The sequence below is a fragment of the Notolepis coatsorum genome, assembly GCF_963971535.1.
Source record: "Notolepis coatsorum genome assembly, chromosome: 17".
Classification (NCBI taxonomy): domain Eukaryota; kingdom Metazoa; phylum Chordata; class Actinopteri; order Aulopiformes; family Paralepididae; genus Notolepis; species Notolepis coatsorum.
Window position 1 is genome coordinate 96,294,257 of NC_140181.1, and position 72,089 is coordinate 96,366,345.

Consider the following 72,089-nt stretch of genomic DNA (forward strand, 5'->3'; position numbering starts at 1 on the left):
ATATACATGTAGTACAATTCCAAAGCAGTAGGTGGCGATGTAGTTCAAACATGAAGGCCATTTTCAACCAATCAGAAAGGTTGAACGTGCCACCACACTTCCTGCTAAAAAACAACAATCCTCCATCTTTAAATACCTCGCGTGAGCCATTTAGCCAACGTAGCATTTATTTTTCAACAAAGAAAGTGCAATAAACAAAACGGATACATTCACTGTGTGTTCTGCCTCTCATTTGTTGATGAAACAAAACCAACATCAACACAATTTACCACCAGGAGCGTATAGTTTAGTCTCACAAAAAGATCTCCGATGTTGTTAGCTACATGCTAATGTGAATGGCATTCTCCATGTATATAGTTAGCATCGAGGCTATTAACGTAGTAACTTTAACGCTAGTATAAATGGATGAAAACTTTATTTAACAGATTGCAGAATGGGTACAATACAATACGGCTCAATACAAACAATTGTTTGTATTGTTTGTGTATTGCAGACTGTTGTAGTTTGGAGTACTGGGTTCCTTATAACAATAACTTGACAACACGTTGGTAGCCGTAGCTATTTGGGACAGCTCTGCTGTAAACACTGGAAATAACCGTGCGGGTCTCTACTGCGCATGGGCATTGGGCAGAATGGCTCCGTATACGGCTCGCGCAAATTACATGGGACCATTGTCGGCGAGTTTCGGCGAGTTTCGAAAACGAAAACACCCTTTCAGCGTTGCCGCTAGAAAACCGCGTTTTCCTGCCAAAACTGCGTTTCTTTTTAACTTGGACATGCAAACGTAATCATTCGAAAATAGAACGTTGCTGTTTTACACCAGTGTAAGTAAATCACTCCTGTGCTTTGGAACAGACATGTATGCAAACCTGTACTGCATGGTTCTACAACAATCCTAAACCCCTTATTTGACCAAGGGAATGTTTCTGGAACGTGTCACAGAGTGACATCATTCATGACGAAAGCCACTGTGTGCTCTGGCTATAATATTATTAAGTTTCTACAAGGGACATTCCCATTCAGAAACATGATTTAGGCCTCTACATCAGGGGCGGATTTAGGATTGTAGGAGATCCGGGGCTTAGCCCAGATGGGCCCCCTTTTCCTTTTTTTTTTTTTTTTTTTTTTTTTTGGCAGGCAATGGGTGGTTTGGAGGGGGTCAGACACGACCCCCTCCACGACAGAATTTTTTTGAATTTGAATATAGTCAGATTAAACCGAATATATGTATTTATTGATTGATATATATTGCATAATATTTGTATATCGTTTGATATCCCTTGTATATTCTTTGTACATATGCACGGAATATCCCTTTAGCCTACAGACCATAATATTTCATTCTCCTATTGGATGGCGTGCCACCAGGCGCCAGTGACTTACCCCCCAGAGCCGCCTTGAAAGCTACCGACAGGACTTGTCTCAACATGCCAACCAATGCGCAGCGCGACGCCGCCAATGCCCAGCGCGAAGCAGCGCGCGACGCAGCCCATGCCCAGCGCGAGGCAGAGCGCGACCGGCTGCAGGCGGAGCTAATGGACAAACTGGTTGCCATGTACAGTAATGTTACATCTAGACATTTATGACATACCAGATCTAGTAATAATAGAGTAAACTTAACTTTCGTCTCAGTAACAATGTTCATAAAGTGTTGAGTGCTACAGTGTAGGTTAGTTTATTAGGACAAGTGCATGACAGTAAGGTTAGTTAGGGTTAGATTTTTTTTATTCAGATAATGGTTGAAGAAGTGAGTCTTTAGTCGACGGCGAAATAATAGAGTAAACTTAACTTTCGTCTCGTTTACATAGGTACATAGACAGTAATGTTACATCTAGACATTTATGATTAGCCGACGCTTTTATCCAAAGCGACTTACAAGTTCTGTACGACAAGCCATCAGGAAGGGCACAACTCTATCAGCTGAGTAACAATGTTCATAAAGTGTTGAGTGCTACAGTGTAGGTTAGTTTATTAGGACAAGTGCATGACAGTGAGGTTAGTTAGGGTTAGATTTGTTTTATTTAGATAATGGTTGAAGTAGTGAGTCTTTAGTCGACGGCGAAAGATTGGACGGGTTTCGGCTGTCCTAACTGGGGTGGGTAGTTCATTCCACCATTGTGGGGCAAGGACTAAGAATAGGCGACTTCTCTTTGATGACCCGACTTCTCTTTGATGACCCTCCCGGAGCTTGGAGTAGGAATAAACTGTACATATACAGCACTGTTTGAACCTGGCACACAACATACTTCACATGTCATTTTTCTTTTTGTGGAGACGAAGATGATGAGTACCGGTCTTCTCCTCAGACATATAAAATCAGTTTTTCAATACAAGTACGACTCAAGACACAGAACATTAGTATGCAAAATAAAAAATGAACACAGATGTTGAGTGTGAATGAAAACTTTATTTCAACAAGATTGCAGAATGGGTACAATACAGTACGGCTCAATACACACAATTGTTAAGGGGATGCAGACCAGAGAAAGAAGTTTTGTCTTGTCTTCTCGTACTGAAAACGTGACTGTTAGCACAGAGACGGCTGCAGTTACACACAGGGCCATTTTCGTTTCGTTTTCAGGGTCAGTTTTGCTTTTCAGAACGCAACGTAATGGCAGGCAAGTTAGGCCCAGTCCACACAAGCAGGGGTGTAGCTCCAGATTCTGGGCCCCATGAAAGAATGTATTTGTAGGCCCCCAGTGAATGCGAGCGTGCGTAAGCGGAAAAAAATTTGGCAATTTTTTTATTGATGAAAACGCATAATATGGTTTTTACCTATACATTCGGATCAGCAGTTCAGCACCTGCACTGTTGGTGGGTGAGCCTAGTAAAGGATGTCGCATTGCGTTCATCTTCAATGAATGGACCAATGCAATAGTCTACCAAAGCCCCCCCTCTCTCTATATATCTCTCACACACACACACACACACACACACACACACACACACACACTTCAGAAACAAACATAGTATCAATGAGAGCATCAATAATACACCTGAGTGATGTCTAGTAAAAAAAAATTTTTTTTTTTTTTTTTTTTGGGGGGGCCCCCCAGTGCTGGGCCCTTGGAATCATCCTAAGCTACCCCCCCCCCAGCTACGCCCCTGCACACAAGCGCTGGATTTAATATAACCATGATTGTATGTGCGCAGTTGCACTGTTCGGCCACACACAACCGGGGATTTGCTACACTGCAACCCCGGTCTTTGAAAACCGGAGTCCAGGGTGAAGTTTTGCGGTTTTGTGTGGTGGGCATAGCAACCAAGGTTATTCCCAGTGTTTACAGCAGAGCTGTCGCAATTATTTCCCATGTTCACGGCAGACTGTCAAAAAACAATAGCAAGTTAGCAACCGAGCGCGGGGTAGAAAGATTAGTGTCTCGTTTACATCAGGGTCATATCGACCCTGTACCCGTTGCTCTTGAAGGGTTCATCTATTAGACAAGTACAGTACAATGAGAGAGGCCTCTGGCTGGCCTCTTCGTATCGTTATGTGGTCCTGGAAAAAAGAGAATATAATTACTTTCAAAATATGAATAAAAGGTTGTGCCTCTAATCACCACATCACTTGCCCACTTGGAGATGGCTTACTACTACACCATGTACTTGCAAGTTTATATTTAGTAAAGATAGCAGTCCTACTACACCATGTACTTGCACGTTTATATTTAGTAAAGATAGCAGAGAGAGCAGAGAGAGAAAGAGAGAGCCAGTTAGCTAATTAAATTCGATTGCACAGCTGGTCTGGTTTTTACTGAAAGACATCTTGTTCTGCCGGCGCAGTGCGCGCACACCACACTGTGAAAGAGTTCTTCTTCTTCTTCTTCTTCTTGTTGTGATGTGAGAAAGAGTTAGGAAAAAATTGACTCTTTATACTCTCACGTGCTCCAGTCCACACGCATGCGCATACACATTGCGCACTCCAACACATAGCGAGAGTAGGTCATTTTGGTAGGTCATGTGTGCGGTAAACAGATCCAAAATCTTCTTATTGCAGTCCAAAAGCTTCGATAATCCAAAAATGACCACGTCTTCAAGTTGATAGCCCGATTTTGATGTCCCAAGAGGCAGAGAGGGTTAGCCTTATTCTGCTTCTTGACGAAAGTATGCAATCCACTGATTAGATCCATTTCGAGTTGATTTGAGTATAGTCCGGCAACCGGCACGGAACACACAGAGCATAGCAGCCTCTGGCTTCATGGAGCAGTAGAGGCGGCGGTAGGAACGGCCTTGAGGAGCCTGGGGAGAGGAGAGAAATGCGACTGTCTCTGGGAAGGGCTGGGAAGATGTTACACCGGGGAAACATTGGTTTGTGGGAGGAGTCGAGCACTTCTAACTGAACATGAACTCCTGTCCTGTGATACATTAGTGAATAGGGAGGCATAGCGAGTGTGTGCACCACTGTGTATTTATATAACTGCGATAGGATGTGATGGTAGGCCGTGCGTGATGATTTGAACAGTGTGTGTAGTTCTGTGCATCCCGCAACGGTGTGGTACAAGCGCAACAACACCAGGGATTAATTTGCAAAACAGCCAGTGTTCTTCTGTGTGACCCCAAACAAAGGATGATTCTTCTGCCGTGAATTTAATAGTCTTAATGACCGAGAAATGTAATAGGAATTTAAATGAAATCAACATTATTTTAACAGTGCACTGTTAAACAAACTGGTCAGACTACTACTTGACCTTACTCCTAGAACCCACCTCACCCCTGCCCACTTTGACTACCTAGGATGGCTTAGAGTAGAAGACAGAGTACAGCAACTTGCAATGGGCCTGGTCTACAAGATACACTACACGACTAAGGTACCCATGTACATGTCAAAATACTTCCCAAAGGTCAGTGAATACCACGACCACAACACCAGAGGGAGCTCCACAAATCACGTTAAACCCAGATTCTGCTCAAACAAGGGACTAAACACGAGCAATTATGCCACCACATCAATGTGGAACGCCCTACCCAAAGCTGTAAAGGAATGTGAATCACTACCCACTTTCAAAACCACTCTCAAAGAACACCTACGGGAGACTGCAATTCGAAACTGGCCGCTGTAAATGTCCTAACCCAACCCCCTCCAATGTACAGTAAATGACCTAACCCAAAAATACATGAGACCCTCTTCTTAGAACCAAGTATGGTTTCGTCGATATTCCAATGTATAGTTTTGCTGGTACAGTTGTACAGTTTCCCCCACCCTGCCTACCCAACCCCCCCACCCACCCACCCAACCATGAATGAATGAATGAAATGAATGAATGAATGAATGAAAACTTTATTTAACAGATTGCAGAATGGGTACAATACAGTACGGCTCAATACATACAATTGTTAAGGGGATGCAGACCTGAGAAAGACGTTTGTCTTGTTTCCATCAGGGTCCCCCATTTTCAATTCATATAGACATTTATGACATACACAACATACATGACATTTATGGCATAGGGACATATAGGTATTTAGTACTGATACATTTGTGACATAAACGGTATTCAAATATACAGTACTGTTACCCCTAGATCCTGACAGAGTATATACATATGATGGGGAGGGGACTGTACATTAGGAGGGGGTGGGTGGGTGGGAGAGAAATATACATACGGCGGGGAGGGAATATATACATGCGGTGGGGAGGAGACTGTCTATTAGGAGGTGGTGGGGGTTTTGGGCATTTACGGTGGCCAGTTTCGAATTGCAGCCTCCCGTAGGTGCTCTTTAAGTGCGGTTTTGAATGTGGGTAGTGATTCACATTCCTTTACAGCTTTGGGTAGTGCGTTCCACATTGTTGTGGCATAATTGCGAAACGTGTTTAGTCCCTTGTTTGAGCCGAATCTGGGTTTTACATGATTTGTTGAGCTTCCTCTGGTGTAGTGGTTGTGGTATTCACTGACCTTTGGGAAGTATTTTGACATGTACATGGGTACCCCGGTCGTATAGTGTATCTTGTAGACCAGGCCCATTGCAAGTTGCTGTACTCTGTCGTCTACTCTAAGCCATCCTAGTGTAGCAGGGTGGATTATCCCTGCTTCGTGGGAACGGTTGCTGGCAGTCAGGAGGTAGCTGGACACAGCAGAACTCTGTCTGGCTGCACCCTCGTCTTTGGGCCTGGGGCGTCGACTGGAGGCTGGTAGTGTGAGTGGATGGGGCCCGGGATTTACCAACCTGGTCTGGTACTCTGGTCTTCCTTCCCTGTCGCGGGGCGGTCAGCAGTACTCCCCAACACGCTCCCACTCCTCCCAGTCGCTCCTTAGACCCTCCCACACCTCGTGACTGAATTGTAATCAAATACTCTGAGTTCCCCCCGCAAGCAGTACCCTCCCTCAATGACCCTAGAAACCTTACAATGAAAAGGGGAGAGTTGGGTAGGAAGGGGTTAACCATATATATACGTTACCCACACCAAAAGAGTCAATGCAGGGCACAGGAATGGACACGCACACAGAACCCCATTCAAGTCTTTATGTTAATCGTACTGTTCAGTTACAATTATTTAATACTAGTGGCCAATTGGGCTGAAGTCCTACTATAGCCCCTGCTGTTCAACTCAATACCTCATAAACACGTATATTATGCACCCACCTCTGGGTTACTATCAGGGATAATATACTTCACTGTGTTTGACTCATCACCCACGTCTGGGTCTTCACCCTGTATAATACCTCAACAGGCTTTAATTATACGGCCAGAATAATACCTCAAAAGGCTTTAATTATAATGCACCAGGTCTGTAACTTCCCCCCCAGGGAAGGGTTAATTGAATGGGAAAATATTAATACACACACATTGTATCACGCTCAAAGAAAAGGAAATAAAACCAAAAGTGTGGGCCCACAATTACCAAAACAAAAGCCCTATGCTAATGCCGGCATGTAATGTAATGTTTGGGGTCTGCAGTTAGCAACGTTAACTTCACCCGCAGGCCGCTCCACACTGTGTAAGGTGCAATAGATCCTGGGCGCCGAAGCCCTAATGTTTACTCTACCAAAATGGCGGCCGCGCCGCTCCACCACCGTCCTGGTGGCAAGATGGCGTCGAACACTCGCGTCGCAGGTGCTAGCAGGCGGAGCTATAGCAGAGAGGCAGTGCTGGCTGAGCTGGTGGTAGAACCGCCGGTGAAGACGGCTGCTGACGGCCAGAGCAGAGTGTTCGCAGGTCCACACCCGTAGCTGCACGCAGTCTATACCGGCACTGTAACTAAGTATAACACGAGCAATACTACTGTGATCCTTAGCCGCACGCTACCTATACCGCTCACTGTAACTAGGTATAACTCGACTGTTAGTGCCTGGCTCTGCACTTATTGTTCATATCATACCACTGGTACTGCTAGGATATCGTATCCACTAGCCAGTACTTCCTATCACCCGTCACTGTTCCACGGGGCACTCCGGCATAAAGTCAGCAACGGGGCTATCCAGAGCCCCCCCCCCCCGTTAGACGTGACTTCTCGTTGTCAAGTTCACTGCCGAAGAGAACGACTTCCGCTCGGCTCCTCCCTTTATCATCTCTCAGCTCTCTCCGCCACTCTCTGCCTGCTACTGCCCCCTGCTGGTCCCGCCTGCCAGTCACAAGGGGAGACGCACTGTAAAATATGAATCAATACTGTAATTGATAATCCGTGTCCCAATGCTCTTCGGACGGGGACGTTTGTGTCATTGTTCGTGTGAATCAATGACACTAGTTAGAATGTCTTTGTGTACAAAAAGGGATATAAACACAGTCAGCAGTTCTGAATAATATACCATATTTTCCAGACTGCTACACTAGGTTGTCAAAGTGGGCAGGGGTGAGGTGGGTTCTGGGGTTCAGGTCAAGTAGTAGTCTGACCAGTTTTGTTTGTGATGTTTGTAATTTTGTTTTAAGCGCCTTTGAGGTGCTTTGGTACCATGAGGTGCACGCATAGTCGTAGTACCCTTGAATGAGTGCTTCTGCCAGAGTCTTCAGGGTATTCTTGTTTACCAGAGAGGAGATCCGGTACAAGAATCTAGTTCGTTGGTTGACTTTTTTTATTACATTGGATGCCATTTTGTCACAGGAAAGATTTGCCTCTAGGATGGAACCCAGGTAGGTAATTTCGTCTTTCCTTGTGACAATATTGTCACCCACTGTAACTGAGAAGCCGTCGGTCTTGCTGAGTTTGTTATTTGAACCGAAGAGAATGGACTCTGTTTTGCCCATGTGTAATGATAGTTTGTTATCAGCGAGCCATATGCAGATTTTGCCTAGTTCTGTGCTGAGGGTTTTTTCAACCTGCAACTTGTTCTTGTCAGAGACCAGCAGGGCTGAGTCGTCCGCAAACAGGAACAGGTTGCAGTCACAGGCTGACGACATGTCATTTGCATAAATCCAATGTACAGTGTCCCCCCCACCCCACCTCCTCCAATGTACAGTTTCTACGTCAAATGTATATACTGTACTCTCTTTTTTAGACTCTTTGGTATGTCATAACTATAGATTTAGCAGTACTGTCTATCTCTATGTCGTGTATGTCATATGATGAATTGAAAATGGGGGACCCTGATCGGCATCCCCTTAACAATTGTGTGTGTATTGAGCTGTACTGTACCCATTCTGCAATCTGTTAATAAAGTTTTCAATCAATCAATCACTGCATACCCCCAGAATTCTATAATGCCATTTAAATCGAGAGCATGAGATATGTTGCTATAGCAACTCACTCCTCAATTCTGTCAAAACAGAATTCCTGGATTTCCATCAAATAAATAAACAATATCTTATTGTCTGCATCGTGCTGCTGCATTTGTTACACTGTGTCTACACTGAAACACATACTATATAGGCTATTTATCATACATTGACCAGTAGCCAGATGATAGGCTTGTGATGCCTGATTGGTGATTGCTTCCATCTAGTGGCAATGCTACAGAATACATGCTATTCAGAACTACATTCCTACAGTATAACCCAGTCAAACCAATGTCTCGGTAAATCATGTCAGGTTTCAGGTTTCAGGTTTTTATTTAGACTCCACAACATATACAGATCATTAATCCAGCATACATTGTAACCATGAATATGCACAATAACTGAATTACCAAGATAATAGTCAAGTTATCAAAACAGATTATTGTTGAACATAGGTATGTTTCATATGTCATATGTAGTTGGATGTATGGAAAGTAAAGGCTACACATCATTGTATGTAGTTGGATGGACATCGAAAGTAAAGGCTACACATCATTTGGACAAATGTAAATGGATGTACATGAAAGTAAAGTCTACACATAATTGTATATGTAGTTGGCTGGATGTACATGAAAGTAAAGGCTACATTATTGTATGTAGTTGGATGGATGTACAAAGTAAAGGCTACATCATTGTATGTAGTTGGATGGATGTACATGAAAGTAAAGGCTACATCATTGTATGTAGTTGGATGGATGTACATGGGAAGTAAAGGCTACACATCATTGTATGTAGTTGGATGGATGTACATGAAAGTAAAGGCTACATCATTGTATGTAGTTGGATGGATGTACATGAAAGTAAAGGCTACATCATTGTATGTAGTTGGATGGATGTACATGGGAAGTAAAGGCTACACATCATTTCGTATGTAGTTGGATGGATGTACATGATAAGTTAAGGATACACATCATTTTGTTTGTAGTAACAATGGCTTTTATTCCCAAAGCATTGCCATCTCAAAGTCAACATTGGATACTCTTGTGACACACGTTAGAAACACAACGTTGAGGCACAATTTGACTTGGACAAATAAACAATATTCAGGGTGGAATACAATTTTACAGAAAATATTATAACAGCGATGACGCCTAAAATACCAATTAAAACAATACAATTTCTTAATCTCTCTTGTCATATAGGGCAAGCAATTAAAAGGCACTAATTGAGAAAACGTTTCCTTTTAGATGTATACAATTTAAATAGAAAATAAGTATTCTGACACCTTGGAAATTTGTTACAAACAACATGAGTAAGAAACACACGTGAACTGAGTAAGAATTTTAAAAAAAACCAAGAGGATGAACATTTGTTTCAAAATTATTTCCCAATTGCGATAGTGAGCAGGTCTTTGGTTGTGCTTAATGGATGTCTAGCCTGAATGAATGAATGAATGAATGAAAACTTTATTTAACAGATTGCAGAATGGGTACAATACAGTACGGCTCAATACATACAATTGTTAAGGGGATGCAGAAAGCCTGACTAGAATCTGACGAGTCATGGTTCTAGAAGAGGGGGAAAAGACTGCTGCTCAATGACGTTAGACTGCTTCAAAACTTTAAGTTTCCTAGTGTAAAAGAAGTAGGCCATTCGGTAGAGATATCAACGGACGACAAGCACTTAATTTAAGATTAATAGGCCTACTGACCAGATAACAAGGCACAGTTTGATTATATCACAAGGGGAACATTAACCCTTTTTGTTTCACAATCTCACATGTGAGATTACAATTTTGAGAAGCAAACTCAATTGGTAGAGACCGAGAGGCTGAATCGTAGAGATACAATTATAGAGAAGACATTTCTGTTGACGGGAGTGGAATAAAAATGCGGCCATCTTACCCGGGTAAACTATTCCTAAATCATCAATCTCCATAGCAACCAGTGTTATTTCCGTCAGCAATAGAATGCTTAAACTAAAACAGTGAGAGAAACGTTCAAAATGCACAGCTCAATTGAAACCTTTATTCATTTCATCCCTTAAAAGTATTTTCTTGAGCTACAGTATAGTTTGCATTTTCTTGTTTACCACTTGAGAAAATACAGCTGGGAGATACACTTGGAATTATTTCCCTAGTTAGTTCATCTCTACTTCAAAAAACAATTAATATTTAAAACTATTCATAAGTCATCATTATCTTGACCACTATTAGCAAATCCCATAACTAGGGTAACCCTCATTGTCTGTTATGTTCACCTAAGAAAGTGAAATACGGAACACCTAGAAAAACCATTACACAAAGAAAATGCATTTAGGTTGTACTTCCATGTTAGCTCATCTGTAGAAAATGTATTCCAGTAAGATATTTCCAGCTATTACGGACACCTTAGGTGGTTACAAATATAATGCAATGCATTATAACGGTTAATGAAATGTTTATGTAAAAACAGGAGAAGAAAAAGCACCATACATGCTAATTGTCTCATTAGCTTGTATGTATTGAGCCGTACTGTATTGTACCCATTCTGCAATCTGTTAAATAAAGTTTTCATTCATTCATTCATTCACAGCTTCAGTTTAGAACTGGACCAGGTAAGATGGCCACCATATGGTTCCATCCCAGAACGGCAATTCATTATGACACGTTGCATCTAATGATTTACATCTATGGTCTGAATGTTCTGGTAATCCTTACTGAAAATGTAAAAAAAAATTAAAATAAAACTCATTAAGAGGACAACAATGATAGTAAATCCATTCTTAGCACATATTCATATGTACATTTTCAAAAAGATTCTTCCCAACCTACAAGCACAGATAAACCACTTACTAATATCATTCATAATCTCACTGCAATGTAGGCTGTGTAGCGTCCTCCTCTCAGGAGCGCAGGGCCCAAAACGGATAACCTCTGTCCAGGAGAGACATCAGAGATCTGTTCCAGAACACTGGACCACATTGATTAAAAAGGGAATCAACTTTATTTACGACTAACTTTTCGACGCAGGGTACATCTTCATTGATCAAAAGACAATGACGACTCTGATGAAGACGCACCCTGCGTCGAAACGTTATAGTCGTAAATTTAGTTTATTGCCTTTAATGCGTGTGCTCCGGTGTTATACTCTGAACCAAAGCCCTGAATACTCTCCTGGATTCAACATGACCCTACTCTGTGAGAGCACCGGACAGGCCTTACACTTCCTTTGATGTGGTTTGGTTGAAGCGTGTGTAACTCCTCCTTTACGTAACCTCTCTCCTCTGCTCAGACCATGACGTTGGCGAAATTTATTTTGTAATCCGTTCGTTTCAAGCATCCTTCTCCTTCTCCAATCTGCTCCACTCTCGCCCTCCTCTCTCCTGCATCAACTTCCCCCGCTTCCCTTCTTATCGCGTGGACTTGACAGAGGCACAGGTATCTGCGAGTGGTTAGACTCTCTCATCTGTAAGCCACAGACAAGACATTGAGGGGAAAAAAATATATAAATCACACTTGAAATAGCTGGCTGCAAATACATCATCAGGTCTTAAGTCATGTGAAAGTGGCCCAAATCACAATTGAAAAAAATATCTGATTCCATGTGATTTGTGCTGTTCACACTGTCAGATCTGACTCACATATAAAAAATAAATCAGATTCAGGCCACTTCTGCCTGCAGTGTGAACGTAGCCATAGAGAATGAATTGGGATAGACAGTAAAGCAGTGTGCGACCCATAGCATGATCTTTGGGTGAGCCGCGTCGGGGGGGGGGGGGGGGGGGGGGTTGCGCGGCGCGCGGCGCGCCTCTCAGCGAGGAGTGCTCAGGAGTCGGACTGTGTAATCGCAGACGTTACTAGTCTGTAGCCTGTAGTAGGTAGAGTAGAGTTAGAGTTAGAGTAGACAACTCACTTACCGTCCGGCCGTCTGGACGGGGCTTCCACAGCACATTCCATGATAAAAAAAAGTATCTATTTAGTTAGATAGAGATGATTATCTCTCAGACTCCTGACTTACTAACAATATTAAATACTCCTGGTCCCAAGCATTATTTTCTCGACTGACGAGTCACTGAGCTTGCTTCGACCACTAGGAAACGCGCCCATATTTCATATCATATTTGAAGACCCTAATAGGCTACATTTATTTGCTTGCAGCATTTACATTGGCTGCGACGAATCGATACATTGGCTGCCTGCAGTGACGCTGACGCCCACCACAGTCACCACTGTGAGTGACGTGAATCTCAAAACAATGATTTATATTTAACTAATAATAGTCCCCACGGCCACCGGAGCAGCACCAGCCGCAGGTGTAATTGCGCCTGTAGATGATCCGATTCCCGCCTCCTGCTGCTCTGTCAGCTTCACTGTCAGTGAATAATATATAATAGTAATTTAGAGACCCCCCAAAAAATCGCAAATCAAGTTTGCAGGGGAGCTGATGTCTGATCTAGGGGAGCTATAGCGGTCCGGGCTCCCCTCGTGGATCGCACCCTGCAGTAAAGGATAGTAAAGAGCAACACTAGGAGGGTATATACTACATTGTCTGGCTCAGAACTGATAACACCATAGAAACAAACTCCTTTTGGGGAATACAAATTAAACCAACATAGGCCACAACTTCATTGTTTACGGTGCAACAACTGCAGATACATCATGTCTTAAGTTCTCCAGCCTCCTGCTAAGAGACAGTTTTTATATTCACAGCAGGCATTGACTGGACTGTCCCAAACCATGAGAACGACACGTGGAAGTGAGCAGTATTCCCCTTTAACAAGTAGACCCAGGGACGTGGCAAGGGGGGGTGCTGCAGGGGCTGCAGCACCCCCTGCTGGCGGGGAGTGTAACTGCAACTGCAAGGTTGTTTTGGCTTTTATTCCATTGTAATACCGAGGCTACTCAATGTCACAGAGCGGAGCGGCACTGCAGATTTACCCTACTCTTGGAATTCATTACCGGCCAGATCCTCATAGGGGCGCTGTCTCGATAATGCAGTGTTATTAAAGCAGCGTGTAGTCGATGGCCTGGAAGCGTCAACGCGGAACTGGAAATCCGTTGGTAAAAAAATAGACGCAGCCTGGAATAGTTTTTGGGACGCTGAATTCGCAGTAAAGGAATATATTTGCTGTTTCCCTGGCGGATGGCGAACAAGCCAGCAGAACTATCCGAGCCCCCGGGAGGGTGGTCGAAGACCTTTTGCATGTCGGCGATGTATGCGGGGAACGAATTGCAGAGGGAGGACTGACTGAAGTGGAGAGCTGTCGCCCATTCTAACGCAGGACCCTTGAGCAGACCCGACAGGTAAGCGATTTTAGATGTATCACTTTGGAAGGTGTGCGGCTGTTGTCCGAATACTAGTGAACATTGAAAAATAAAGACACGACATTTAGAGACGTCCCTGTCATAGCGTTCTGGTGCGGGGACATGGGGCTCCCTGTACGGGGGCGCGACAGGTGGGGTAGGCTGGGCAGGGATGTATGCATCAAACCGGTTACATTGTTTGTCTCGCTCGGCAGAGCTGAGCGTGAGAGCGCGGAGTTGGGCAGTGGTCTCCTCTAGTGAACGAGAGTGTTGGTTTACCGGAGTGGTAAACCTATGACGTTATTATATATCACTTATCTCAGCACCCCCAATGCTGACTGACTTCCCGCGGCCCTGAGTAGACCCTGAAGGTAGCAGTACAATTGATCTATCTCAAACCCTGCCCTCTTTTCCTGATCCTCCAATCACAACTGTTTGTCAGAGAAAAGCAAGAGTCGTGATTGGAGGATCGAGAAAGGAGGGCAGGGTTTGACTTAAGATAAGATAAGATAAGATATTCCTTTATATATAGATAGGGGTCTGTATGCCCGATTTGTTATATTATGTTACAATAAATATAGGCAATAAAGTATTTTAATCTGAATCTGTTCTTAGGGATGCAACATTACGAGTAATGGTACTGGTTATCTGGCCGATAACAGGGTACAATAGGGTATAGTTATCGAGAGACCCCCCCACCCCATGCTAAAACCTGATACCAGAAGCCATGTGTAACATGTCAAAAGCAATGAGATTTGATTTTTTTTGGATACACAAATATGTTAGATGTGTCTAATGGAGAAAACAAATTATATCAAAATCAATTTTATCCAACGACCCCAAATTAAAAAGGGGCTGTACGTGTTATTAGTTTGTTTAATTAAGTGTGCAGTGCAGCCACATTTTTGTGACCAGAAGTGCGTGCACGCACACCCACGGATGTGCACGGCACGCGCGTGCACACAGGAATGCGCTGCACTCGCCAAATCGCTATAAGTACCCTAATCAACTGCGATATGGATCTAATAAGCTGGTAATTTGCAGCGATAGATCGCATATTTTCTTCGAGGAAGCAGGATGCGGCTGATCCGCTCTGTCCACTCGGAAGCTTTCAATCGGGTTATACAATAGATACCTACGGCAGGTGGAACCCAATCTGTTTTTTTCCACTTGAGATTGAGGACGTAGAAGATGTGTATCTCCTCGCATTCATGATGATCGGAATGGGCGCGATCAGCATATGGATCTGGTACTGCCTTAACCTAATTCGGAAAGGCGTAGATCCTTTGGCGGTGGCAATAGCCAGGATCGAAGCCAACCAGGTGGAACTTTATAAAAGACTCGCTGTCTACCAATCTGACGAACAATCGAGCTCAAATGCCATGCTGGAGAGACTCGCTGTCTACCACTCTGACGAACAATCGAGGTCAAAGGCCATACTGGACATCGTGCAGGAAATGAAGGACTTGATGAATCATGATTAAACCAAATTGGGGCAGCGTTTGGAAGCAAATTGGTCACTGCTGCCTGCTGCACCCCCCCCCCCCCCCCCATCTCCGTCTGCTGCAGAGAGTGAAATCAACAAGGTCAAGTCGGGAGTAAGGGTTGGTACACTGCGTACCAGGGACGAAGTGAGCCTCCCGGAGCAGGGCTGTGTCTGGAAAAGATAAGATTGGTAGCGCCCCCCCCCCCATCCCACACCCAATTCCCTCTCCCACACGAGTGCTGGAGGGGTGCCAAAGTGACTGTCTCATCGCCAAGTCCCACCCCCTATGACGGCAAAGGTAGTCATCTCCCAGCCCCACCCCCTCCGGTCCTAGCTGACGGCATTGTAGTCAGAGTCGAGTCCGGAAATTCTCTCCGTCCTCCCTCCGTTCTCAGATACATTCACACAGAACTTGTGAATGAAATGTGTTACATTCCATTCGTAGAGGCAATTAGGCATTGTCTTTAGTTTGTGCTTAAGCGAGGGAACATTTATTTACCCGGGAGCGTGCGTGCACGTGGCGTCATTAGCGTGCATGCAACCAGTGTTGATATGAGGAACGCAACACTGGTGTAGTGTATCTTCATAGGCGGCGGGTATGTAAGGCCAGGCGAGGCTATGCCGACCGAAACCAGCAGCCCCAGTCTGCGCATTATTATAGGCAGCCTAGGCTACGATATTGTCTGTGTGTGGGCTGCTGCAGCCCGGTGGTGACAATACGCAAGGGTCGGCCAACCAAGGTGTCAATGGCAGTAGGTGTGGTGGCCGTTTAACATTCCAGACTGCAGGCAGTAACCAATCACGCCGCATCATCAAAGTAACCGATGCCAGTCTGGTCTTCAAAATCCTCCATGGTCTAGCCCCACCCCCACTTTCCGATTTTTCACCTCCAGGTTCACCAGAACTGTTGTACCGGGTGACTTGGCTGTTCCATTAAGGACAAGTACATTTAGCAAATCAGCCCTCTCCGTGAGAGCTGGCAAGACCTGGAACTCCATTCCAAGTTACATGCTGCCTGGGCATAACAAGGATCACCTGAGGCCAAGGGCTTGCTCTACGAGGGCATGATGAGACTGAGTCAGAGTTAATCAAATCGTGGAAACTTTTTAGAGCTACTATGTACATTGTTTTCAAAGCAGCTTCACATTGAAAGTGATCTCACAGACAAACTTAAAGCAGAAAAGATCATTGATGGGCGAAACGTCGCATTTTCTTGTTGCATTAAGGTAAGACAATGGTTAATCATATGTCTTCATTTGAACAATTAATTTGCACTATATGAAATGAGTGGGGCTCGCTGTAGTAGCCTAGTGGGTGTGTGTATTGTATGAAATCAGAACCTGGACAGCACCGTTTGCATGCACCGTTTGCGTGCAAGCAAAAAAGAAAAAGGAAAAATGGACCTCTGTAACTATTTGTAACTATTAAATAATTTTTTAATAAAAAATATTATAATTTTTATTTTTATTTTTTATTTGTTTATAGAAATATCACAATATAAATGTACACTCGGTTGAAAATGTCCGGTAATGTCTGATGTTTGGCAAAGGTACTCCCCCCTGCATCGCTACTTGGTCGCTTCTGCCCAGCCAGGGGACATGCAGGTGGCTTTGCTTTGAACTAACGTTACTTATTCAAAGCATGCGCGCGCTTGTGACAGAACAGCAGGCATAGCGAGTGTGTGCACCACTGTGTATTTATATAACTGTGATAGAATGTGATGGTAGGCCGTGCGTGATGATTTGAACAGTGTGTGTAGTTCTGTGCATCCCGCAACGGCGTGGTACAAGCGCAACAACACCAGGGATTAATTTGCAAAACAGCCAGTGTTCTTCTGTGTGACCCCAAACAAAGGATGATTCTTCTGCCGTGAATTTAATAGTCTTAATGACCGAGAAATGTAATAGGAATTTAAATGGGATCAACATTGTTTTAACAGTGCACTGTTAAACAAACTGGTCAGACTACTACTTGACCTTACTCCTAGAACCCACCTCACCCCTGCCCACTTTGACTACCTAGTATGGCTTAGAGTAGAAAACAGAGTACAGCAACTTGCAATGGGCCTGGTCTACAAGATACACTACACGACTAAGGTACCCATGTACATGTCAAAATACTTCCCAAAGGTCAGTGAATACCACAACCACAACACCAGAGGGAGCTCCACAAATCACGTTAAACCCAGATTCTGCTCAAACAAGGGACTAAACACGTTTAGCAATTATGCCACCACATCAATGTGGAACGCCCTACCCAAAGCTGTAAAGGAATGTGAATCACTACCCACTTTCAAAACCACTCTCAAAGAACACCTACGGGAGACTGCAATTCGAAACTGGCCCCTGTAAATGTCCTAACCCAACCCCCTCCAATGTACAGTAAATGACCTAACCCAAGAATACACGAGACCCTCTTCTTAGAACCAAGTATGGTTTCGTCGATATTCCAATGTATAGTTTTGCTTGTACAGTTGTACAGTTTCCCCCACCCCGCCTACCCAACCCCCCCCCACCCAACCACCTCCAATGTACAGTTCCCCCCCCCCACCCCACCTACCCAACCTCCTCCAATGTACAGTTTCTACATCAAATGTATATACTGTACTCTTTTTTTTAGACTCTTTTTGTATCACAAACAGTACTGTATTTGCAAATCTGGTATGTCATAACTGTATAGATTTAGCAGTACTGTCTATCTGTATGTCGTGTATGTCATATGATGAATTGAAAATGGGGGACCCTGATGTAAACAAGACGAAAGTCTTTCTCTGGTCTGCATCCCATTAACACTTTGAATGCCCAACCCGAGTTTTCTTGGGTTTACCCCAGTGGTGGCCGGTGTAAACTACATTTGGGTGGGCGCGGGGGGGGTGAAGGGGGGGGCAAGCGGACAGCTGACCAAGTGGACAGCTGACTCGACATAACGTTACCAAAGTTAAGTCGAGACTCGAGTTCATTCATACTACACTAGTACACGTATGATCAATGCAATAATGAACACATATATATATATATATCTTGTCATTTTAAACAAGTTACCATTCATTCATTCATTCATCCATTATGCGTCACCCACTGCGAAATTAACAACAACAATAACACGCTGTGTTGAGAGAGAGAGAGAGAGAGAGAGAGAGAGAGAGAGAGAGAGAGAGAGAGAGAGAGAGAGAGACCGCATTAACTCACTGTTTAGTTGAAACGTGGTCCAGGAGGGCTTGATAAAGTGTATATGTCCACTGTCCCACAGTCCCAGACTGTTGATGTATATCCACTGTCCAGATAGCTTATTGTTAGCACAACACAACAATACTGTGATGAGCTGTGTCTTACTACTGTCTTTGCCCATTTCCGCGTCGAACAGCCTGCAAACTACCTGGCGTTCTATCGCCCTGCTCTAAGACAAACTCTAACCTTAACCAACTTTGAAAGAGTGCCTAAGCTTAACCTTCGAAAGAACTTGCCGTCACGCTCTAAGACAAACTCTAACCTTAACCAACTTCGAAGAGTGGCTACAGTGTAGAAACTGACGTCGGCCAATCAGAGAGCGTCTCCGAGAAATGCGGCTACGGAAAGTATAGACGCTGCTTGCTTAGATGATATAGACCGCTTGAAAACGCGCCCGGCTTCCATCATAATACATCATATTTCAACGCACAGCGCGTTACGCACTGATTGGCTGCGACGGATACAGCGATGAAACCAGTGCACGCCCACTGTAAGCGCTATTGCGTCTAGCCCGAGAGAAATGCGGCTACGGAAAGTATAGACGCGGTCAGACAGTCACTTCCTGTTAATGAAAACAATTATTTATATTTGATATATTAACGTTATATTGTGCATTGGAAACACAAACATACTTAAAATGAGTAAATATTATTCATTTTAAACATGTTTATTTTATTTCTAGGGCCCAAAAAAAAAGAAAAAAAATTCTTCTTCTTCTTCTTTTAACCAGAGAGGGCGGCGCTCTAGCGCCCACTATCGGCCGGCCGCCACTGGTTTACCCCCCGCGGGGTGAATGCCGATAACGAGAATATATATATTTTTTTATTAGCAATCTGAATTCATATTTCATCAACCGAGTCTACCGTTGGTAAATCAGCCACCCCAGGCGATCAGATGTGGAAAAAAGCGCCCCCTATCGTCTCCCAGATGGTAATTCACCCTTTTGGATTGGACTCAATGAAAATGAATGAGAAAAAAAAAACGGATTCCACATTTTACTTCTCACTCATGTAACCAGGGTCGATCAGCTTCATGCTGGACCCTCAGAGCAGCGGGGATTATGTGTTTTACAGTATACGCGTGGGATCAATAAAAGGATCGATTTTCGGAATGGCGATCAGGAATTGGAATAATCCATTTGGATACCATCTGATCTCAGGTAAGGAATCTATTTTACCAGTCTTAGGATAATCAGACCCGTTTTCACGGAGATATAAGCTTTTTTATATGGCTGTTTGACTCTAAGAGCGATCAGGAACTGAGAGAATCGATTTTCAGCGCGCGGCATCAGCGTGCACACGTACACATATACTATCGATAATCTAGCGTTTATTTGAAAACGATTCATAAATAGGCCGAAAAATGACAACGTTCTAGAATATTACAGTACAGGGCGATTATCATGGCATCTCTTCCGTGAAAACGAGGGCTTTTCAAAATGCTATCAAACTGAAATGAACCGATAAAAAAACAATCCGCTTCGACAATGTTGACTGGAAATGGGTCATTGATAATGCGACAGGCAGATTAGACACATAGCCATAATTTAAAACATAGATTATGTGATATTAATGCTAACATTGAAGTGGATGTGGGCATTCAAGCACTAAATGAGCGCCCCCTGCTGGGCACTGAGTGTTAACAATTGTGTGTATTGAGCTGTACTGTACCCATTCTGCAATCTGTTAACACTTTGACTGCCGGAAAACGCTTTACAGCGTCATTCCCGGCCATGCTCAAGTTGCCGGAGGACGCTTTACAGCGTCCTTATATCAATATTTCAGAAATCTGCGATCGGATTCATATTTCCCCTCCGCTGGCCTGAGATCCACCAGGATCCACCACTGAGCTCTCTGGCGGTTCAGGAGCGCCATCTGGTGGCCGATCGGCGCAATCGCCAAACAGGAAGTGCTATGGAGGTTGTGCTGGTCGGCCATATTACTTCCGGGCACTCTGTTTGGCTACCGGGACTCGATCTCGACACAATACATAGCGATCGATTGCCAATAACTCGATAAACAACATGATTTGGACATATATACTATTATACAAGCTGGAAATGGACCCGATATTTCTACATACCATAATAGGTAAATGACTGTTCAACGGCGCGAGGAGGATACGGTAAGATTCAGCGTTATTTTTGATCGTATTCCATATAAACTGTTATGATGAACATATCACCCACACTAGATGAATGATATAACGCTGCCCACGGAATTATAAACGATCCCCCGCCCATCCGGTCATCATCAGATCATACGTAGATCATTCTAGAAGTACGTCCAATTGACATTTTTTATATCGCCCCGATTGCCATCAAACTGTATTTCATCATCAATATAATGCATTTGGGGCTATATATCACGTTCTGGAGAAAGCTGCAGAAAGAGATGAAAACATACTTATACGATTAGACCATACTTTACTATGAATATGTGAATGAAAAAGTTTAACGTTGCTACACAATGAACAATACATATAGGACTTTGAATGGGCCCTAATAATGGCAATGTAGCAATAGAATTTAAAAAGTTATAGCCCTGCAAAGAAGGGGAATTTCTCCATAGACAAATAGCGCTGGCAATCCACAGTCATTTTCCGGATTTCTGGCCGGCACCCATAGTGTTAATAAAGTTTTCAATCAATCAATCACTGCATACCCCCAGAATTCTATAATGCCATTTAAATCGAGAGCATGAGATATGTTGCTATAGCAACTCACTCCTCAATTCTGTCAAAACAGAATTCCTGGATTTCCATCAAATAAATAAACAATATCTTATTGTCTGCATCGTGCTGCTGCATTTGTTACACTGTGTCTACACTGAAACACATACTATATAGGCTATTTATCATACATTGACCAGTAGCCAGATGATAGGCTTGTGATGCCTGATTGCTTCCATCTAGTGGCAATGCTACAGAATACATGCTATTCAGAACTACATTCCTACAGTATAACCCAGTCAAACATGTAAATCATGTAACCATGAATATGCACAATAACTGAATTACCAAGATAATAGTCAAGTTATCAAAACAGATTATTGTTGAACATAGGTATGTTTCCAGTCATATATGTAGTCGGATGTATGGAAAGTAAAGGCTACACATCATTGTATGTAGTTGGATGGACATGGAAAGTAAAGGCTACACATCATTGTATGTAGTTGGATGGATGTACATGGCAAGTAAAGGCTACATCATTGTATGTAGTTGGATGGATGTACATGAAAGTAAAGGCTACATCATTGTATGTAGTTGGATGGATGTACATGGCAAGTAAAGGCTACACATCATTTCGTATGTAGTTGGATGGATGTACATGAGAAGTTAAGGATACACATAATTTTGTTTGTAGTAACAATGGCTTTTATTCCCAAAGCATTGCCGTCTCAAAAAGTCAACATTGGAAACTCTTGTGACGTTAGAAACACAACGTTGAGGCACAATTTTACTTGGACAAATAAACAATATTCAGGGTGGAATACAATTTTACAGAAAATATTATAACAGCGATGACGCCTAAAATACCAATTAAAACAATACAATTTCTTAATCTCTCTTGTCATATAGGGCAAGCAATTAAAAGGCACTAATTGAGAAAACGTTTCCTTTTAGATGTATACAATTTCTGACACCTTGGAAATATGTTACAAACAACACGAGTAAGAAACACACGTGACCTGCGTAAGAATACAAAAAAGACCAAGAAGATGAACATTTGTTTCAAAATTATTTCCCAATTGCGATAGTGAGCAGGTCTTTGGTTGTGCTGGATGTCTAGCCTGACTAGAATCTGACGAGTCATGGTTCTAGAAGAGGGGAAAAAGACTGCTGCTCAATGACGTTAGACTGCTTCAAAACTTTAAGTTTCCTAGTGTAAAAGAAGTAGGCCGTTCGGTAGAGATATCAACGGACAAGCACTTAACTTAAGATTAATACTGACCAGATAACAAGGCACAGTTTGATTATATCACAAGGGGAACATTAACCCTTTTTGTTTCACAATCTCACATGTGAGATTACAATTTTGAGAAGCAAACTCAATTGGTAGAGACCGAGAGGCTGAATCGTAGAGATACAATTATAGAGAAGACATTTCTGTTGACGGGAGTGGAATAAAAATGCGGCCATCTTACCCTGGTAAACTATTCCTAAATCATCAATCTCCATAGCAACCAGTGTTATTTCCGTCAGCAATAGAATGCTTAAACTAAAACAGTGAGAGAAATGTTCAAAATCCCCAGCTCAATTGAAACCTTTATTCATTTCATCCCTTAAAAGTATTTTCTTGAGCTACAGTATAGTTTGCATTTTCTTGTTTACCACTTGAGAAAATACAGCTGGGAGATACACTTGGAATTATTTCCCTTGTTAGTTCATCTCTACTTCAAAAAACTATTAATATTTAAAACTATTCATAAGTCATCATTATCTTGACCACTATTAGCAAATCCCATAACTAGGGACAAACCTCATTGTCTGTTATGTTCACCTAAGAAAGTGAAATACGGAACACCTATAAAAACAATTACACAAAGAAAATGCATTTAGGTTGTACTTCCATGTTAGCTCATCTGTAGAAAATGTATTCCAGTAAGATATTTCCAGCTATTACGGACACCTTAGGTGGTTACAAATATAATGCAATGCATTATAACGGTTAATGAAATGTTTATGTAAAAACAGGAGAAGAAAAAGCACCATACATGCTAATTGTCTCATTAGCTTCAGTTTAGAACTGGACGAGGTAAGATGGCCGCCATATGGTTCCATCCCAGAACGGCAATTCATTATGACACGTTGCATCTAATGTTTTACATCTATGGTCTGAATGTTCTGGTAATCCTTACTGGAAATGTAAAAAAATTAAATAAAAAAATCATTAAGAGGACAACAATGATAGTAAATCCATTCTTAGCACATATTCATATGTAAATTATTTCTTCAATCTAAATACCTACAACATACCCTCAACTGTGGACATGAGTACGACACTGTCATCACTTCTAAAACAACAGTCCATTAGAAACAGTAGAAACCAAATACAATACTACTGAGCACAAGCTGCAACACAGTAGCCTACTGACCAAAGCTTTCACACTGCCTATTATATACATCCCTCTCTTTTTAAACGGACCAAACATTGAGCAATGGATACATGGAGGTGGGAGGAAAGGTGGTTGTTTTTTTCTCCTAGAAGGGAATCCCTTCCGTGATTCTACAAGCACAGATAAACCACTTACTAATATCATTCATAATCTCACTGCAATGTAGGCTGTGTGGTGTCCTCCTCTCAGGAGCGCAGGGCCCAAAACGGATAACCTCTGTCCAGGAGAGACATCAGAGATCTGTTCCAGAACACTGGACCACATTGATTAAAAAGGTAATCAACTTTATTTACGACTAACTTTTCGACGCAGGGTACATCTTCATTGATCAAAAGACAATGACGACTCTGATGAAGACGCACCCTGCGTCGAAACGTTATAGTCGTAAATTTAGTTTATTGCCTTTAATGCGTGTGCTCCGGTGTTATACTCTGAACCAAAGCCCTGAATACTCTCCTGGATTCAACATGACCCTACTCTGTGAGAGCACCGGACAGGCCTTACACTTCCTTTGATGTGGTTTGGTTGAAGCGTGTGTAACTCCTCCTTTACGTATTAACCTCTCTCCTCTGCTCAGACCATGACGTTGGCGAAATTTATTTTGTAATCCGTTCGTTTCAAGCATCCTTCTCCTTCTCCAATCTGCTCCACTCTCGCCCTCCTCTCTCCTGCATCAACTTCCCCTGCTTCCCTTCTTATCGCGTGGACTTGACAGAGGCACAGGTATCTGGGAGTGGTTAGACTTTCTCATCTGTAAGCCACAGACAAGACATTGAGGGGGAACAAATATATAAATCACACTTGAAATAGCTGGCTGCAAATACATCATCAGGTCTTAAGTCATGTGAAAGTGGCCCAAATCAGAATTGAAAAAAAAATCAGATTCCATGTGATTTGTGCTGTTCACACTGTCAGATCTGACTCACATATGAGCAAAATAAATCAGATTCAGGCCACTTCTGCCTGCAGTGTGAACGTAGCCATAGAGAATGAATTGGGATAGACAGTAAAGGATAGTAAAGAGCAACACTAGGAGGGTACATTGTCTGGCTCAGAACTGATAACACCATAGAAACAAATTCCTTTTGGGGAATACAAATTAAACCAACGTAGGCCACAACTTCATTGTTTACGGTGCAACAACTGCAGATACATCATGTCTTAACTGGACTGTCCCAAACCATGAGAACGACACGTGGAAGTGAGCAGTATTCCCCTTCAACAAGTAGACCCAGGGACGTGGCAAGGGGGGGTGCTGCGGGGGCTGCAGCACCCCCTGCTAGTGGAGAGTGTAACTGCAACTGCAAGGTTGTTTTGGCTTTTATTCCATTGTAATACTGAGGCTACTCAATGTCACAGAGCAGAGCGGCACTGCAGATTTACCCTACTCTTGGAATTCATTACCGGCCAGATCCTCATAGGGGCGCTGTCTCGATAATGCAGTGTTATTAAAGCAGCGTGTAATCGATGGCCTGGAAGCGTCAACGCGGAACTGGAAATCCGTTGGTAAAAAAATAGACGCGGCCTGGAATAGTTTTTGGGACGCTGAATTCGCAGTAAAGGAATATAGTTGCGGTTTCCTTTTGCATGTCGGTGATGTATGCGGGGAACGAATTGCAGAGAGAGGACTGACTGAAGTGGAGAGCTGTCGCCCATTCTAACGCAGGACCCTTGAGCAGACCAGACAGGTAAGCGATTTTAGATGTATCACTTTGGAAGGTGTGCGGCTGTTGTCCGAATACTAGTGAACATTAAAAAATAAAGGCACGACATTTAGAGACGTCCCCGTCGTAGCGTTCTGGTGCGGGGACATGGGGCTCCCTGTACGGGGGCGCGACAGGTGGGGTAGGCTGGGCAGAGATGTATGCATCAAAACGGTTACATTGTTTGTCTCGCTCGGCAGAGCTGAGCGTGAGAGCGCGGAGTTGGGCAGTGGTCTCCTCTAGTGAACGAGTGTTGGTTTACCAGAGTGGTAAACCTATGACGTTATTATATCACTTATCTCAGCACCCCCAATGCTGACTGACTTCCCGCGGCCCTGAGTAGACCCTGAAAGTAGCAGTACAATTGATCTATCTCAAACCCTGCCCTCTTTTCTTGATCCTCCAATCACAACTGTTTGTCAGAGAAAAGCAAGAGTCATGATTGGAGGATCGAGAAAGGAGGGCAGGGTTTGACTTAAGATAAGATAAGATATTCCTTTATTGATCCTTACAGGTATCAGTGTAAACAAAGGTGCAGATAAGGGTCTGTATGCCCGATTTATTATATTATGTTACAATAAATATAGGCAATAAAGTATTTGAATCTGAATCTGTTCTTAGGGATGCAACATTACGAGTAATGGTACTGGTTATCTGGCCGATAACAGGGTACAATAGGGTATAGTTATTGAGAGACCCCCCCCCCCACCCCATGCTAAAACCTGATACCAGAAGCCATGTGTAACATGTCAAAAGCAATGAGATTAGATTTTTTTTGGATACACAAATATGTTAGATGTGTCTAATGGAGAAAACAAATTATATCACAATCAATTTTATCCAACGACCCCAAATTAAAAAGGGGCTGTACGTGTTATTAGTTTGTTTAATTAAGTGTTAAGTAGCTCTACATTCCAACAGCTATCACTGATATAGACTGTTTGGTCAGTAAAATTAAACTTTATCCAATCAGGAGAGAGAACCCTAGATATTTTTACTTATTTCAAGAAATCTTGCCAAGGCAAATTTGCTTACAGCAGATTGTTTTACTTGTTTCAAGCACATATATGCTTAAAACTAATTTTCCTTTCTTATTTTTGTCATACCATTTTTGCAGTGTTTAGTTCTCTCTCCTGATTGGATAATGTGGGAACGGGATACCAGGAAATGTATTTTCTGTTTACTGCAGAGCGGAGGTACTGAGAGACCCATGTTACTGACCAGACACTATCAGTGATGGCAAGTTATTATCTTTTGTTATATTATAACAAGGAAATACCACTTACAGCTCCTTTATTGGTTTAAACTTTAAATCTATACAGTTCACTTCGGTAAAACAAATGGATTGGATCGGTACTCTGAATCAGACGACACGTAAAAGTTTCATATTCAGAATCAGTATATCGGTATTGATGACGTGGTATCGAGGCATCGCCAACAGTTGTTTTTGAGGTGACACTTTAGCAGACTGTGAAAGTGCAGTTCTCGTTCTCACCAGTAGAAGCCGCTGTGTGCTGCCTGGTGCTCTTGACCACCAGAAAGATGGTGTAGGTGTCGTAGGCAAAGATCAGGCCAGCAATCAAGCCGAACACCTAAAGAGAAAAAAACGAAAAAAATGATTTTTTTTTTAATTTATATTGCAACACTTTTGTTTAAGCTGCATTATGATAGCATGTACAATGATATTGTATATACCGTATATATATATTTTTACCGTCTTATACAGTATATCTATCCACATCTGTCTGAATATACCTGCATACAATCCTTCTATATACCTACTTATACACCTGCATATAACACATAACTATGATAGCATGTTGTATAATAATGCTGTATATAGTATATACAGTATATATTTATTCTACCGTATATCTATCTATCCACATCTTTCTTTACATACCTGCATATAATCCTTTTACATATCTGTAGATACTACAGATATATCTGTACATATCCCTTATCTTTATACCTGTATCACTGTACATATTAATACTACTCTCTTTACCTACACCTGATTACCACTATACTCAGTAGTACCAATTTATATATTTTATACCTAGTTTAACCAACTGTACATTGTATATTACACTTTACTGTTACATTTGCACTCTGGTTGGATGCCAAACCTCTTTGTGTTGTACTGTACTTGTGCTGTATAATGACAATACATTTGAATCTAATCTAATCTAATATATAGCCATTATGATGCACCATATGAAAGCTAAATGCCCCTATACCTTGATATAGTGCCCTCCATCAATGCCTGACTTCCTGTCTCCTTCTCTTAAAAGGTTGTTCAGGGCTCTATCTGTCCCGTTTGTCTCTGCCCTCGTCATCTCCGCACATGCTGTTCCTCACACTAGCTCCAGCTAGTTAGCCAAAGTGTTAATATTACACAGCAAACAAAGCTCGCTGAAATCTACTTTGCGTGCAATGTGTGGAGTCGATTTCAAGTCGTCTTCACTCTAGGGTCAGGCTAGGGTTCCAACAAGTCAAAACGATTCCTCTAAAGTGGTCATATCTATATATGAATAAGCAACCAGCTGATGTTTGTTGACAGTCAAAACTCTGGAGTTGTTGGAACATAGAACAATGTGCTTTTGAATTCCTATTTTCACAACATCACCGTCAGACGTATGAAGAACCGATAACAAAAGTAGGTCCCGTGTTTGTAAAGGTTCCGCCTGTGTACAGAAACACAAGTGGGAGCTGCAGGGGTTTTAACCCTTTCACTGCCACACTACAGAAGGTTAACCCTTTACTATGTCGGTAGTGTGATAGTAAAGGGTTAACCTTCTGTAGTGTGGCAGTGAAAGGGTTAACCCGCTGCCGTGTGGCAGTGAACGGGTTAACCTTCCATGTATTGTCGCAGTGATTGAAAGGGTTAACCGTTTGGTAGTGCGGCAGTAGTGAAAGGGTTTAACTGACCCCGCCTGCGATACGGGCCCCATCCCCGCCTCCATGAACCATGTTGATCAGAGAGGTGATGAGGTAAAGGCAAGCGCCGATACCCGCACGGAAAAGATCCTGTAGAGAAGAGGGAGAGGACAGTAGTTGTATAAGCAATGACAAATGATGATTGTGAGAGTGTATGCCCATGTGTGTGTGTGTGTGTGTGTGTGTGTGTGTGTGTGTGTGTGTGTGTGTGTGTGTGTGTGTGCATCCATTTCAAGTTAAAGTTTTGTTTTATTTCTCACATATAAAAGGTACATGTACATTATAGTGAAATGCTTGGTTCTGTATGAGCCTCGTGAAATTGTGCTTCGTACAGTCAAAAGGAAAAATAATAAAGACCAAACACTATACAAAATATACAAATATACAAAACTAAAATGTACAAAATGCAAAGACTACTAAATGCAAAAATGAGGTAGAGAGGTAGTGCAAAAATCGTTTAGTAATAAATAGATACAAATATGGTGTAGTGTTAAAGAGTGTTTAAAGTGAACGTCAGAGGTGAATGTTTAAAGCAAGCCGAGGCAAGCGGATGTACTCACAGTCCACAGCCAGTTGACCAGTAGGAACTGCTTGTCCATCTCCATCATGAAGATGCCAAAGAAGAGCATGCAAAAGATCATCTCAGAGATAGCCAATGTGGAGTAACCGCCGCTGGACGACGTGGCATAGCAGATGATGATGATCAAACTGACCAACTAAAAAAAAAAAAGAGAGAGAAGGGTGGGTTATAGCAATCATAGTAATCAGTCATCAGTAATGGGGGTGACAGTCAGGGCCGGATTAACGACCGGGCCGACCGGGCCGCGGCCCGTGGGCCTCTAGTGATGAGGGGCCTCAAAAAAAAAAAATTAAAAAAAAATTAAAAATAAAAAATTATTTTCTTTATTTATTTTTTTTGGGGGCCCCTCGTCACTAGAGGCCCCAACATTTTTTTTTAACTTTAATCTTTTATTGTTTGAGGCCACTCGTCACTATAGAGGCCTTTTGGAGGCCCCTTGTCACAAGAGGCCCCACATTATTTTTTAATTTTTTTTAACTTACATTTTTTATTTTTTTGGAGGCCGCTCGTCACTCGAGGCCTTTTGGAGGCCCCTCGTCACTAGAGGCCTTTTGGAGGCCCCTCGTCACTAGAGGCCCCAAATATTTGTTTATTTTTTTTTAACTTTTATTTTAAACATTTTTGGAGGCCCCTCGTCACTAGAGGCCCCACATTTTATTGAATTTTTTTTCTTATTTTGGAGATCGATGTCATACTGTGACACTGAATGAAAACATATTTCATCAACAAAAATATTTTAGTCAACAAAAATATTTCATCAACTAAAATATACAGTACGTCTGCAAGTGGCTAATCTTGAGTATTTTTCCTCCTCTTCATAAGAGTTTGAGGTTTTCCGTTTGAGGTAAAAACAGCAATAAAAAGTCAAAACTTGCGTCTCCACATCCCAGCCCCGACGCCTGAATACTTTTACCAACGGATTTCCAGTTCCGCGTTCGCGTTCTGCGCTCTGATTGGCCACTGACGTTTCTGGTAGCGCCAATCGTGTGACGCCTCTTTCTTTCACTGGTTAAGCTTAGGCACTCTTTCGAAGTTGGTTAAGGTTAGAGTTTGTCTTAGAGCAGGGCGATAGAACACCAGCCCTGATTCCATACTCTAACCTTAATCAACTTCAAAAGAGTCGCCTAAGAAACGTCAGTGGCCAATCAGATCGCAGAACGCGAACGCGGAAATGGAAATCCGTTGGTAAAAGAATAGACACAGCCCCGACACGAATAAGGCAGATTGGGATCATTATTCATGACAGACAGCATGGACCCGTCGGTGCTGATAGCGGATATCATCGAGCTCCCCCTAGTGACTAGGGCCCTAGGGGGCGTTATTTCTAAACCTAGCCGCATTTCTGGCAGACGCTCTCTGATTGGCCACTGACATGTTTGCCCAATCGCGTGACGAGCTGTGTCTTTGCCCATTTCCTCGTCAAACAGCCTGCAAACTACCTGGCGTTCTATCGCCACGCTCTAAGACAAACTCTAACCTTAACCAACTTCGAAAGAGTGCCAAGCTTAACCAGTGTAGAAACAGGCGTCGGCCAATCAGAGAGCGTCTTGCCAGAAATGCGGCTAGGTTTAGAAATAACGCGACTAGGGGCCTCCACACTACACACTAGTAAAAAAATAAAAGAGATACGAAAAAAATATATATATAATCAGATCCTCATCCAGCGTTTACTTTCACAGCATCTATAGTGACTACTAGTATCATCTCATCTCTTCTCTATCTATTTTTATTACATTTTTTGTATTGCAAATTGTTTGATAATGAGGGGTGAGAGACGTTGAGTCTACGTGACACTGACGTCCAGGTCCAGGGGTCACTGTCAGGTCAGGTGACCACTGATCGCGAGAATTGCACTTGCAAGTTGATCAAGTACGCTAAGACTCGTCTCGAGTAGTACTGTATGATCAATTGAGACTGTGACACTCAAAAAAACATGGATAAAAAAGTAAAACGGTGGGAAAGCGGAGCTGCTAAGTTAAAGACTAAACAGGAAAGGGACAGAAAGAGCGCGTTACTTCGGCAAAGCATACCAACTATCGCTACTTTTTTCACCCCGTCAGGTAAGGAGGAGGATAGCCCCCTGGCTAGCACTAGTAGCAGCAACGTTAAAGAGGCTGAGCCAGGCGCCGCGGGCAGAGAGGACGAGAATGCTAACGTTGTTATTATTATTGATGCTAGCGACAGAGAAGAGGAAGCGGCAGCCTCTAGTTCAACTTCAGCCGGCCCACCACCACCAGTGGCTGACGCCAGTGCCACCTGTTCGTATACGCCGGCCGCATCTCCACAGCCCAGCCCCAACACCAACACGAATGAGCTGGTTCCTCCTCCTAATACAAGCCTGGTATCCACTACAGTTGAAACAAATACAAGCCGGGGTTACTATTAGAGGAATTACGGTATTCTATATATTTTTAAAGTGACATATAAAAACGCCACTGTGCGTGCATGCACGTGTGTGTGGGGGGGCCTCCACAAGAATCTGGCCCAGGGGCCTCTGAAGTCTTAATCTGGCCTTGGTGACAGTGGCTCAGGAGGGAGATCAGTCGTCTGGCAACCGGAAGGTTCCCTGGTTCGATTCCGGCTCCTCCCGGCAGCGTGTCGATGTGTCCTTGAGCACTTAACCCCCTAACTGCTCCCGATGCATGGTTAATGGTTGCCTCCGCCGTCGGTGTGAATGTGTGTGTGTGAATGAACCATTGAATCATAACTACCTACTAGGGCTGGGCGATATAATGATAACGATAATTATCGCGATATATTTTAATAATCGATATCGGGGGAAAAAAATTCGTAAAAAAAATATATTGAATTATTATTATATATTTTTTTTTGTGACCTGCAACAGGGCAGTTTTAAAACCAAAGACAGTGGACAGACGTGTCTTTCTTGCCTGCAACTTAAATGCCAAACATTGTAGTACTGTACCTGTGCTGTATGATGCATTTGAGTCTAATCTAATCTAATTTTAGAAAGAGTAACGTGGGGACAGTATTTACAAAAAGTGATAAGAACACAGGCCGCGTAGGGATGCCCCCCGGACCCCGGTTCTAAACGGGAACCGGTACTGAATTAGAAAAAACCGGAGTATTAATAAGCTCCGACGTTATCGGTACTGCTATCGATACTCGAGAAAGTATTATTATTATGAGTTTTTTTTTCCAGGAATTTAAACGTTGCAAACTATCTCTCCTCTCTCTGTCTCTGCACGAGAAGCGAGCCGCAGCAAGCCATTACACACACTTGTCGCGAGCCGCTCACACTCACACATACACGGGTAGGGACTGGAGGTGCCTGTCCGTGGCTAGCTACGTTAGCTACGGAGCTAATAGTCAGTTTCAGTGTTGCTGGATGGTACACTCTAACGTTAACGTTATGCCGAGTTCATACTACACTACACGTATGAACTCGACATAGCGTTAACGTTACTCCGTTTCCATGAAGTGTTTAATTAGCAGCAATCTGTTGTTGAAAATTTAACGTTAACGTGGCTAGCTACGGAGCTAATAGAGTGTACCATCCAGCAACAACGTTAACGTTATGCCGACTCGCCGAGTTCATACTACACTACACTTATGAACTCGACATAGCGATAACGTTAATCCGTTTCCATGAAGTGTTTAATTAGCAGCAATCTGTTCTGTTGTTGAACATTTAACGTTAACGTGGCTAGCTACGTTAGCTACGGAGCTAATAGTGTATCATCCAGCAACACTGAAACTGACTAACGTTAACGTTATGCCGACTCGCCGAGTTCATACTACACTACACGTATGAACTCGACATAGCGTTAACGTTACTCCGTTTCCATGAAGTGTTTAATTAGCAACAATCTGTTCCGTTGTTGAAAATTTAACGTTAAGGTAGGTATCCGATGCACTTCCGGCGTGGACAGGAAAACGTCGTGAAATCGTTGTAGTCATTTTGTAGTCTTATTAACTAAAAGATTTTAACAAAATAAAAAGCAACAGCACTATTGCATAACTGAGTCATGTTTTCTATGTATTTCTTTCTTTAGGGGAGTAGGACATTTGTTTCACAGTTTTAGCATGATGTTTTATAGATGGCCAGGTTAAACACAGGTTTTTGTTTTTTAAGAGGGGGGGGTTTGATGTGATTGAAGTTTATTTCAAATATGCAACACAACAAACAAATATCAAGTACAGATATAGCCTTAAGCCGTTCAAATAATAATTTATAATTTTTTTTTAAATTTAAATATATTTAAATAATAATCTAAAAGAACCGATAAGAGTATCGATAAAGTACCGAACCGTTAAGCAGTATCGATAAGAGTAGTAGTATCGATAAAATCCTAACGATACCCATCCCTAGGCGGAGGGAATCGAAATTATTAGGTAACTTTTGTTTGACCTTGATGTGTTTTTTTCATTGCTACATCCTCGCCAGCCACACCACTGGGGAAGAGGGGCATCCCTGCTACATGTGGTCCAGCCTCCTCTGGGAGTATCTAAATATAGCTCGCACAGCAAACTAACAATTAGGCTCAAAATTCCTCCCCTCCATTAGACTTAGCAGGCCAGGCTGCCACTGTATGCCTAGATTAAAACAGCAGTGGGGAGTAAGTAATTCAGCTACAGATCACCCGAGAGATTAGATTAAAATGTATTGGCATTATACAGCACAAGTACAGTACAACAAAAAGAGGTTTAACATCCAATCAGAGTGCAAACGTAACAGTAAAGTGCAATAGCAATTTACAATGCACACTGTTGCACAGGTGATTAAACTGGGTATATTTATTATATCAATTAGTACTACGAGTGTAGTGCTAATCAAATGTATGTACAGAGTTGTAGTATTAATATGTACAGTGATGCATCTAAAATGCATCATACAGCACAGGTACAGTACAACAAGGTTTGGCATCCAACCAGAGTGCAAATGTAACAGTAAAGTGCAATAGTAATATACAATGCACACATTGCACAGGTACAACATATATAAATTAGTACTACTGAGTGTAGTGCTAATCAGATGTATGTACAGAGGTGTAGTATACTATTAATATGTACAGCGATACAGCTATAAAGGCACTATGGTAGTAAGTAAGTCATACTGGCCAGCAGCATAACTAGTAAGAGTAGGTAAGGGATAGTACGAGATATGTATGATATGACTAGCCATCTCAAGAGTCTAAAAGGAGAATGCTAAAGAGGGTTTGGAACATAATTGTAACTGCCTCTCTTGCAATGATGACGCAACCCGTCTTTGATCTTTACTGATTGGCTTTATTTCCGTTCGAAGAGAACATCTTTATTCCGAACCGTAAAACTGTGAAAACATACATGAAATACAATAAATCACTGATCAAACCATAACAACATAGTACATATTATCTCTGCTTGTATAGGCGTGGCACCGGTCCTTGCAAGGTTGGTTGTATAACCCACTGAACTTAACCTACAAGCACATTACGGCCCCAAACGTACCTTGTTGACTACATGCAATATGAGAGGAAAGTTAAGAGCTCTGGTGTCGATGTGGCTTGTCCGATGGTCGTGGAGGAGTGAAGGAACGAACCTTATAGTGTCTCTCTATTTATACCCTATGGCCGGGTATAGATACGTTGCTTGCCGTCCTGTTACTGCTGCAAAACATTTCTTCTATAACACACACTCTGTCTTAGTTACCTGTGGAATGAGTCTGTTCATCCCCACAGAACCATATGCTCTCTCTCTCACTTTGCCCGGGCATGTCCTAAGAACCCTGCGCATGCGCTCACACTGTCTACGGCGTTAAGAGTGGAACATATACAAAGAAGCGAATGATAAATACTAGTAGGTAAATAGATGACGTGAAAATATATATCTTATATATATAAACAATATATAAGTTATACAAAATAATAAACGCAGACTCTGTGTTAATCTGGACCTTCAGAACAACACCCGTCGCTTATCAATGACTTGCTTGCAGTCAACATGCTTGAAACGTATTGTTTTTTCGTCAGTACATTTCCGTTTTATACCGTTTTGAATAAGACTATAGTTTGAGATTTCTAGAAAGAAAAAAAGATTCCGCAATAATGGCCATTTACTGGAATACACAAAACACGTTGTCATTTTCCGGCTGATTTATGAATCATTTTCCAATAAACGCTAGATTATCGAGAGTATTTGTGTTCTTATGCACGATACAAAAGCGGGCTGAAAAATTATTTATTCGTGCCGTGCTCAGCGCCTAAGGCCACACACACACACACACGTTGTGAACGCTGTGAAAAAAAACTCTGATTAACCCAAAACTGGTAACATAGAGTCCTTACCTCAGATCAGATGTTCTGCAAAAAGATGAATCCAATTCTGATCGGCATTCCAAATATCGCGTTTATTGATCCAACGTTATACTCCGAAACACATAATCCATGCTGCTTCCAGTCCTCTCAATGAATCACTAGTATCAGGTTGCATGCCCCAGAAGTCAAATGTGGACCGGAGTTCTTTTTTCTGATGCAAGTCCCATCAACTCCAATCCAATGATGTGCAATACCATCCGGGAGACGATAGGGGGCGGTATTTGCCCTTTTCGAGCTCAGAGCCATTCCCAATGATAACGTCAGGCTGGATGGATGAAAAATGAATGGATATCGCTAATAAAAGAAATAACGATTAAATAACGAGAAAACGCGTTATTGGCACACAACGCATGGCGAGTTAGGACGAGAAATCTCGTTGTTGGCAACCAAAGTGTTAACACTTTCTCCGCCGGAAACGGCTTACGACGTGTTTCAAGTTCATGCAAATTCTGCCAGATCACGGCGTACGACGTTATTCTGATCATATTTCATATTTTCGCCATGATATTCATATTTCACTCACGGAGCCTTGTCAGATGCTGTCTGAGCCAGCACAACTCTGCAACGCTTCAATACTGCCACCTGGTGGCTGATCGGCGAGTTGCCAAACCGGATATGCTCGTTGGAGCTCGGTCCGTCCCCTAAATCCGTCCGGCCACTCGTTTATCGTCTCGGGACTCAAGACACACACCGTGGATATGGATCGTTGCCATAACTCAATAATCCACATGATTTGGGCATATATTAGTATTATACAAACCGGAAATGGATCGCCTCGATCCCCATCACATAACTGGGATCTGTTTGCTCCAGTGTCATCCCCCATTGCTAAGAGGAAGCTGCCGTGAGTTTCAGCGTTTTTGAATATTATTATCCATACAAACTGCTCTGATCTATATATCACCCATACTCAGGGATTAAAGCAAAAAAATATCTCCTGACTGAACTTTTTTCAGGCCAAGTCTATTCTTATTTTAACCTCCACTGTATTTTTTTTAATAGCGTTAGCGTTTTAAGGGAGCCTACTTGTAGAGCCTACTGTCCTGACTGTGACTATAGACCTACTGTTGTGGTTGTTGTGCCAGGCAGGGAGGCTGTGTGCTGGAGAGCGTGAATGCAAGTCTTGTGGCTAGCTTCTGATTGATGGCGAGCTAGCACCCTTTTCCCATTACTTTGAACCATGAACTAAAAGGCTTGTTATCATACAAACAAGGGACTAAACACGTTTTGCAATTATGCCACAACAATGTGGAACGCCCTACAGCCGTAAAAAATTTTGAATCCTCAGTGTTTCCCACAGGATTTAGTGAGACTGTGGTGGTGGGTGAACCTCTGCCCCTCCAGAGGGGTCCGGGGGCATGCCCCCTCGGATTAAAAAAAAAAAAAAAAAACGTTTTATAGTTAAATGCATCAATCTGGTGCACTTTGAGAGCAAAATTAAGAGGCTAGATCTATGATGATCTTTGTGCTCAAAACTTTAAGCAAAAGTGGTTGCCTGTGTTGAACTAGTTTATTTTTTAGAAGAAAAAAAAATAGACTGGATTACTATTACGACTACTACCAGTGCCAATACTACTGAAACATCCCTATTGGCAAACTTTATATATATTAAAAAAAAATTTTTTTTTTTTTTTTTTTTTTCTAACACTTTGGTTGCCTTGGGTTAAATTCATGATATACCATAGGTTGCCGGCTCTATTTGTCTATGGAGAAGTACCCCTTCTTTGCATGGCTATAACTTTTTAAATTCTATTGCTACATTGCCATTATTAGGGCCCATTCAAAGTCCTATATGTATTGTTCATTGTGTAGCAACGTTAAACTTTTTCATTCACATATTCATAGTAAAGTATGGTCTAATGTATAAGTATGTTTTCATCTCTTTCTGCAGCTTTCTCCAGAACGTGATCTATAGCCCCAAATGCATTATATTGATGATGCAATACAGTTTTATGGCAATCAGCGCGATATAAAAAATTCCAACTAGACGTACTTCTAGAAGTTACTACACGTCATCTGATGTTGACCGGATGGGCTAGGGGGCGTTTATAATTCCGTGGGCAGCGTTATACCAATCATCTAATGTGGGTCAAATGTTGATAATAGCAGTTAGTATCGAAGACGGTAACGTTACACGCTAAAACTCACCCCAGTCTCCGCGCGCCGTTGGGCGATCATCGTAGAGTAGAAATCTTATCATTATGGGATGTAGATTTACCCGGTCCATCTCCAGCTTGTATAATGGTATATACGTCCAAATCATGTTGTTTATCGAGTTATTGGCAATCGATCATGTGACGAGCTAGAATGCCGGGACCTATAGCGAGTGCCCGGAAGTAATACGGACGTCCAGCACAACCTCTATGCCACTTCCTGTTTAAGCGATTGCGCCGATCGGCCACCAGATGGCGCTCCTGAACCGCCAGAGAGCTCAGTGGGTCCTCCTGGTGGATCTCAGGCCAGCGGAGGGGACATATGAATCCGATCGCAGATTTTTGAAATATTGATATAAGGACGCTGTACAGCGTCCTCCGGCAACTTGAGCATGGCCGGCAATGACGTCTAAACACGTTTCATGGCAGCCAAAGTGTTAATATCAATTAAAATATTATATACATATAATCAAATAGACGGAAATCCGTCTCAAGACGGAACGCTTTAATGCCTGCATACTACATGAAGCATTTAACGACGATCACGGAATTATAAACGACCCCCCCCCCCCGTTCACCCGCGCATGATCAGTCATAACGTTTAGGACCATGTACAGTTGAAATTTTTAATATAGCGTCGATCGGTATCAAACGGCATTTGATAATCTAATATATGCATTTATGCCTATATCTCACGTTCTAGGAATTACTGCAGAAAACGATAAAAACATATTTATACTCTAAACGGTATTTTCGTATGAATGTGTGAATGAAAAAGTAAAACGTTCCTACATCCTGAACGATAGATAATCGATGTTGAATGGGCCTTAGTAATGTCAATTTAGCAATACAATTTAAAAAGTTATAGCCCTGCAAAGAAGGTAAACATCTCCATAGACTTACAGTGCTGGCAGCTGGCAGTGATCAAACATTGATGGATATAAGCGTGGGAGAGAAAGTGTTAAGAGTCAGACACACTTAGTGATCAGACATTCCTAGTAGTTCTCGAATTCTGCAGCCGGTTAGTCCAAGACCTAGAGCTGCCGCGGTATTGATGTTTTCCTTACCGCACACATTTGCAAGATATTTCCTACCGCCGCGGTAATAACCGCACATAATAATCGCAATTATGCCACATCAATGTGGAACGCCCTACCCAAAGCTGTAAAGGAATGTGAATCACTACTCACTTTCAAAACCACTTTCAAAGAACACCTACGGGAGACTGCCATTCGAAACTGGCCCCTGTAAATGTCCTAACCCAACCCCCTCCAATGTACAGTAAATGACCAAGTATGGTTTTGTCAATATTCCAATGTACAGTTTTGCTTGTACAGTTGTACAGTGTCACCCACACACCCACCCCTCCTACCCAACCCCCCCACCCAACCACCTCCAATGTACAGTCCCCCCACCCACTCAACCCCACCCCACCTACCCAACCTCCTCCAATGTACAGTTTCTACGTCAAATGTATATACTCTCTTTTCTGGACTCTTTTTGTATCACAAACAGTACTGTATTTGCAAATCTGGTATGTCATAAATGTATAGATGTAGCAGTACTGTCTATCTGTATGTCGTGTATGTCATGTTATGATGAATTGAAAATGGGGGACCCTGATGTAAACAAGACGAAAGTCTTTCTCTGGTCTGCATCCCCTTAACAATTGTATGTATTGAGCTGTACTGTACTGTACCCATTCTGCAATCTGTTAATAAAGTTTTCAATCAATCAAATTCAATCAATCAATCACACACACACACACAAAAAAAAGTTTGAATGCATTTTTTTGTAGTCTACTCTTTATAGCATATAGCCTGCCTCTAGTCTAAATGTCTATCTTTTAGAGGATGACTTTGCAGCATGAATATTGTTTGGGATTCGGCATGCACGCATTCGTTATTAAAAGTGAAACACGGATTCGAAGTCTCCCCTACGGTGTCGCGAGCAGGGGTGGTAGCGGCGCGCCCGCCGGTTACCCCCCCGACCCTTTCTTCTTCTTATTATTATAACGTTACTACTTATGATTACAAAGGCATTCGATTTGTGGCATTAACGTTAGTATAGTTACACGTTCGTATTTACCAGACCATAGCAAGGCAAGCGTTACTCAATTAATATCTAAGTTCCTTTCTTTGCTCAGAGCGTGCCGAGTTGTACCCATTCTGCGGTCTGTTAATAAAGTTTTCAATCAGACAAGTGTATAGAACGAAGGGCTTTTATTATAACATTTCGTTGCAGTAAAATCATTATGCCTCGTTCCCTGAGGAGCGACGGCGTCGGTAATCCACTCCGGTCTCCGGTGGGAGCTAACGTACTATTAGCCGTGTTGTGGTGGCTGAGATTCAGGAAGTAAAAGCGCTGCAAGATGCTCCAAGCATGTGACGCGTATCTCTTCTGACCAATCAGTGGTCTGCAGTGTTTCATGTGACTTTTCTGGTACCCAATAGGGTCGCTTGGAATCTCGACAGAGAAGTAGGGTATATCTGCAGAGCCGCAAGCCCAACGAGAGCGTAATAATAATAATAATATATTAAAAAACAGCGGTGATGCCGGTATTCAGCCCAACGCTGAGGTGGGCATGATGTAACAGCGATACCGCGGTAATACCGATACCGCGGCAGCTCTACCAAGACCTCAACAATGTAAATGTAAATGTAAATGAAGCCAAAGCAGGCCTGGAACATGCTGCCCTGACCTTCACCAGACAGGCTGAACTCACTGTGAGTCTATCCATCACACATTGTTTTCATCTTAGACTCACAGGGGAGGCGGGTGGGGAGTAACATCAAGTGAACAACACATTTTTCGATAGAAGAGGGGGAAAAAATAAGCTGGCGTTCTTCGTCCATTCCACTGAAACTCTGCCAGTGTGAGGAAAACACATGAGGTCAAGACCCACGGCTCGAGACCAGCAGCACCAGCACCAGCCTCAAGCCTTCCATTGTTGCAGCTGCCCAGCGGCGTGTGGGTAGATGCATTCAGACAGCAGAGACGTGTGACAGTTGTTGTTGTGAGATAAACAGCGTCGCCTCACAAAGCCTCCCCCTGAGACCAGTTACTGAGAAGGATTTCTTTTTACATTATAACTTTTGGTTGGACCGAATAAACTAAAATAAAATATGCTATAGAGAAATCATATAATTATATTTGACTGTTTTTAATAACATGTTAAAAATATCTTACTTTAAAAAAATATATATTATAAAAACATTTAATAATACTTATCATTAGGGATGCACGATAATTATCGGGCCGATATCAGCAATTATGACGTCATCCCGATAAACCCGATAATGTTATTGATAGCTCCGATAATATATAATATATTTTTTGGTAAAAAAGAATGCAGTGTGGGTGAATTGGGATGAAGGGCGTTTGATTTTACTGTAGGTTCCTCCCGGTTTGCCAGTACAGTGACTGATAGCGTGTGGTTTAGGAAGAGGGCGTTTTACACAAATCCAGTGCTCCCTTTCTTGGCTGTGACGTAGCCACGTAAGTTTCAGAGGCAGCGCGGATGTAAACAAAGATGGCGTCAGTAGTGTGGGAATAGTTTCAGAGGAAAAAAGTTTGCTTGCTATTTGTAACAAATGCAATGCAGAAGTTCCACGAGGAGGGAAAGGGGCAACAACTTATAATACATCCAACCTAACAAGTCACCTGCAACATCACCACGATGGTGTGTTAAAAGCCTACGACGACGCGCGAGCAGCTAAAGCTTATTGCTCTGTAGTAGCCAGGTTAATTTGCACCACCAAGCACTACTTAAAAGCTAGCGGCTTGAGCCCTTGGGTCATTTCTGTCAAACTTCTTTAATTTAGCAAATGCCTCGTCAATAGGTACAAACGCTGCGGGTTCCTTTGTAGCTGGCTTTGGATGCACAGCAACTTCAGCTGCTCGCGCGTCATCGTAGGCTTTTAACACACCATCGTATCGATGGTGATGTTGCAGGTGACTTGTTAGGTTGGATGTATTATAAGTTGTTGACGGATTGTGAATTTTCTGATTCAAATTATATTTATTTGGAAAAATAAATATAGTCACTTTATCAGTCAAAACTGTTGTCTTGGCTTTGTTTTGTTCATAGTAGTAACGCTCATGTCATGATAAATCTGGTTAGGTCAAAACTACAGGAATATACATTTAAAAAAAACGTTTATAATACAATAAATATCGGTTATCGGTATCGGTATCGGCCTTGAGGAGCAGAAAGTTATCGGTATCGGGGTCAAAAAATCTATATTGTGCACCCCTACTTATGTATACGAGCACCGTGGTTTTTAAATCCTTTGCCATGCCAGTAGCTAGATACAGTGACTTTATGTCCACGTTAAATGTATATATCCTCCATTTGTAGTTTCTACATAGTAGAAAACTGCTTTTTCCTTTGATGCTTCCAACACCTGGAATTAGGGTTGGGCATCGTTTGGATTTGAACGATTCCGGTTCCGGTTCCGATTCTCCATATCGATTCCTGTTCTAAACGATTCTCGGTTCCGATTCTTTGAGGTACAGGTCAAAACAGGTCACAGCTTATTTCGCATGATAATTTTTTTTATTTTTTTGAAAAATCTTTAATTTTTTTCATACTATTCACATTTTCAGTTGACTTGATACAGTTTAATTTGGTTGCTGTACTGTAACTAGGGTAGGGGTGGACGGTATGCCTGTAGCTGTTCCGCAACCGTTCCTACTTCCGGGGTAGGCCTGATTGGCCCCGACAGGCACGTGACCCGCCGCGGCCACGCCCCGCGGCAGCCCCAGGAGCAAGCGCGCTACTGCTGAAATTGCTGATAAACTGTGTCTTGTTTTGAAAGCTTGTCGTTGCTGTAAATGAGGGTAACCTCAGTGTCTTACAAGTTGAAATAAAGGTTTGAAATTAAATCAAATTAAGTTCAAATGTATTGAATTAGATCGATACCTCTCATGATCGATTGAAAACTTTATTAACAGATTGCAGAATGGGTACAGTACAGTACAGCTCAATACATACAATTGTTAAGGGGATGCAGACCAGAGAAAGACTTTCGTCTTGTTTACATCAGGGTCCCCCATTTTCAATTCATCATATTGATCTACGGTGAAGACACTCAAAGCGGCAAGTGAACTGTAGTTAAGTGTAGTTGCTTAAACTATTGCTTTTGCCTGGTAAAACATGAAACACACCCTACTGATATTCATATCTCATGGTACATGTAGACCTAAATGTTTGCTGTACATATAAATGTGACTGTTTCTGAAGTGCATCTCATAATATAATCAGAGGAGACACACATACTGACCACGTTAACAAGGGGAGTATCATTCATCACTTACACAGTCACCGCAGTCTATATGAAGTACTATGATGTAACAAACTCAACACCAGCTCTATGTTACTCCTTGTCCCCCTCTCCATGTCTCCCCCAACCCTCTCTCTCTCTCTCTCTCTCTCTCTCTCTCTCACACACATGCGCGTTCTCACCAACGTATCAGTGGTCTGTGTGTTTCTGAGGCAGGCACAGGCTGCCTCTGTGGGATAGCGAGGTGGCCCAGGCCAGGGTCCCACACAAAGACTCTCTATTCTGGCCTCGGCCCACTGCTGTGTGAGGGGCAGCGGCTACTGAAGGAGGCAGAGAAACACCCACTAACACATCCTTCACGACAAGAAAGGCTCCGATGTTGACACCTTTATGTCAGAACACACAGCTTTTTAGAGCCATCTGTATGGGCCCGGCTTCAAAAGACCCCGGTTCAGATCTATTCATGTCCGCATAATGATTGGCTCTTTCGGAGCGGACTGGCAGAAATAGTGAGTGTAATTATAGTCAATAGCGCCGGCATGAGTGCCAGGAGGTCTGCCCATGGAACGGGGAGACACCAAACAAGTCACAACAACTGTTACTATGGAACTTCCTTTTCTTATAATTTCAGTTCAGTCCGGTCTTTATTATTATGCCAGAGAGCAGCAGTAAAACCCAAAATATGGGCCGGCTCGTCCGGGCGCTCCGTGAGTCAGTGGATTGAGACACGCTCTTTGCACAAGCAACTCCGGTTCAGTAGAGCCATGTCACACGTTGATGACATACTCTCTTGTTTACATTCTCTCCTGTCCCTTTCCACTGCTGTCCAATTAAGAAGAACAGCTACAAGTATGATCTGAAAAGAATTTGACCATGTGACCATTTTGTATTTATAATTCCACGTACAGCAGTTCAACAGAATAGCTCTGCGTGACTCACCCTGCATTCCGTTCATCATTACTGACCGCCTAGAATTACAGTATCACAAAGGAAGGGGTTTGATCTAACTGGGTGTGTTTGACTATGTCGTGATGCCATGTGTCACTCTGCAACTTAAAGACTGACGTGTTCAAGACTGGTCATGTCTCTGTTGATCTTTGAAGTTAAAAAAACAAAACAAGTGGACTCAAATTGGATTTGTAGAGGTATGGAAAACTTGCCGTCCAAACTTGCTGATGGAGCATAACGTCACAGTACTGTTAACCCTTTCACTACCACACTACCAAAGGGTTAACCCTTTCACTGCGACAATGCAGAAGGTTAACCCTTTTGTAACCCAGGTTTCAGATTCATAACTATTTAGTTATAGGAACATAAATAGTTAATGCCATTGAATAAGAACATAAATAGTTAATGCTATTGTGTAAGAACATAAATAGTTAATGTTATTGGGTTATATGTATATTCATATGAGGTTAGCAATGTTTTGACCAAATCCTTTGAATTGCCAACCCACTGAACCTCAGATCTAGATCAGGGCTATACCCGGAGCCTGATCTGTTACCCCTGTTGCCTCAACACCCTGTTGCCTCAACAGCCTGGTAGGATTGTCAATTACCTTCCTCATTCCCAGTGAGGAAGTGGATCAGGAATTAACGAACTAATTGAACTTGAGTCACAAGAACTTCCAAGGACCATCATATCCTTTTCTATGATACGAACTGATTGAACGAGAACACAAGGACTTTCAAGTAGGGATGCCCCGATCGATCGGCCAGCGATCGGTATCGGCCGATATTCAGTATAAATATGAGATTGGTGAATTCCGATAATGCTTTATTTTCGCCGATCGTGAAAACCGATCGAAAAACATGATCCAATTCTTAGCGGAGATCTCACTCTCTGAGTTCTGTCTCAGACACACGGAGCTGCAAACTGCCGCTCCTCTCCTCCTCCCCTGCCCCTCCCTTCCCCGTGTAAACAAGCTCCAGCAATAGTCTGCTCTAGTGCATGCAACCTCTGTGAGCTAACGTTAGCTACCGTTACTGTTTAAACAAAATTACCCAGTCAACTATTCACTTTTAGTTTAATACATGAGGCATTGTAAACGGTATCTAGCCGGCTAGCTACTGATAGCTCCTGATATCAACAAATGCTCCAGCAACAGTCTGATAGCTCACGTTAGCTCACGTTAGCTCACTGTTCAAAACGAAATGTCCCATTCAACTAAATAGTTCACTGAGGCGTTGTCTTAACGTTATCTAGCCGGCTAGCAGTAGCTACAGATAGCTCCTGATATCAATGTCTTATAACATTGATTCGATGCGTATTCGAGCTGAGGGCTTGCTGAATGTGATCAATAGGGTCCAGCTGCAGCACCGGAGAATCCTGGCCGTAGTTGGAGTTGTGATTTCAACCCTTCATTCGCATTTCACTCCATACAAATTGGGTACATTTTTTAAAAAACATTAGCCTACAACCAAGGCTGTACAGTGCGACACTGAGTTACTCACGAAAAAGGGATACATCTAATGTCCAAACTTAAACCTAGCTTTTAGCTAGTGACAACCTCAGAGACGTCTGAACCGAACCTAACGTGTTGATCCGATCAACCTAGGACTTGATATCGAATTAACCTTCCTGAAAGAGGGAGTGGTTAAGAAAATAACCAAAAAGGGATACTTCACTACTTTACGTTGTATGTATTGTAATTGTCTAGCTAGCGCTGTCGAGAATAAAATACCGGTCATTGTTATAACCTTGTCTCTGGCCTGCCATTCCTTTAACTGTGTATATTACTCCTCTCATTCGAATCTAGAACTGGTCCGTGGCGAACAGCTGTTACTGTTAGTGACACAAGTGCTACACTTTCACTGCCACACGACAAAGGGTTAACCCTTTCACTACAGAAGGTTAACCCTTTCACTACCACACTACAGAAGGTCAACCTTTCTCTACCACACTACAGACGGTTAACCCTTTCACTACCACACTGACACTACAGACTCAGAGTACTGAGATGAATGAGCTGGTTGTGATACCAAGGACAAAAGCAACCAATGAGCTTTAAATAATCAATCAGCTGTCCTTTTTGGAGCCAGGAACACTCACAGCCATAGTTTGTAAAGTCTTTTTACGTTTAAATCTCTTTTTTACTTTTGGGGTAGCCAGGCAAGGAAGGGAATAACAAATGTAATATGTTGGCTAAGCAACATATGACGAGTGCCAGAATCTCTGGTCAAGTGATTAGGAGACCAAGCCGAGTCAAGGGAAACCGAACCATTGATATTGGAAAATGAGCAAATGAGCATTCCCAGTTACGATAAACCCTAATACTGAGTGATGAGAACGACTTCCTGTGTTTAGCTTCGCACAATCATTCGTCTTCCGGCACTAGTGAACTATTTCCGTCCATCCCAGGTGAATTCCATAGCTTTTATCAAGCCACTGGGATGGTCCAGGGGGCGGTAATCAAGCACAGCCAGTGAAGTGTGTAACTGTCCTTGAATGCCATGCCATAGATGGGAGCTAAAGCCTTCTTTGTTCCAGACACGGAACCACATCGGCCTGGATTTTCCATTACCCCCTACAAACAAAAAAAACTGTTAATGTGGGTGGGTGACCTACTGACCGCCGAGATCGAGTTGTAGGACCCGTTTCACAATGAGGTTGTTGAGTTACAAGAGAGTCTGTACTTATTCTGTGACCTACACGGAGCACCCTTCTCACTTTTAGAAACACAGTTTTATCAATGGTTCCGATAAAGCTGTCACTGTTTTCTAAAAGTGAGAAAGGTGCTCTGTGTGTGCGACATTACCACACAAGTGATGTCAGCACATTATGATATGTTATATATTATGTTATATTATGATATTATTATGATCGGTTGGCTACGAGTTGGGGGGTATGCAGCTCTCTAAAACATGCTGACATGATTCGCATGGTAATAATGTACTACAGTACCACAATGAGAACGTGGTGTAAATGTTACATCTTAACTTCAGAACTGATAGTTATTTTAGTTCATTAATGCTAATATCTTATATACTGTGTAAGCTCCTCTGGTCAAAGCAAATGTCTCCCCCACTCTGGAATGTGCAGGCTGTAGAATCCAGTGATAAATGTACATCTTCAGTGACCGCACCCTTACAATACACACACACACACACACACACACACACACACACACACACACACACACACACACACACACACACACACACACACACACACACACACACACACACACACACACACACACACACACACACACACACACACACACACACACACACACACACACACACACACACACACACACACACACACACACACACACACACACACACACACACACACACACACACACACACACACACACAGCTGGTCCATAACTATATCAATTCAAGGACTCACGAGGGACAGGTTTTCCCTTACAGAACGTTAAAGAAGTTAACAACTAAAAAGGTGGAAACCGCTCCGCCAGTCTTTGGAGAACACTGTGACGTGAAATGCAAACAAAAGGTGACCTAACGTGAACCTTGTGGTCACGGGAAACGGGTCTACGTGGGACGTCCCGTGCCAGGATGTGCAATCAGCTTTAACCCTTTCACTTACCACACTACCAAAAGGTTAACCCTTTCACTGCAACAATACAGAAGGTTAACCCTTTCACTGCCACACGACAAAGGGTTAACCCTTTCACTAGTAGTGTGGTAGTGAAAGGGTTAACCTGCTGTAGTGTGGTAGTGAAAGGGTTAAACTGGAGACTTGATGATGATTGGGGACAGGGCAGTGGCGGCTCTGCCACTAGGGGCGCAAGGGCGCCGACCCACCTGCTGACTGCTGTTAAATCAGAGAAGAAGAAGAAAATAAAACTTTTTAGTTTTTTGTTTTATAGCCCTATAAATAATATAAACATGTTTAAAATTAATAATATTTACTCATTTTAAGTATGTTTGTATTTCCAATCCACAATATAACGTTATTATCTAAAATAAAAAAACACTCGTTTTCCTGAGCAGGAAGTGGCGTTTTTTTTTATTTTTTCGTATTTCTCGGCCCGGGCTAGACGCGATAGCGCTCTGAGTGCGCGTCACAGTTTGATCGCTGTATCCGTCACAGCCAATCAGTGCATAACGCGTTGTGCGTTGAAATATGACTATTATGTTGGAATCCGGGCGCGATTTGAAGCGGTCTAGCCAGTAGCGTCAAGAATTTCTGTAGCCGCATTTCGCGGAGACGCTCTCTGATTGGCCGACGCCAGTATTTTTTTCCGTAGCAGAATTTCACAGAGACGATCTCTGATTGGCCGAATCCAATTTCTAATGTTCCAATTCTAGCTTATTCCGGTCCGTTGGTGGGAGATAGTTGTGTTGTTGTGTTGTTGTGAAATGCAGGCAGCAGAGCGTGCCGTGACTGCAAGTTCTTTAGATGGTTAAGCTTAGGCACTCTTTTCAAAGTTGGTTAAGGTTAGAGTTTGTCTTAGAGCATGGCGATAGAACGCCAGGTAGTTTGCAGTCTGTTCGACGTGGAAAAATGGACAAAGAAATGTACTTGTGTTGTGCTAACAAGCTAACACTTGGCTAACAAGCTATATGGCGGATGCAGTCTGGAGACAGACAGTGGTCTGGAATACATCAACAGTGGATTATACACGTTTATCAAGCTCTCCTGCCCTGGACGTTTCAACTAAACAGTGAGTCTCTCTCTCTCTCTCTCTCTCTCGCTCTCTCTCTCTCGCTATACACAGCTGTCTCCGCGAAATGCGGCTACGGAAAAAAGTATTGACTGTGCTTGCTGAGACGATAATTAATAGGCTAGCGATTCAAAACGCGCTGCTGTGTTGTGAACTATAACATTAATTTAGCTGCTGCTGATGCATAATGAATGAATGGTGAGTTGTTTAAAATGACAACATACATGTGTTAATTATTTGATTTGATTGATCCGAGAGACAGAGAGAGATTGCTCCAGAGCATCTCAGAGCATTACATTTTCAACTCGACCTATTAACACTTTGGTTGCCTAAGGTTAAATTAATGATATACCATAGATTGCCAGCGCTATTTGTCTATGGAGAAAGTCCCCTTCTTTGCAGGGCTATAACTTTTTAAATTCTATTGCTACATTGCCATTATTAGGGCCCATTCAAAGTCCTATATGTATTGTTCATTGTGTAGCAACGTTAAACTTTTTCATTCACATATTCATAGTAAAGTATGGTCTAATGTATAAGTATGTTTTCATCTCTTTCTGCAGCTTTCTCCAGAACGTGATATATAGCCCCAAATGCATTATATTGATGATGAAATACAGTTTGATGGCAATCAGCGCGATATAAAAAATTCCAACTAGACGTACTTCTAGAAGTTACTACACGTCATCTGATGTTGACCGGATGGGCGAGGGGGCGTTTATAATTCCGTGGGCAGCGTTATACCAATCATCTAATGTGGGTCAAATGTTCATCATAGCAGTTAGTGTCGAACACGGTAATATTACACGCTAAAACTCACCCCAGTCTCCGCGGGCCGTTGGGCGATCAGCGTGGGGTAGACAGTTTTCCATTATGGGATGTTGAAATAGTCGGTCCATTTCCAGGTTGTATAATAATATATACGTCCAAATCATGTTGTTTTTTCGAGTTATTTGCAGCGATCGATGTTCACTGTGTGAAGACGGAGTCTCTCTAACATTAGCGAGTGCCCGGACCCCATATGGAGTGAGTCCTACCGGGTTAAAGGTTGACATCCGGTTTCGATCTGCCGATCGGCCACCAGATGGCGGTCTTGAACCGCTAGAGGATTGAGAGGAGATCACACTTGTGTCTCAGGCCAGCGGAGGGACATTATGAATCCGATCGCAGATTTTTGAAATATTGATATAAAGACGACGTACAGCGTCCCCCGGCAACTTTAGCATGGCCAGCAAAGACGTCTAAAGACGCCCCCTGGCAGTCAAAGTGTTAACGTGAACTGCGACCTACAAGGCACTGGGACAGGGGGAGTGAGTGACTCAACGTCAAGTCCATACCTCACGTTAACTGGAGCCAGATGTGCAACGCATAATGTGGAAAAAGAGTAAAACGTCACTATATACTGTAATATATAGTATGGTGAATGTTGCATTTTACTCTCTCCTCCATTGGACTAAAGCCACTAATCATATGGTCATATACAGCCTACTGTTGTCAACTAGTGACAACACAGAATACCATTCGAGTAAGGGGTGGGGGTGGAACGAGTGAAATTGAAAGTCCCTGGGACAGAGTCAACACGTGTGAGTGTGACCTTCTCATCTGTCATTAACAAGACAGCATTTGTCTGTTTGGTGCCAAATGGGAAAACAGTGAGGGACAAGTGACAGGTGGCTATTAGCCTCTTGTCTTGACCCCCCCCGCCCCCCGCCCCCCAACCCTAAAACCACATGGTCTCCATTCATTGCCTTGGTATTTTCCACCATATTCCCAGACAGAACATTTCCCGAATAGAATGGTGTAAGAGACTGTTACATTTGGTGACAGAGAAAACTAGTCTACATTCGATTAGGCTACGGGCCTACGTTTTTTCTACAGTACTTTTGAGATTAATTAGCCTAGTAGTAGTAACTGTTAATAAACTGGTAACACTGATACAGTAACCTAAACTGAACCCATAATAGTATATGAACACTAGAAGAGGACTTGAGGTGACCAAAATGCAAAGCATATAGGATTAGGTTACTATTTGTATTTAATGTAGCTGAGCACATACATGGTTACATTTGCCTTTTGGCTACGTTATATAAAAACAATGTACTTACTATTTCTGCAGTGAGAATAATACCCTTTTGGGTCTTGGCGTAGACCTTCAGCTTCTCCATGCAATTGCCATCGGTACTGGACGGAGCCGTGTCAGCCATTCTGAACCAACTACTAAGGTATTGTTTCAAACTATTGCTATTATTTATTCTTCTAGGCTCGTTTCTGGCGACGGCGGACGCGCGCAACTTGATCAAACCAACTTCACTACGCGCCCGTTTCCTTCGCTTGTTGTTTCTCTCCTGTTGCGTCTCTGTCGAATGAATCAGCTTCCTCAACGCGGCTAGGTTCTGGATCCGTTCGGAGGAGAAGAAAAGGCTGGAACCAAGTGGTTTGTGGAGCAATCAGCTTCCTCGACGCGGCGTCGCCCTGACCAAACGCTTTTTTAAAAGACAGATCTGTGTATGGAAAAAGATCTGCGCTCCTTTTCTTCGGTAGTAGCCTAGGAGGGAGGAGATTCGGGGAATAAACAGACAGAGCGGGGCGTTGGCTTTCACTTTTCTCAAGAGATCGTGCGCGCGCGTGTGTAGTAAGGAGAAAATCGGAGTAGGGGGTATCTGCAGAGCCGCAGAGCCAGGCTGGACGGGTTGGAGGCGGTCTGGACAAGTATTAGTGGTCTGGACAAGTATTTGCACTACTGCGCACCATTTTCAACTTCACTTTCGTCTCCTTTACATAGGTACATATGTATATGACAGTAATGTTACATCTAGACATTTATGACATGTAATAATAGAGTAAACTTGTAAATAGACAGTAATGTTACATCTAGACATACCAGATCTAGTAATAATAATAATAATAATAATAATAATAATAATAATAATAATAGTCCCTCAAACTGCAGGACATGTAAACAGTCAAGTTGCAGAACAACTGTTTGCACAAATGAGAAAGAACAATTACTTTTTAACGCAGCAACTACCATCAACCCATCTGTTCCTGATGAGAAACATCCTAGAACACTTCAACAACAACAAAAACAAGAAGCGAATGGACAACATCAAAAAGTTATTTGGGACAACAGCGGTGGCAATAAACAGCTACCACCAGGCTGTATTGGGTACATTTTCTACTTGCACTTGCATTAAAGATATTTAATGCATTAATCCTGTTTTTAATTGATCTAGGAAATAATGTATAAATGTCTTCATTCATCAAGTTCACTGTTCCTTACTAAGCTGTGTTTGTCATCTGCTTACAGTGTCACTGGAAGCAGCTCAAGGTGTGCTCCCTGAAGCGGGTTCAGGTCTGCCCCCAGCAATGACAAGTAAGTGGAATTGCATGCCTGGGTCCTTAGAAAGTCTTAAAATGTATTGTATTGAAAAACTGATTTTATATGTCTGAGGAGAAGACCGGTACTCATCATCTTCGTCTCCACAAAAAGAAAAATGACATGTGAAGTATGTTGTGTGCCAGGTTCAAACAGTGCTGTATATGTACAGTTTATTCCTACTCCTATCCAAGCTCCGGGAGGGTCATCAAAGAGAAGTCGCCTATTCTTAGTCCTTGCCCCACAATGGTGGAATGAACTACCCACCCCAGTTAGGACAGCCGAATCCCGTCTAATCTTTCGCCGTCGACTAAAGACTCACTACTTCAACCATTATCTAAATTAAAAAAATCTAACCCTAACTAACCTTACTGTCATGCACTTAATCCTAATAAACTAACCTACACTGTAGCACTCAACAAGTTTACTCTATTATTACTAGATCTGGTATGTCTAGAGATGTAACATTACTGTCTATGTACACATCATGTCTAGATGTACACTTTATGAACATTGTTACTGAGACGAAAGTTAAGTTTACTCTATTATTACTAGATCTGGTATGTCTAGATGTAACATTACTGTCTATTTACAAGTTTACTCTATTATTACATGTCATAAATGTCTAGATGTAACATTACTGTCTATGTACCTTAAACGAGACGAAAGTGAAGTTGAAAATGGTGCACAGTAGTGCAAATACTTGTCCAGACCACTAATACTTGTCCAGACCGCCTCCAACCCGTCCAGCCTGGCTCTGCGGCTCTGCAGATACCCCCTATTGGAAAATCGGGTCAGTTCCAATAGTATGCAGCTGCAGAGCCGCAGAGCCAGCTGCTCTCTCAGGGAGTAGCCTCCAGCTGCAGCCTCGGAGATTGTTCCAGATTGGGCAACTTCCGCCCGCTCCCACGACATTTCTCCCGCTGACAGGACAATGCGCTGATTGGCGGAAAGTACGGAAGTATCTCGAAGTACGTCTGACGTATCTCGAAGTACGTCTGACGTATCTCGAAGTATGTCTGACGTTTCTCTACGTTAGCGAACGTTAATTGAACGTTGTATTCATAAGATAAGATAAATTCAGCAGCATGGGGAGGGGAGGTACAGGTAGTAGAAGACATAGAGGTACAGGTCACATAATTATAGTACAGTGGAGAAGTAAAAATAGAATAAAAAGGCAGTGTAAACAATATACAATATTATTAACTCTGGAATATATATTTATTTATCGTATAAATAAAATGTATTATGTTGTCCTTTTGTATTGTTTCAGTGAGGTGGAGGAATTTGACCGGAGGATCAACAAGCAAATGAAGAAGGAAGGGAGACCATTTTGGACCATATAATAATACTGTAGTTGTGGTGAATGAGGTGTTGAAGGAATAGCATTATGTGTCTGATATGCACCAGTAACCTGTTTGTTCAGTGGTGAACGAGGTGTTGATGTTGCTCCTACACCACCACATCATGTTCATATTAACATTTGTATTCTGTAGAATTATTTCTAATCATTATTCTTTCTTTATAATTTCTACATATTATTGATTGGTTTGGTAAAGTGAATGGGGGTTGAAATGGTTCTTTTAAAATATTTGTATATTAATAATAAGTGTATAACCTTTGTTTATTTTCAGTTGATGATGATTTATTTCCTCCTTTCCCGCCCATACAATACAATACAGTAATAATAATACAATAAAGACACAGTTGTTTAAATGTTTATTTTCTTAATTTAATTTCCTATACAATGTAGGAACCGCACAAGTGATTGATTGGATGAAAATTGTATTAACAGATTGCAGAATGGGTACTGTTGTGAAGGGCCAGATTAAACCGAATATATATATTTATTATATATATATATTTAATTGTATTTGTATATTCTCTAATATTCCTTGATATCCCTTGTATATTCCTTGTACAATATGCATTGAATATCCATTCTAGCCTACTGAACATCCCATAATAGTCTCCATTCTACTATTGGTCGAGACCTTGGTGCCAGGCTGCCATACCCCCCAGACCCAGTTCAAACGTACCGCTCAACATGTACGAACAAGTCCTAGTTCCGCGTAGGAATCTGGCTACCGCACCACTAACGGTACTATTTGTTCATAGTGCGTATATATACTGCGCTACTAAAGTAGGACTTCCTTTTCAGTCCAGTTTCTTACCCTCCAATAGAGTGACAGACGTAAAGCCTCCCCGCGACGCCACGTGTGGGAGTAAGGCCAAGTTCGGCCTACCATCGGTATTGAGACATCGTGTATATTAATATTTGAATAGTCATATTTGGCACTATATCGTCGAGTTGGACGTAGTCTATTAAGCTAATAATAGTCTGTTAATATATAGTGCTTCGTGCGGTGAGAATACTACCGTAGTCAGTACCCCATCGTTTCGGGCAGAGAACTGGCTGCTTATCCAGGATGGTCGACCCCATGTGAGACTGCACCCGAGGAGCCCCAGAGCCGACGAGCGAGTGGACCTGCATACCGGATTATTCTACCGACGACAGCCCGCCTTCCCAGGCACGGATTATGCTTTGTATACAGTGATTATTCCATGGATAAAGACCCCCGACACTGCCGTGTGTTGGAACCCCCCCCCCCTGGAGAGGACGCAAGGTGAGGAGACGCTCTGCAAGACGAGGTCGCTTCACGTCTCTCCCCCGTGGACCGGAGAGAGCCGGCTCACAGAGAGTCCACCTGCTTTCATCTGTGGTCCAAGGATCGCTGGCGCACCGAGCTGCACAACTGTGGGTTCACCCAGGATACCCTTGGCCGGACGAGGCAGCCAGACTCTACCCCCCCCCCCCCCCTCCTACTCCTGTTGTCTTACAAGCGACCGGATTAACCCCCTTAGTGTATCCAGTCTTATAATCATTAAAGTATCATTGCTGTTATTCCTTAACTATTCCAGGTCGTATATTTACCACCTGCGCCATCAGAGATTGGACATTCTCTATTGATATACCGACGAATACTCTTTGCCATAAAAGTGCATACTATTTCAATTCATAAATGTAATTAAGTGATTAAGTGCTTGCTCTACACACCATTGCTGTGTAGGAATAAATACATACTTCGACTTCGTACATTTGTGTTGGATCCGTTTCATCTACGTGAGAGTGTTTATCATAATATATTTATGCCGAGTACTGGGTGGCCGAATATAAAGTACAAAGGTAGTGGTAGTAAGTATCATATCTAGTAATACAGTCAGGGAATTGTACCCCTCAGTTACAATTGGTCCTTCGAGCCGGATGGTAATTAGTGTAATATTAATATAGTGTTATTAATATTGAAATGGCCTATGATGAACACTCCACGAAACGATCCTCCTAACCAACGCCCGCAGCGCGAACGACGGCTCCCTCAGTACTTAGAGGCTTACGCTGTCAGTCAACAACCTAGTCTTCTACTAACAGTAAACGCGGTAAAACTAGAAAGTAAAAGTATGTCTAACCCCAACGCCCAGACTACCCCGACCATAGAGGCCCCTACGGGTTCTAATGTAACTGACCAAGCTCACGGTGGGGACCAGTGGGAACCAGACATGACCTCACACCCCGCTAGTACTGAAGAAGTAGTCCCCGATGAGTCCCGGGAGGAATACAACGCTACCGAGAGAGAACTCGGCACGGAAGAAGACGGGGAGAGCACCGTGGAGATAGAGCTCCAAGGCTCCGCAAGGAGTACCCCGAGGGAAGGCTCCCCTATACAACCGCCTTCTCCCAGCGAGGCAGAGAGGACCCTACAGCAGGCCTTCCTCATCAGCCTGAACGCCGCTGCTGAACGCGACCGACTGCAGATCCAGCAGCGGAGCGAAGAAGAGCATATACGTCTAGAAATAAGACGCATTCAGAGGGAAGAGAATGTGGCCCGAGACCGAGCAGACAGCCAGCGAGCAGCTGCTGGTGCTCTACGGGACGCAGAGCGCGACAGACAGCAAGCGCAACTAATAGAACAGCTGATCAGACGGACAACACCCTCTCCCTCCGCCAGAGGCTCCAGGAACTCGTCTAGACACACCTCCAGGGCGGCATCCCCTAGCCGAGTAAACAACCCTGAACTTGACCAACAGACGAGGTCTATACCCCCCACAGACCACCTCCCCCCACCGGTCCAAGCGAGACCTAGCAACCGGGAAGGAGCAGCATATCCTGTGGAGAGGCTAAACCAGAGACTACAAGCACTGGATGACCTAACTGAAGACGAAGAGGAAGAGGAGGAGAACCACGCCCGACGACAGCACAGTACTCTACCGGACCAGGAGGTCCGGTACAGCCCAGGCTATACTCCCGCGGAGCTGCGCTACAGACCCCTGACTCTAAACACGGGTGAGCACGACGCACGACCCGCACCGAGGAACAGCACCTGGACAAGCGGGCCATGGTACACTGCCGGTACCAGCCCATACCAAGGAGCGGGAGGAGACTCGCCTAGGAGGCCTCTCCCCCAACGCTCGCCGATGTATCCACAGTCAGCGTCATACATTGGCACGCCTATGGTACCCGACTTCACCCAAGAGAACCGGGCCCAGTATACAGAACTCTGCATGTGTCTGGAGACCATGTTGGTGGATGTATTGGATGAACGCCATAAATACGCCATCCTACTGAAGCACTTAAAGGTACCCCGCGCACATAATATAGCGCTCGCCTACGCGACTTCCACCACCCCATACACAGCAGCGCTGGTAGCATTGGACCAGAGGTATGGGCGCATATGGGATTACGTGATCCAGGAGATCCGACACATCGACCGCTTACCCCCAGCAATAGACAATCGAGCACTGTACGACCTGTCCATCAGAGTGCAGTCCCTGGTAGGGATGTTGGGAGCGCAGAGAGAGAAGGGGAGGCATGAACTTTACGCCAACTCAAATGTGAAAGGATCTTGGAGAAGCTGCCGCCCGCTCGACAGGAGCGTTTTAGGCGGCAGAGAGACCACCGAGACCCGAATGGCCCCGAACCGAACCTCCTCGATCTAGCAGACTTCCTGGCGAGAGAAGTCAGCAGCCTACGGCTAGATACATTCGGACGGAGCACCCCTGGCTCCAGAGAAGGAACCAGACGACTAAATGATGGAAGAAGATCGGTGACTGTGATGCACCAATCGGAGTCAGTACCGAGCAGCAGGAGCCACAGTACCCCCTCCAGAACGGAGAAGTGGAAGATAGTGTGCCCCTACTGTGAGAAAGAACACTGGCTAGCGCAATGTGACTCCTTCCCCAAGCTGAACGCGGAGGAAGCAAGTCAATGGATAAAGTCCAACAAGCGCTGTTTTCGCTGTGCGCGCTCACACATGGCAGCCGAATGCCGCTTAAAGAAAAGGTGCACCAAGTGCGATGGAGCCCATCTGGACATACTTCACGACAGTAACAGACGGCGCCCTTCACCCGCACCATCCAGCAGCAAAGCGAGCGTCATGTACATCGATCCCGCCAGCAGCAGTGGAGCCCGAGTACTCCTAAAAGTAGTGCGTGTGACACTAAGCTACCAGAATAAAGTCCTGGACACTTACGCCGTCCTCGATGACGGGTCAGAGAAGACCCTTCTGCTCGCCTCCGCTGCGGCCCAGCTAGGGCTGCGGGGAAGCGAAACCCAAATGACAATTCGGACAATAAGACGAGATTTGAAGACGATAAAGGGCGAGAATGTCTCATTCTCTATCGCAGCAAGCGGCCAGCCTGAGCGACGGTACCAGATTACAGACGCTTTCACCAGCCAAGAAATAGGACTGTCGCGGTACACATACCCCGTCGCCAAGCTGATGGAGAAATATGCACATCTGCGCAAGTTACCGATCCCGCTCATAGACAATGCTATGCCGACCCTGTTGATAGGCTCCGACCATGCAGACCTCATTGTCCCGATAGACCGGGTTCATACCGGACCCCGAGGCTGTCCTGCAGCAGTCGAGACCCGTTTGGGATGGACTCTCCAAGGCCCGCTCGCCAAATCTCTCAACCGAAGTACAGCCACTAGATGTCTCCACTCCCGAGTCACAGAGGGAGAAACCGCACTCCTGCAACACGTAGAGCGGTTATGGACCTTGGAACAAATGCCCTTTAAGAACGGAAAGAAAGACATTCGCTCTAAAGATGACATTTACGCGAGGGGGGCGGAGCTGAGCGATCATGGAGTAGACGTGTTTCACATGAGCTCCCTTCTACCGTGCTGAATATACGTTTCTCCCCATTAGTCTTTATTTTATTTTTATTTGTTTTTTATCTGTTTGCTAGGTCGTCGTGTTTAGTATACATTCATCAACTTTTTTCTACTTTCTACGATGGCGGGGGTGGAAACCAGAGCCATGAAAGAATTAGGCACGACACCGGCGCCGCCGAGCATGGCCGCACCGTCTCCCGCTGTCGGGGAGTTAAGCGAAGCTGTGCTCTTGGTCATGACCAAGCTACACGCAGACTCTGAGACACGCATCGCTGAAGCACAGAAGAAAGTACACGCAGACTCTGAGGCACGCATCGCTGAAGCACAGAGGAAAGTGTTGGCGGATTTCTGTATCAGCCTCCGTCGTGAGATATCAGAAGAAATACGGCTGGCGGTAGTCCCGCTGACAGACAAGATGGAGACGATTCACGCTGCCTCATCGGCTAATGCTAACGAACTAGCCATGCTAACGACGGAGGTATCATCACAGTGTGAGAAGATGGCGGGTCTTGAATCCGCCCTGCTGGCTAGGCAGGCTGAAGTCAACAAACTACAGTCGGCGATGGAGGAGATGCAGTCCCGGGATAGACGCCACAACGTCAGGATTGTTGGAGTACCGGAGACCAGCGGTGAAGGCCGTCTCTCTGAGACCATGCCCGAACTGCTGCAGAAGATACTAGGGACGGACGTCCTCCCCTCGCCTCCTATCTGTGAGTCGGCCTACAGAGCGGGCAGGTTTTCTCCCGGCGTGAACAAAGAACCGAGGCCCATCATAGTCAAGCTGAACAGACTCCAACAGAGAGAAATCATCATGCGGTCGGCTCGTACCAGAAGGGGTACTCTGAGGCTTGGCGATCACAAAGTGGCCATTTTCGAGGACTTTACACCGGAGGTTCAAGCTCAGAGAGCCGAGTACAAGGTGGTCCTGACTAAGCTATGGAAACTAGGCCTGAGGCCCACGTTATTCGCTCCCGCGAAACTATCTGTGTTGGAGAAGGTCGGTGGTCAGCGTTTGTTTTGGTCGTTGGCTAAAGCGAAGGAATATCTCGCGGAGACACCCGAGTCTGTTGCTTGATATCTATGGAGGGTGAGTGACTTGGCGGTTTGGGCCTATATACATTGATTAGGTCGACTATTCACAAACACTTGCTGTCATGCCCAGACATGCTAACTGTCCTCTGCCCATCCAACTAGCGGGGCTTCCCAATGACTTCTGTTACTTGCTAAAGCTGACCTCATGGTCGTACTTGTGTATCGCCTCTTTGGAAGCTAACGAGCTAGCTGAACAATGTACATAGTAGGCTAACGTGCTATCCGGATTCGTCACTAGCTTACGCGCTAGCCTCGGGCTAGCCAGCGGGCTTCGACTATGGTCTGCGCCGAGACATTCGAGACCCGTTAATGGTTACGTATTTTGGTCGCTGTTGCTGTTCAAAGGGACATTGGTTTGCACAGTTCAAGAGTGACCGAGTCCCTAACTAACTTCTGGTATGCTTTTTATTTTTATATCCAGGTTGTTTTGAGCTTTGGTGATCCAAAGTAGATGCCAAGGTCGGTTGAATATGCATATACAATATTTGATAACAGGTTGGGTCGGGTATGGCTTGCACTTCATGGCTATATGGTTATATGGCTTGCACTCTAGCCATTACCCTCTTTTCCTTTCTTTTTTCTTTCCTATTGTCGCAGTTTTTATGTCATCTATATGCGCGATTTAAATGTGATCCGGTTCTACCTTGGTCTAACTGCTGACTCGCCTTAATTTTGTTTTGAATTTTCCGTGAGGCACTTATGCTATAACGTTGATACATTAATATGCAGACTCCAGGGTAGATGGTTACAGGTTGATGCTGAGTAATTATATAATAATTATTGTCGCTGTTTTAATGGCAATTGAATGAGCAATTTAACTGTGATTCGATCCTACCTTGGACTAACTGCTCCGACCGATATCTTTATTGAAACAATGTATGATGACAGGTGGTGTCAGGTGTTGCCTATTACCATCCCCGGATTGATTAATGAATGATTGTGTTTAATTCTATTCTTACATAGGTTAGGTCAATTCAGCCGTTGTGCCTGATCAGAGGGACGGCTAAAGGGGTGCACGTTGACCATAACTTTTTTTTTCCCCTTCCTCCTTTTTTTTGTCATTGTTTAATTGACACTGTTCACACAATTTTGCACAATTAACCTGTGACCCGAACCTGCCTTAGACTATCGGCTGGGATGCTTTAATTTAATTTTGTTTAGAATTTTCCTATACCTTTTTGGGCTATAACAATGTGATGTTGAAGCGCAGATTCGGAAATAGAGGGCTGCAGGTTGATGCGGAGTTATTATTTAATAATGGCTATTTTTACCATTATGGTTGTCTCATGTTGGGGCCAGGGCTCAGGTGGTTTCGACCGATATCTTTATTGAATTTTATTTTATTATTATTTGTGTTTATTGGACTAATGGGGGTTTACTCAGGGGTTTATCTAGAGGGGGGTGGGAGTGGGAAGCGTCTTATTGATCCATGTCTCTAGTGGGAAGTGATAGGAAGATGACCATCCTCAGTGGATGGGGCATAGGGTGGGGATTGGAGAGTGGGTATAGAGGAACTTATAGTAGGACGGGTGGGTTAGGGTGTAGAGTAGAAGGAGGGGGGGCTGTAGCTGGGGTGGTATTTTTATGTGTTCTATGTACTGTTGTCTTATATATGTGTAAGTGTTCCTCCTCTGAACTCCTGGGATTGACCGTCCGGGCCCGCCGGGATCGGCACCTCTGTACTCAGCCTGGCTGCACGGGTATGTTCTCTACGCACTTATACAAGCTCGACCATGGCTAAATTGAATATTTTAATTTGGAACGCAGGAGGGCTTAACGCCCCACACAAGCGTGCCAGTGTCCTTTGGCTATTGAAGAGGAGAAATATTGACCTTGCTCTCCTTAGTGAGACGCATTTAATGGTAGGTGACGTGTCAAGACTGGCAAATCGGCAATATCACGTTATCTCCTCATCCTCAGCCGATGATAAGACGAAAGGAGTAGTCATAGTTACAAGACGTAACCTTGATATCAAAATCTTGGATGTATGGTCGGACACGGAGGGAAGGATTACTATAGCAAAAGTTGAATTCTTGCATAGGAAGATGGCTATAATAGCATTGTATGCTCCTAACACATTTGATTCAGCGTTCTATAATACAATCACGAAGAATATGTTGGAACTTAATGGATACACTCTCATTGTGGGTGGCGATTTTAATGCGTGCTGGGATGCGGAGATGGATAGGTCCGGGCCCTCTGAAACGAGCGACCAGAAACGGGCCTCTAAGGCCCTCAGGATGTGGGCCAAAGACACGGGGCTCACAGACCTCTGGCGCTTATGCAACCCCACCCTCAGAGATTACTCTCACCTGTCAGCCAGACACAAAAGCTTCTCTCGAATTGACTATGCATTCGCGTCCCCTAATATGTTTGATAGTTTCGATGTCTCATTGGTTCCCTTGGCTCTCTCAGACCACAAGGGGATTTTCCTTACGGCAACCTTTGGCAGGCTCTCCGCAAGAGCTCCCAGATGGCGTTTTAATTCGACCTTGCTAAAGAACGATGACTTCTGTTCTGAGTTCAGGAGTAAACTAGCTGAATTTTTGCAGATCAACGTTGGCACGGTAGAAGACCCTAGGGTCCTGTGGAACGCATTGAAAGGATTCATCAGGGGTCATGTCACACTATTTGCCTCCAATTTGCGAAAATCCCGGTCAAAAAAGCTAGAAGGACTGGAATCATTATATGCGGACCTATACGCATCCTTGCAAACTGACTATAATGAACGACTAAACACACAACGTAAGATAGTCAAAAAAGAAATAAACTCCATACTTAAACAACAGTCTGAGTTCTTAATACATAGGACAAGACAAAATTACTATTTTCACGGCTCCAGACCTAGCCATCTATTGGCAATGAAAATACGCTCAAATGATCATTTCTCAGATATCCCCTCGATTAGGACGAGCCAGGGTGCAGTCACTACTGATTCGAAAAAGATCAATGACACTTTTAAAGAGTTTTACTCACAGTTATATAGCTCAGAGGGTAATCTGGATGACTCTAGATTTGAATCGTTCATTGGCGGGCTTGAGATACCCCACATTTCTGAGGAAGAGGCCAAGGAACTGGGGAGACCGATTACTCTCGTAGAATTGAGGGAGACTATTGTTGAAATGCAGAGGGGTAAGGCGCCAGGCTGGGATGGTATTCCACCCGAAGTGTATTTAGCTTTCTGGGACCAACTGGGTCCATTGATGCTCGATATGATCAATTACGCTATCGAACAAGGGGAGTTCTCAAGAGATGTCAATATGGCGTTGATTTCTTTACTTCTCAAAAAGGACAAAGATCCCAATGATTGTGGTAGCTATAGACCCTTGAGTCTTCTCGGGGCCGATTTAAAGGTGTTTGCCAAGGTGCTGGCCCGTCGCCTGCAGAGATTTATGTCTGTATTGGTACACTGCGATCAAACTGGTTTTATCCCGGGGCGCCTGGCTGCAGATAATCTTAGGAGGCTGTTGCATGTAATCGATAACAGTAAAGACAATACAACTCCATCCACAGTTCTGTCTTTGGATGCCATGAAGGCGTTTGACAGACTTGAGTGGTCATACCTGTGGAAGGTACTTGAGGTCATGGGTCTTGGAAAGAGTTTTATTCATATGATTAAAGTCCTGTATGCCTCGCCGTCTGCGATGATACTGACAGGCAAAAACTGTTCCACACTCTTTCCAGTCTCCAGATCTTCTAGACAGGGTTGCCCTCTGAGCCCGGGACTGTTCGCGCTTTCCCTCGAACCTTTGGCTCAATTTATTAGGCAATCGGAGGACATCGTCCCCATAATGGTCAACAATACTCCACACAAAATTGCTCTCTATGCGGATGACCTGCTGATTTTCATGGACGACCCCTCCCGGTCGGCCACAAAATTATTGAGGATAATCGACGACTTTGGTAAATTGTCAGGTTTTAAGATTAACTGGAACAAATCAGCCTGCCTACCTCTTAATGAGCTGGCCAAGGCGATACGACTACCAGCTGATATCCCCATAGTAGAACATTTTAAATACCTGGGCATAGAGATATTCCCCACGCTGAACCAAACTACTAAGTACAACTTCACGGGTACTTATGATAAAATACGCCAGGATCTAGACAGGTGGTCGTCCCTTCCTAACTCCTTACAAGCCCGGGCTTCCATAATCAAAATGAACATCCTGCCTAGGATAAATTTTATTAGCTCAATGCTCCCCCTGCCCCCTCCAATAGACCACTGGCGCAAGGTACAATCGATGGTATCTAAGTTTGTCTGGAATAACAAACGCCCGAGAATCAAAAGGGCTACTACTCAACGTAGGAAACAAGATGGGGGCCTCGCAATCCCTGATTTTAAACTTTATTTCTGGTCCTTTTCACTGAGACCTCTGATGTGCTGGCTAGACCCTGTAGAGGCTGTATCGTGGCGCTCCTTAGAAGCGGCGGCGGTGTCTCCGCTAAGATTGCAGGATGTAGTGTACTCCACTGTCTCTATTGCGAAATGCCGGCTGAGGTATGGACCGATCATAACTCACGTGATCCAAACGTGGCGTAATGTACAGAGGTCGTGTGGGGTTAAATGCCCTTGGCACCTGGACTCTCCAATTTTTAATAACCAGCAATTACTTGTTGGACACAAGCCGGTTAATATTCCTCAATGGCAAAGGAGGGGAGTGCATACTCTGGAGGATATTTATGATAAGAACGGCCTCCGTGCGTTTCAGGACTTAAGAGAATTTTATGATCTTCCCGGCGAGTCCTTCTTTCTTTACCTTCAACTAAGGTCAGCACTGAGGGCGCATGGCGTACCGTGGGCTCAAGCTTTGCAACCACACCCCTTCCTCAGGCTCATAGTGGACAGAACGACATCCAGAGGGTTTGTCTCAGACTTTTATACGCTCTTAATTCAATCCACGTATAAAAATTTATCATTGGATACAATCTGGCGTGTGGATATCCCGGAGTTGGACCCCGAGTTTGACTGGGATGATGTTTGGGCAAATGTGGCTTTATCTTCCCGCAACCCCAATCACCAGCAAATTAATTTTAATTATATTCATAGGACCTATCTTACACCTAGGAAGCTATTTGCTATGGGACTGATAACCGACTCTCGGTGCACTTTGTGCTCTCAAAAGGCCACTGGCACTTATATGCATATGTATTGGGATTGCCCACCAGTGGCCCGTTTCTGGAGGTCAATAACGGACAAACTTTCAGATCTGTGTGGCTTAACTATCCCATTCACAGCTGTTACGCTACTCCTGAACGATATAACGACACTACCCGCGTCCGTACAACTGAAAAGGGTTGTCCTAGCGGGCGTCACAGCAGCGAAGAAGCTTATAGCAATGAGATGGAAGGAGCCTGAGAAGCTGACAATGATCAACTGGTCCCTAACTCTATTGGATGTGATTTATCTTGAGATATCCACGGCTCGGGTGATTGGGGTAGGGCAGGCTGGCATTGACCTGTGGTTCGCAGCAGCTGAGAAGGTAAAGACCGCCGTGTGCGGCTGAGCGGGGTTGGGGCGCTTGATCGGGGGGGTCCGGCGGTCTCTGGGGAGGGGGAGGAGGAAATGTCTTGTCTGTCTTGGTTTTTGTCTTGTCCTTCTTAACTTTGGCTGGGGGGATTTTAGGGGGGGTTGGTATTTAGCTATTCTGCGCTATATGTCAATTCACATGCCATCTCCCCAAGGGACTAATATTGGCAGACTGATTGACCTGTCAACCAACTTGGAAGAGGAATTTCTTTCTTCTTACACTTTACCGTCTGCGAGTTTGGCAGTCTTGAACATGTGTAAGGGACCTAGGCTATCTACAGTAAATCTGCGACAACACTCTCATAAACAATCTTTTAAGTCACTCCACTTTGTAAAGGTGGGGAAAGGTTGCCATGTCTTGAAGACCCCTTTTTGTTATTGAAGTAGCCACCTATATTTGATAGGTTGGACGCTGTTTCTTTTTCTTTTTGTCTTATAATTTATTATTCTGTATTATTATTGTTTGTTATTCTCCTGTGAAGTTATGTTTTTTGTTACTGTGGTTATTGTATTGTCCTGTTTCATGTAATTAATAATAAAAAAATTTGATCAAAAAAAAAAAGATGACATTTACGCCATTCACCTCCTCGAGACAGGGACCAAGAGAGTCCCGGTCAACGGCGTGTTGAGATACGCCACGCCACTCCTGCGGCGAGAAGGAATGCCTACTTTCCACGCCAAGACAGACGCCACAGAACGGTACCTGCTGAACACGGAGCGGCGCTTAGCCAAGAACCCCGCCCAAGAGAGTGTATACCGCGCTGAGATTGAGAAGCTCATCACAGCGGGACACGTCACAAAGATGGACATTAAAGAGGCTGACCAGACCACTGAATCGTGGTACGTGCCTCACCACAAGGTCCATCACAACGGTAAAGACCGCATAGTATTTAACTGCAGCTACCAGATCGGATCCCAAAATCTGAATAAAGAGTTACTGCCCGGTCCCACACTCGGCCCCTCCCTACTCGGCGTTCTACTCCGCTTCCGCCAGGAAAAGGTGGCCATCAGCGGGGACATTAAAGGAATGTTCCTGCAGGTGAGATTAGTAGAGGAGGACAAGCCCCTGTTACGGTTCCTATGGAGAGAGAAGCCAGGAGATGAGCACCCAGCCATCTACCAATGGGAAGTCCTCCCCTTCGGAACGACGTGCAGCCCCTGCTGTGCTACATTTGCACTACAGAAACATGTAGCAGAGGACCCAGCAGCGGACGAAGAGGTCCGACACAGCGTAAATAACAGCTTCTACGTAGACAACTGTCTACAAAGCCTTTCAACCCAGGAAGAAGCCGAGGCTCTCCTGATTAAACTCTGCGCCTCATTGATCAAAGGCGGCTTTGATCTCAGGCAGTGGGCCAGCAGCGATCCGCAAGTACTGCGCAGCCTCTCCTCCGAGGACAAGGCAGCCAGCAGCGAGACCTGGATGGCTACAATCCCGGGAGAAGCCCAGGAGATGACCCTGGGATTGGTGTGGCGATTCAAAACAGATTCGCTTCACTACAGACACAAGCCCCTGACTACGGAGCAGGGAAGGCCGGCGGCGGCGCCGACCACCAGACGGAGTGTGTACACAACACTCGCCCAACAATATGACCCGCTAGGATGTATTCTACCGTACACCACCAGGGAAAAAATGATTGTACGAGCATTGTGGGACAAGGACCAGGGCTGGGACGACCCCATTCCCGCACACCTTGCATCCACCTGGAGAGAGTGGGAGATGGAGCTCCACTCACTCCCAGGCGTTAATATGCGCCGAAGCTACTTCCCACCCACGGTGAGGCCAGAGACATGTAAAATGGACTTACACATCTTCAGTGACGCCTCAGAGGTCGCATACGGATCAGTAGCCTACTTGCGGGCCCAAGAAGAGGGGGGAGAGATCTACACAGCATTTGTCCTCGCCCGCTCGAGAATAGCCCCACGCAAGCAACAATCTATCCCACGTCTAGAGCTCTGCGCAGCCCTAGCCGGAGCGCATCTAGCCACACTCATCCAACGTGAGCTCACCATACCGGTGTCTAGAACAATCCTGTGGTCAGATTCCACGACAGTACTCGCCTGGATCAAATCGGACTCATGCAAGTACAAAGTCTTCGTGGGAGTCAGAGTCACCGAGATTCAAGACTTAACCGAAGAGTTAACCGGAGAAACAGAGTGGCGCTACGTTGATACAAAACAGAACCCAGCTGACGTCATCACCCGGGGAATGCCCCTAGATGACCTCACCCGTCGCAATGTCTACAGTGACGGCCCAGCATTCCTAAAGCTCCCGGAAGGAGAGTGGCCCACGCCTATCCCGAGGGAAGCCAGTCAGGAGGAGGCTGAGAATAAGAAGCCTGTGTTCTGTGGATTGAGCACTGTTATCTCCGCAGACCCCAACATAGAGAGTGCACAACAAAGGACATTCCTACTGCACTACCTACCGTCTCTACAGACCCGCCAGAAGTGGGTAAAGGAGAGAGACAATTTGACAGAAGGAACAGTCGTCATGACTATTGATCAATCACTGCCCAGAGCTATGTGGCCGGCCGGCCGCGTAAGCAAAGTGATCACCGGTGCCGACGGCAAGGTCCGAGCAGCTGAAGTGCTTGTCCAGGGTCGCACTTACACCCGTCCCGTGGCGAGGCTCATAGAACTGCCCCGACTCCCAGACACAATCGATGATGACCATGACCCTATAACCCTATGACTTTGTGAAGTTGACTGACCCCTACAGCAAACCCTTATGTGTAAATAGACAACGCGATTAATCTGTCTCTGCTTAACTGATTAGGTCTGGGACCAATCAGGGGGTGGCTGTTGTGAAGGGCCAGATTAAACCGAATATATATATTTATTATATATATATATTTAATTGTATTTGTATATTCTCTAATATTCCTTGATATCCCTTGTATATTCCTTGTACAATATGCATTGAATATCCATTCTAGCCTACTGAACATCCCATAATAGTCTCCATTCTACTATTGGTCGAGACCTTGGTGCCAGGCTGCCATACCCCCCAGACCCAGTTCAAACGTACCGCTCAACATGTACGAACAAGTCCTAGTTCCGCGTAGGAATCTGGCTACCGCACCACTAACGGTACTATTTGTTCATAGTGCGTATATATACTGCGCTACTAAAATAGGACTTCCTTTTCAGTCCAGTTTCTTACCCTCCAATAGAGTGACAGACGTAAAGCCTCCCCGCGACGCCACGTGTGGGAGTAAGGCCAAGTTCGGCCTACCATCGGTATTGAGACATCGTGTATATTAATATTTGAATAGTCATATTTGGCACTATATCGTCGAGTTGGACGTAGTCTATTAAGCTAATAATAGTCTGTTAATATATAGTGCTTCGTGCGGTGAGAATACTACCGTAGTCAGTACCCCATCGTTTCGGGCAGAGAACTGGCTGCTTATCCAGGATGGTCGACCCCATGTGAGACTGCACCCGAGGAGCCCCAGAGCCGACGAGCGAGTGGACCTGCATACCGGATTATTCTACCGACGACAGCCCGCCTTCCCAGGCACGGATTATGCTTTGTATACAGTGATTATTCCATGGATAAAGACCCCCGACACTGCCGTGTGTTGGAACCCCCCCCCCCTGGAGAGGACGCAAGGTGAGGAGACGCTCTGCAAGACGAGGTCGCTTCACGTCTCTCCCCCGTGGACCGGAGAGAGCCGGCTCACAGAGAGTCCACCTGCTTTCATCTGTGGTCCAAGGATCGCTGGCGCACCGAGCTGCACAACTGTGGGTTCACCCAGGATACCCTTGGCCGGACGAGGCAGCCAGACTCTACCCCCCCCCCCCCCCCCTCCTACTCCTGTTGTCTTACAAGCGACCGGATTAACCCCCTTAGTGTATCCAGTCTTATAATCATTAAAGTATCATTGCTGTTATTCCTTAACTATTCCAGGTCGTATATTTACCACCTGCGCCATCAGAGATTGGACATTCTCTATTGATATACCGACGAATACTCTTTGCCATAAAAGTGCATACTATTTCAATTCATAAATGTAATTAAGTGATTAAGTGCTTGCTCTACACACCATTGCTGTGTAGGAATAAATACATACTTCGACTTCGTACATTTGTGTTGGATCCGTTTCATCTACGTGAGAGTGTTTATCATAATATATTTATGCCGAGTACTGGGTGGCCGAATATAAAGTACAAAGGTAGTGGTAGTAAGTATCATATCTAGTAATACAGTCAGGGAATTGTACCCCTCAGTTACAGGTACAATACAGTACGGCTCAATACACACAATTGTTAAGGGTATGCAGACCAGAGAAAGACTTTCGTCTTGTTTACATCAGAGTCCCCCATTTTCAATTCATCATAAGACATACACGACATACAGATAGACAGTACTGCTACATCTGTTATGGTTTGTAACCGACCCCAATCGCACAACACAAGACAGGTATGAGAGTAAGCCAAGAACTGGGCATTTATTGAATACAACAGAAAAGCGGCACTGTCCCTTTAAGGGAGAACACAAAAATACTGGAACAAGGAAAAAGGGAAATGTGCCTTTAAGAGGCGAGCAGGCAAAGGGGAAGGCTAAGGGAGAACACAAAATACTGGAAACAAGAATTAGGGAAAATTGGCACTGTGCCTTTAAGAGGCGAGCAGGCTAAGGGGCTAAGGCTAAAGGTACAGGGCCAGGGCAAAGGACAGGGCAGGAACAGGGGCACTGGAGAGGGGAACAGGGAGAACACAAAATACTGGAAAAGAATTAGGGAAATTTGGCACTGTGCCTTTAAGAGGCGAGCAGGCTAAGGGGCTAAGGCTAAGGACAGGGCCAGGGCAAGGACAGGGCAGGAACAGGGGCACTGGAGAGGGGAACAGGGACAGAAGCCCGGGGAGGCGGGCTGGAGACAGGGACAGAGAAAACAGGGTTAAGGCCTTGGACAGGGCGAGGGCCAGAGCTGCTTACAGGGATGGAGTAGGAGCGCGCAGGCTAGACGTCTGGAGTGGAGCGCGTCGGCTTGAAGAGCGCGCCGGCTCGGAGAGCGCGCCGGCTCGGAGAGACGCATCCTCCCGTAGAGAATTAGAGAGCGATGCGCGTCTGGAGTAGTAGCGCGCCGGCTAAACGTCTGAAGTGGTGCGCGTCGGCTTGGAGAACGCGCCGGTTCGGAGAGCGCGCCGGCTCGGAGAGACGCATCCTCCCGTAGAGAATTAGAGAGCGATGCGCGTCTGGAGTAGTAGCGCGCCGGCTAGGAGTCTGGAGTAGTGCGCGTCGGCTTGGAGAACGCACCGGTTCGGAGAGCGCGCCGGCTCGGAGAGACGCATCCTCCCGTAGAGAATTAGAGAGCGATGCGCGTCTGGAGTAGTAGCGCGCCGGCTAAACGTCTGAAGTGGTGCGCGCCGGCTAGGAGTCTGGAGTAGTGCGCGTCGGCTTGGAGAACGCACCGGTTCGGAGAGCGCGCCGGCTCGGAGAGACGCATCCTCCCGTAGAGAATTAGAGAGCGATGCGCGTCTGGAGTAGTAGCGCGCCGGCTAGAAGTCTGAAGTAGTGCGCGTCGGCTTGGAGAACGCACCGGTTCGGAGAGCGCGCCGGCTCGGAGAGACGCATCCTCCCGTAGAGAATTAGAGAGCGATGCGCGTCTGGAGTAGTAGCGCGCCGGCTAGAAGTCTGGAATGGTGCGCGTCGGCTTGGAGAACGCACCGGTTCGGAGAGCGCGCCGGCTCGGAGAGACGCATCCTCCCATAGAGAATTAGAGAGCGATGCGCGTCTGGAGTAGTAGCGCGCCGGCTAGAAGTCTGGAGTGGTGCGCGTCGGCTTGGAGAGCGCGTCTGCGCGGGGTCTGGAGTGGAGCACGTCTGCTGTAGGAGCGCGTCTGCTGTAGGAGCGCGTCTGCTGTAGGAGCGCGACTGCGCGGGGTCTGGAGGGGAGCGCGTCTGCTGTAGGAGCACGTCTGCTGTAGGAGCGCGTCTGCTGTAGGAGTGCGTCTGCTGTAGGAGCGCGTCTGCTGTAGGAGCACGTCTGCTGTAGGAGCGCGTCTGCGCGGGGTCTGGAGTGGAACACTGGAATACCTCCCGTAGAGAATTAGAGAGCGCAGGCTGTGTCCCACTCCAGGCAAACGGCGACAGGTGGCGAAGGCTGGCACCTCGTCTCACGCCGGAGATGAACCAGCATACAGAATACAGAAACAGATACAGATAGGGAATCTCCCGTAGGAGCTTACAGATAGAGAACGACCCGACGAGGACTGGGGGGGAGATCGAGGTATTTAAAGCCCACTGGGGCGCTAATTAGAACACACATCAGGTGCGTGATGGAAATTGATACTTGACTTAGAAGTGTGTGTTCGGCAAGGACCAATCAACACAGAATGAAAGGTAGTCCAAGGGTGTGGGCTGCTGAAGAGCAGACGAGAGTAAACGAACGCGAGGGTGGGGGCTGGAGAGGTGAGGAGACAGGGAATTAAAGGTCCAGGGAACAGGAATTAAAGGTCCAGGGAAGAGGCGAACCTCACAGTACTCACAGTACCTTAAAGGAACGGAGCGAGGCAGGGAATGCAATAAATAAACAATGACAACGCGAGGGTGGGGGCTGGTGAGGTGAGGAGACAGGGAATTAAAGGTCCAGGGAACAGGCGAACCTCACAACATCTATACATTTATGACATACCAGATTTGCAAATACAGTATTGTTTGTGATACAAAAAGAGTCCAGAAAAGAGAGTATATACATTTGACTTAGAAACTGTACATTGGAGGAGGTTGGGTAGGTGGGGGGGGGGGGGGGGGGCTGTACATTGGAGGTGGTGGGGGGGGGGGGGGGGGTCGGGTAGGAGGGGTGGGTGGGTGGGGGACACTGTACAACTGTACAAGCAAAACTGTACATTGGAATATTGACAAAACCATACTTGGTCATTTACTGTACATTGGAGGGGGTTGGGTTACAACACAGGAGCAGAGTATAAACAACAGTACAGGAATGAGAAACAGTCTAAATGGGTTTTAACATTTTAGTTTATTTCATGCGGATATGATCTGTAATACCTGATCGGTACAATATCTACTAACCTGATCAATACAAGCCCCCCCCCCCCTCTCATGGAACAAGGAACTCTTCAATCATTCTGCAATCTGTTAAATAAAGTTTTCATTCATTCATTCATTCATTCATTCATTCATTCATTCATTCAATCAATCACTCAACAACCGCACGTCAGCGCAGACGTACTTAACACGTTCGCTAACGGACGTAGAGAAACGTCAGACGTACTTCGAGATACTTCCGTACTTTCCGCCAATCAGCGCGCATTGTCCTGTCAGCGGGAGAAATGTCGTGGGAGCGGGCAGAAGTTGCCCAATCTGGAACAATCTCCGGGGCTGCAGCTGGACCCTATTGCTCTCAGGGCCGCGCTCTGATTGATTGAATTAAAAGTTTATTAACAGATTGCAGAATGGGTACAGTACAGTACAGCTCAATACATACAATTGTTAAGGGGATGCAGACCAGAGAAAGACTTTCGTCTTGTTTACATCAGGGTCCCCCATTTTCAATTCATCATAACATATGACAC

General features: G+C 44.4%; 1 protein-coding gene across 1 annotated transcript; it reads right to left on the reverse strand.

The window, feature by feature from the left end:
• Positions 1-22,004: 22,004 nt before the first annotated feature.
• On the reverse strand, positions 22,005-50,945 carry LOC311244382 (proteolipid protein 2-like). Its single transcript, XM_084333847.1, has 5 exons — positions 50,484-50,945; positions 28,967-29,122; positions 28,398-28,496; positions 26,962-27,058; positions 22,005-24,514 (listed from the first exon to the last, which is right to left on the reverse strand). Exons 1-5 carry the CDS (start codon positions 50,580-50,582, stop codon positions 24,501-24,503), a joined length of 465 nt encoding a protein of 154 aa, XP_084189973.1. The 5' UTR covers positions 50,583-50,945; the 3' UTR covers positions 22,005-24,500.
• Between the last annotated feature and the right edge of the window lie 21,144 nt (positions 50,946-72,089).

Bases quoted from the DNA above. Each gene is read 5' to 3' on its own strand.
- LOC311244382 (XM_084333847.1), bottom strand. From the start codon at position 50,582: ATGGCTGACACGGCTCCGTCCAGTACCGATGGCAATTGCATGGAGAAG. The intron at 29,123-50,483 runs GTAAGTACATTG...TTTTTTTTTTAG, and splicing joins TTATTCTCACTGCAGAAATA to TTGGTCAGTTTGATCATCAT. The intron at 27,059-28,397 runs GTCAGTTAAACC...TTTTCTCTTTAG, and splicing joins GGGCCCGTATCGCAGGCGGG to GTGTTCGGCTTGATTGCTGG.